The 60,913-nt window shown below is 41.9% G+C and overlaps 2 protein-coding genes across 4 annotated transcripts in view; both read left to right on the forward strand.

Moving 5' to 3' along the window:
* The window catches only part of LOC308269221 (liver carboxylesterase 1), a gene marked incomplete at both ends in the record, with an annotated part of 36,171 nt that extends 34,139 nt beyond the window's left edge, over positions 1 to 2,032 (forward strand). For both annotated transcript variants that reach the window (XM_080704475.1, XM_080704476.1), the window contains 2 exons: positions 1,522 to 1,594; positions 1,849 to 2,032. In XM_080704475.1, coding sequence (XP_080560601.1) covers positions 1,522 to 1,594; positions 1,849 to 2,032 — 257 coding nt within the window. The remainder of the gene's footprint in view (positions 1 to 1,521; positions 1,595 to 1,848) is intronic.
* Positions 2,033 to 13,520: 11,488 nt separating this feature from the next.
* Positions 13,521 to 57,458, forward strand: LOC308269222 (liver carboxylesterase 1-like; the record flags this gene model as incomplete). 2 transcript variants are annotated; one of them, XM_080704477.1, is made up of 14 exons in its annotated part: positions 13,521 to 13,572; positions 15,874 to 16,081; positions 24,957 to 25,101; positions 27,624 to 27,757; positions 30,084 to 30,237; positions 31,916 to 32,020; positions 32,829 to 32,933; positions 34,159 to 34,197; positions 42,250 to 42,390; positions 43,523 to 43,603; positions 43,859 to 44,006; positions 55,532 to 55,663; positions 56,948 to 57,020; positions 57,275 to 57,458. In XM_080704477.1, the coding sequence occupies 14 exons, from the start codon at positions 13,521 to 13,523 to the stop codon at positions 57,456 to 57,458; spliced, it is 1,701 nt and encodes a 566-aa protein (XP_080560603.1). The 2 variants fall into 2 exon arrangements, with proteins under 2 accessions (XP_080560603.1, XP_080560604.1); XM_080704478.1 differs by having other exon boundaries at positions 15,877 to 16,081.
* Positions 57,459 to 60,913: the final 3,455 nt, after the last annotated feature.

Here is a 60,913-nt window from a genome sequence, read left to right on the forward strand (position 1 = left end):
CCCAAATCCCACCCCATTCCCTCCCCGTCCCTCCCTCCCTTGCTTGGCTTAGTGATTGACTTCGATATGTTTAAGTACATTGTGAGTTTTAGAGATTTTCCTCTTCCCCCCTCATTTCTCCTCCTTTAGGTTGTCTTGTTTGCTCCTCTTTTCTCCCTAACTCTCACATATTAGGGAAAGCATCTGATTTCTTATTTTTTGTGCCTGACTAATCTCACTTAGCATAATGTCCTCCAGTTCCATCCATTTCCCTGAAAATGATGTAATTGAGTTTTTTTTGATGGCTGAGTAAAATTCCATTGTGTACATATCCCACAGTTTTGTAATCCATTCATCTGTTGATGGACATCTTGGCTGGTTCCATAGTTTGGCTATGGTGAATTGTGCAGCTATGAACATAGATAAACATGCATTAGTATATTTTTTATTTATTTGGAAACAGGGTCTATTAAGCCAGCAAGGCTGGCATGGAACCTGCGCGATCCTCCTGTCTCCGCCTCCCAAGCACAGTGATTACAAGAGTGCGCCACCATGCCCGGCCTAAGATAACAGGATTTAACTCAGGTGTGGTCGTGCACACTTGTAATTCCAGTATATGGCTGGCTATGAATAGAGGATTGCAGATTCAAGCCAGCCTTGGAACTTAATGAGCTCTCAGCAACTTAGTGAGAACTTATTTTAAAAAATATATATGACAGGGCTGAAATTCATGGGGCAGTCCCAAGTCTTTCTCCTGCTGTAACATACATGAAGGAGAATGTATGTTCTTGTACCCCTAGCCATAGTCACATTCAGAATTCTGATTGGTGGCATCAAAAGAAAATTGAGGGAAAACCTGCAGAGCTGTGTCCTGGGGCAAGAATGTCACTGCTTTATTTCCCACTCAGAAGAGCATATCAGAATTTGACCCAGGGTGAGGTTAGAACTGGTGCTAAACCTGTGTGATGTGCATCCATCTGTCTGTCTATCTAAACACCATATATTTTATCAACAAGATATTTAATAGGATATGTAAAGAAAACCTTGCACAAATTTCTTCAATAGTTGACTATCAGTATTTTCATATGAGCTGTGATCCAACTCATGGTTGTTCATGACACCTGTGCCTACAGGCATCTCCCAGGTGGGTGATTCTATAGGACTTTGACAGTTCTGATATTTCTTCTGACTCTCTTAAAAGCTAGATGTGGATAGGAGATTGAGAAAACACTTTACAGCTAGCAAAACTGTGAAGGAGAGTGTGGCATTAGGAGGACATTGAGTTTGCAAGGAGGGCGGGGGACATGTAGTAAAGACAGCCAGCCATATGAATGGACTGCAGGCATGTTGCTGGGCCTGGGTCAGCCACTCCCAAGCTGAGCATGCACACCAGGAAACAGGATCTTCTTACAAACCAGATGTGACCAGGAGGTATAGAGTAAGGGCTAAGATTGCATCTCTCCAAAGCTCACAGGCACTGCTGCTGCTGCTAGTTCTAAACCTCACTTGGAGTAACAGAGATTTTTTCTTTCTTCCCCACAGAGGGAGCCTCAGAAGAGGAGACCAACCTCAGCAAGATGGTGATGAGATTCTGGGCCAACTTTGCTCGAAATGGGTAAGAATTGTGGCACAGGGAAAACAGGGCTCTTGGCAGGGTGTGAGGGGCATACCTGTTGGAAATGATCAAAACCAAGACCCTGTATAAATAGTACTCTGACACTAAACCTATAGCCTGTCATGTGAGATGTAAAGACACACTTTCAAGAGGTCTATGTGCCTTTTGTATTGGAAAATCCAGGGGATTCCTGATAATGTCAGTGAAATGTGAGAATTTCAAGCATCTTTGGAAACTTTTATTTCTGTTTTCAGGAATCCCAATGGTCAGGGGCTACCCCATTGGCCACAGTATGACCAGAAGGAAGGCTACCTGCAGATTGGTGCCACCACCCAGGCAGCCCAGAAGCTGAAAGACAAGGAAGTGGCTTTCTGGACTGAGCTGAAGGCCAAGGAGGCAGCAGAGAAGCCTCCCCAGAGAGAGCACATTGAGCTGTGAATGGGAGGCTCAGCAGCCTCTGGAGAATGGAGCCACCAAGAGAGGTGCACTGTGTGCATCCTATTGTGGAGGCTAGAGAATGTGAGGTGGTGCGGGCAGAGGCCTGGGAGTGGGAATTGTGTACTTGAGGGATAAGTTTGGAAAGTAAATGTTCTTTTGGAGAAAAAAATCAGTGTCTTTGCCTTGACTGGAGATAAATTCAAATCTGAGAGTTGTAGAAAACGAAACCACGTTAGAATGATTCCTCTGCTTGCGGTGATTTGGTGAATTCTTAGCTGCTGAAAAGCTGTCTCATTAAGCTTGCCAAATCTTGAATCCTCAGCCACGTAAAACCTCCCATCCAGTGTCTTTTGCTTCTTGTGTAAGGCCTTGTAGAGGCTGAGTCCTGCCCTGCCCTGACCCCAAAGCCTTCTAGAATGCATTTAACATAACTTTCACATATCTTTGGTGGGGTTAGTAGAATCATCATTCTTGGCTTCAAAAGCAAACTTTGAGTAAAAATATACCTCCCATGTAAGGATGTAAAAGTAAAAACATACACCACACAGACACTCAAAGGAAATCTAGGTAGCTATATTATTATCACATGAATGAATATTAAGAGGGAAAAAATGAATATTATAGAATAACAAAGAGGTCAACGCACCAAGAAGACTAATAAGGGAACAACAGAGGTCCATCATGATGTATTAGTTTTGGTTCCCCCATGTTGAGCCTCTGAGGCAAGATTAGAGTGCTGTTGCTTTTTGAGAAGGTGATTTCAGAAAATAGTGAAAGAGGAGAGGAAAAGAGAGACCAGAAAGGGAGACTGAGGTCAGTCGCATTTGTGGACAAGCAAGTAGTATAAAAAATACCTGAGTTCCTTCAAAGTTTAGAAGGTTTATCTACCAATCCTTATGTTTCACTGTCTAAGGGATGCTTTATGGTCCTAGGAAGAGGACAGAGCACATGCAGAAAACTGAAAATTCCAGTAAGTTAAAGATGACAAAGTAACCATGGGTTCCTTAGAGTCGGTTTGGCAAATTCTATTCCAAGGGTCAACTCTGTCCAAGTATCTGTTTATAAATATGAGGTTTTGCTGAAGCCCAGCCATGCCCAGGTACTTATGTCTGTGTCACTATCTATGGCTACGTTAATGGCAGCATCAGTTTTGAGTATTTGCTGCAGAGACTGGGTGGCCTGCAAAACCTCTATTTACCAAATATGTGCCAATACCATGATCCATGGATGACCATGTGAGGAACAGCCTCACTGTTGACCTGAAGATGCTCAGGTTCTTTATATATGCACAAAGAAGCCACTGAAATTCTGGGCCTGTTTTCTACTCTAGTAAACCGTATTTTCACTCCTACATTCTCACTTTGCAGTCCCAGTAGAGACGGCCTGAGTGCCAGAAGTTTGTGCCCCTCAGGAGCACCAGTTATTACCATGAGGAATACAGCTATCCTGTCTGGAGCACAGCTACATGCCAAAATCTCTCTTAGATACTTTGACTCATTCATTTTTAGGCCTGGGTATAGCCCAGGGTGTTCTGAGTTTTGGAAGGTGCAGATGCAATCCAATTTCTGTCCAGTGATCTGACCATCAACAGGAAGGCATTCCCTGAAGATGAAGGACATGACTACAATGGTGCTGATCCTTGACAAAGCCAGTGCTTTGTCTCCTATCTAGAACACATGGTGCTGATCAAGATTGCCACTATATTTGCATTACCAAGTGACCTCAACTATCAGCAGTTCTTTTTCCACTCCAAGAGACTTACTTTCAGGTATACACTTGAAATATAGATGTGTTATTTCTGTCGACCAGATTTGTTAATATTTATGCTTTCTTATTTACTTTTAGTTTTACTATTATTTTAATTAAAATACATTAAGATGCCGGGCGTGGTGGCGCACACTTGTAATCCCCACGCTTGGGAGGCTGAAACAGGAGGATCGCACAGGTTCGAAGCCAGCCTCAGCTACTTAGTGAGGCTCTCAGCAACTTAGTGAGATCCTGTTTCCAAATAAAATATAAAAAAGGTCTGGGAGTATAGCCCAGAGATAGAAAGCCTCTGGGTTCCACCTCCAGTACCACCAAAAAAAAAATAATAAATAAAGAAAGAAAATACATTAAGACATTTTAAATTTAACCATGCTTAACCTTAACTTACTGCAATTCATACAGGCCTTTCACACTTAGAAGGAAATTTCATTGTGAATGAGGGTATGAGAGTAAAAAAACCAAATCCATTTTTATAAAAATTAGTAATAATTTAAAAAGGGGTATGCTGATATGGTGTTAACTCTAAATTAAAAAACACAGAGACTTGTAAGCAATGACATTTACTTGGGAATAATCAGGGAGCAGTTCAATGGAGAACCAGCCTGGCATGGAAAACACAGTGCATTCTATTGCTGATAAAAGAAAACATTAAAAACAAAACAAGCAAAGGAAACTGTCAAGAACCTCAATCAAGAGCCAACAGAATAGGAGAAGATTTTTGCCACCTACCCCTCCGATAGAGGACTAATATCTAGAATATACAGAGAACTCAAAAAACTCAACACTAAGAAAACAAAGCATCCAATAACAAAATGGGCAAGTGAACTTCACAAAATAAGAAATTCAAATAGCCAATAAATGCATGAAAAAATGCTCAACATCACTGGCAATCAGAGAGATGCAAATCAAAACTACCCTGAGATTTCATCTAACTCCAACTAGAATGGCAATCATTCAAAACACAAAGAACAACAAATGCTGGCGAGGATGTGGAGAAGTGGTAACTCTAAGACATTGTTGGTGGGACTGCAAATTAGTGCAACCACTTTGGAAAACAGTATGGAGAATCCTCAGAAAAATGGGAACAAATCTACCATTTGATCCAGCAATATCACTTCTGGGTATCTACCTAAAAGATAGGAAACCAAACTACCAAACTAATGCATGTGTATCTATGTTCATAGCAGCACAATTCACCATAGCCAAACTATGGAACCAGCCAAGATGTCCATCAACAGATGAATGGATTACAAAACTGTGGGATGTGTACAAAATGGAATTTTACTCAGCCATAAAAAAAACCCTCAATTACCTCATTTTCAGGGAAATTGATGGAACTTGAGGACATTATGCTAAGTGGGATTAGTCAGTCACAAAAAATAAGAAATCAGATGCCTTCCCTAATATGTGAGAGTTAGGGAGAATTGGGTCATAGGAGGAAGTCTAGATGAAAAAGCAAATCCTATGGAGGAGCAAACAAGGCAACCTAAAGGAGGAGAAAGGAGGGGGGAAGAGGAAAATTTCTAAAACACACAATGTACTTAAACATATATAAGTCAACCACTAAGCCAAGCAAGGGAAGGAGGGATGGGGAGGGAATGGGGTGGGAATTGGGTAGGGGTTAAATGAGTGATGTGTGCATGTCTGTACACACAAGTTTATTACCGCAATATGATGTATGAATATAATGCACCAATTAAAAAAAACAAGGAGGGTTACATAAATTCTTTTCCAACAATAGTCTTTGGCTGCAAGGATTAGGAGCAGAGATTTCCTGTGTCAGTGTCAAGGATGGCACACATCCAAGGCTGGTCAGACAGATGCCAACCTGGTGTCCTTTTTGCAGTGTTCTTTCCATACAATGTTGTGGTTCTGGAACAGTCTTTTGTGATAGTTCTTGTTATCAAGAATACATGTATGAGATGCACTCCTTCAAACCTTCTAGATTCTAGACTTATACTCTCCCAGCACTGAGTTCTCCACCAAGGTCTACACCTGATTAATCCCGTGATGAACAGATGAAGCTGAGTGAAGCCCAGTGGGACATGGGCTTGCTTTTGTTCAATGCCTTTCTAATAGGCACACTCAATGTATCTGTTGAGTAAATTAATAGATTGTGATGGTTTGAGGGATTAATTTGGAGCTCTCAAAGATACTTTCTTTCCCATGTTTTGCCCATATTCTTAGTGCTTCAGGCTTGTTCTTAGGACTTTACTCTCTAGATCAGATACTTCCATATGGGAAATCTTAAGGAGTCCCAAGGAAACAGAAGTAGCACCAGTCAACTGCCACTTAAAAACAAAGAGATGGATGTGTCCCCAGTAGCTAAATTGGCACAGGGATATTAGTCTTGTTAAGTGAACATGAGATCTGTAAGGCTTGGTGGATTTCAGCTCCACCCCTCATTTCTGCAGAATCATCAATAGCCAGTAATGAGCATCAGAGGCTGTAGCTAGGTGCAGCGAAATATAGGAGTGGCTGCCTTTGTTTGTACAATGTGATATTCCCAAGCAGGTAAGTGATAAAACAGTGAATCAGAAAAATAAATCAGTCCTATTCATGTTTTGCTAAGAACCCACTCTACAATTTTCACAGACAGAGGCAGTTCTATGTGCCAAGTTGCTAAAGGTAGCTGGCTAGAACAAAAGGCAGCATGGTTAACAGGTGTGTGTGTATGTGTTTCTGTGTTTCTGTGTGTGTGTGTGTGTGTGTGTGTGTGTTTGTGTGTGTGTGTTGTGTTGCTAAGTAATTTGGAAACAGCCTTATCATATTAGAATGACTATGCAGATGATCACATGTGGATAGAGATGATGATCTTTTATTAGGGCGTGCCCATTCACCAGTCTGTCATACAGGCTGGAATTAGTGGTAGGGGCATCACTTTTTTAATTGAGCAACTTTCGGCTTTTATTTCAGTCAAAATCTTTGGACTTGGGAAAAGGCCACGAACTTCTTAGAGACAACTGTGCTGTGTGGTGTTGTATGGCTGCTGGTTGCTCTGTCCTTCTTAGGTACATATTGGTCTAACCTGGGTGACCAGGTGACCTTTGATAAACAAAGCACATCTCTCTAGGTACCTCCCTCCTCCTTTTGTTCTTTTTAACACTTCATCCCTGCCCTCCTCCTCATGGGCTAATTATCTGACTATGCAACTGTGCATAAAGTGAAGGTATTTTGCCTTGTAACATGACTGGCAGGTGGGATGTGAGAAGTGGTTGCTAGCCACAGTGTGGTTTGGGATTGTGAAATTACTACATTTGCTGCCATGGCAACATATGACAGACCTGTTTTTTTCTAATGTGTTTTTCTTAGTTCTGGAGGCTGGAGTCCAAGATCAAGGTCTCACTCATCAGGGCAGGTTTGCACTGAGATTTTCTTGTTTGCCTTGCAGAAAGCTGTGCTCTTCTTACCTCTTCACATGGAGAGCTATCTGTGCACAGGTATCCCTGGTCCCCCTCTATATGTCCAAATGTCTTCTTAAGAGAAAGCCAAATATAGAGCTTTAAGGTGTTATCGTTAAATATAAAATATCCCCTAAAGAGCTCTTTTATTAATGTTTGAGCTGATATAATTGAATTATGGGGTTGTAATCCCAGAAGGAGATAAATCCATTGCAATGAATTTACCTAGGTAGTACTTGGTAGGCAGATAGAGTGTGGCTGGAGGAGGTAGAATCTGGAGGTATGACCATGGGTTATTTAAATGGGCCTTGGAGATTATATAAATGGTTCTTTCTCCCACTGCTCCCTCTTGCTTTTGGCCTCCATGATGTGAGCTCAGTCCATATTCTATCTCCTTCTCCACTGTCACCATGACCTGATATCTGTAGTCCCTGAACTGTAAGAAAATAAATATTCTTTCCTCTAAATTACATGGTCAATCTTATAGATTATGGATACAATAATGCTGATGAATACAAATAATGGTACTAAGGAAGTGGGCTTTCTGCTATATCTAAGTCTGACCATGTGGATTAGACTCACTAAGTGCTGAGTTTGTCCACAAAGCAAGCTCCTCATGTCTCAGCCTCCAGAATGCTGGGATTACAAGTGTGAGCCACCAAGCCGGGCTTGGGGTCTTGTTACTCAAAAACAAACAGCAACTCAAATATCCTTTTCAGTCAGATTTGGAAAAATGCATCTCTTTTTGTCTTTTTTGTACTGGAAATTGAAAAAAGGGACATTCTACCTCTGAGCTCACCCTCCAAGTTCTTTTGATTTTTCTCATCTTAAAATAGGATCTCATTAAGTGCTAAAGACTCTCTTCAAACCTGTGATCCTTTTGTCTCAGCCTCCCAAGTGCTGAAATTACAGGCATGTGCCACCATACTCAGCTGTATAATTTCTTTTCTAAAGGCCTCATTCTCAAATGCAGTCATCCTCTTCAGTCATTGAGTTAGAACCAAACATTTGAATATTAGGGGTCACCATCCAATCCCAACAGTGTATGTGGATCATGTGGTGAGGGGGTAAGAATCCTCTGACTTTCTTCAGGTTTCTCCAGAAAGTGAACTGATACAAGGATTCAAGTGCAAGTGGTTGACTTGGAGAGCATAACACAGAGGTGGGAGGAAGAATGTGAGGTAGAGAGGGAAAGGAGCTGGTAAAGGGCTTATTATGCAGTCAGTCAACACTGTGGATGCCTGGGGCTCAAGACTAAGAAAGTGATGGGAGAAGAATTGGTTTTTGAAAATTGGTCCAGTGGGTGTTTATACGGCATTTTCATTATCCATTCATCTGTGGACTATTGTGAATTGTGCTGCTTTAAACATTTTATTCAGTCATAAAGAAGCAAATAATGCCATTTGCAGGAAAATACATGAAACTAGAGAATATTATGCCAAGTCACATACTTTGTCTTATACTTTCTCTCATATATGGAAGCTAGAGAGAGAAAATAGAAGTCAGCTGGGCATAGTGGTGCACACTTGTAATCCCCGCACTTGGGAGGCTGAGACAGGAGGATCGCACAGGTTCGAAGCCAGCCTCAGCTACTTAGTGAGGCTCTCAGCAACTTAGTGAGACCCTGTTTCCAAATAAAATATAAAATAGGTCTGGGAGTATAGCCTGGAGGTAGAAGGTCCCTGGGTTCCACTCCCAGTACCACACACACACACAAAAAAAAAAGAAGTCAAAAGGGACTTTAGATAAATGAAGAAAGAGAAGAAAGACCAGTAGAAGAGTAGAAAAGAATTATAGGTGCAAGGTGAAGAGGAGAAAAAGGAGAACTGATGAAGAAAGTAGTTCTAATAATGATATATACATATGAAAGTATCCTACAAATTTTACTAAGATCTATGGGAGAGGGGATGGGGTGAAACCAGAGGGGAAAAAACAACAACAAATACATGTGCATATATATTTGTGACTATGACATTTAATGTACAAATGAAGCATTAATATAAGTTCTGAAGAGGGGAGGAAGGTGAGTTATTTACACACCATTTCCATTCTCTGTTATTATTTTTTAATAAGAATTCTACCACTTTGGAAATCTCAAGTTCTTCTTGACCTTAATAAGCACAAAACTTACTGTTTTAATATTTTCCCACAGTATCAATAAGTTGTCTTCATTCCTTGGTGTTTTTTTTTTTTATTCTTTTTCTCTTTCAATGGTATATTTTCTTTTCCTTTTTTTTTTTTGCAGTAATGGGTATGAAACCCAGGGGCATTCTACCTCTGAGCTACACCCCAGATCTATTTTTTATTCTTTATATTTTGAAACAGGGTCTCACTGAGCTGTGAAGGGCCTCACTAAGTAACTGAGGTTGAACGTGAATCTCGATCCTCTGGTCTCTGCCTCTAAATGCTGGATTACAAGCGTGGGCCACCACACTTGGCTTGCAATGATATATTTTCAAAGAGCCTGCCATTGAGTTCATTAGTTCTCTCTTTTGTCTGACCTATTTTGCTATTGATACTTCTGTAGCATGTTTAATTTAGCTGAATATCTTAGTTCAAAAACTTCTGGTTGAAGTTTTCATGGTTTCTTTCTCTTAGTTAAAGTTCTCTGTTACAATACTGAAATATGTCTGTTTTATATCAAGTTCATTGAGTTTTCTTAATAAGTTTTCTGAGAATTTTCCCATGTAATTACTGCCTATTCAATTTATGGCACCTTATCTAGGTGTGGTCATAATTTCTTGAAAGCTCTTAGTGCTTGTGAGCATGCAGCACCATTTGGGCTATAAAAGTTTGGGCATTTCTTCCAGTCTTCTTAAATTGACTTGTTTGTGCCTGGATGTAGGAGTCATGGGGCTTCGCCCAGCACTGAGTTTCACTGTGGCAGATGGAGCAGGGATTGGTTCTGGGTTTCTAGCCTGAGTTCTGGACTCGGGAAGAGATATAGTCCCCATGATCACACCTCACACCTCTAGTGTCCTATTTTCTCAAACCACACTCTAATTACTCCTCCCATAGTTACCATCCAGTATATCTACTGAAATAGTTATCCTTCTATGGATTTACCCACTGATGAGATTAAAACCCTGATTCAATTACTTCACCTCTGAACATTTTCACATTGCCAAAACATGAGCCATTTATAGGGACAGTCTATATTCAATGCATAATATACAGTGTGAATATTTATCAGACAGTACATGGTACTCTATTAATATGTAGAACTAGTATGTTTCTTGTATCAGTTAAAGTAAAATAAGATAATAGGACACGTTTCTTAAGCAGTCAATAAATTATATCCTTAAATGCCAGGATGTTAAAGTAGATTTCTTGGAAAGCATCGAAGAATGTGGAGAATATACATGATGCACCATTCAGCCAGGGTAGATCTTAGTCAACTTTGTGGGTATAAATGCCTGAAACCTGAGATTAAAGGTGTCCAGGTTTCATCTAAGAATGTTCTGCTATAATTGGACTGAGGATCACATCAAGTAAGTATTTTACTTACACTGCTGAGAAAATGTTGAACTAAGTGGAAAAACAACAGGAGAGACACCACATTCATTTATAAGCTAACACTAACTCCATAAAACATTTGATTACCAGTAGACAGGAAGGAGGGAAGAAGGCCTTATATCCAGAAATTGTGTTCCTCTTAGCAAGACACCTCCTATCAACATTAGCATATTCAAGGATTCTGGGACTTTGAGAAGTATATAAAGAAGTTATTGTTGTTTTATTTCCTAGTACTGTTAATAATGAATGATATTTTCTGTTTTCATTATGGAAGCAGAGGAGACTCCATTTTGCCTCCGGGACACAACCCCCTCCTATTTCAAGCAGCTAATCTAAAATTTAATCTTGCACCTCTAAGAACTAATTACAGCTGGAGAACCACTCCCCTGCCCTATGCTAACAGGTTATGTCCTACCTGAAATTCCTGTGTTGCTCTCCTCCACCCTCTGACCTTGGGTGGAGCCTAACCCAGCACCTGACCCCCTAGACACACTAACTTGCAAGTTTCCACTTCTGTAAAAGGGCTTGCTTATTTCTTATAGGTCCCCTACCCCAGGCAGTCGGGGCACCCCTCTGGTCTGATTTTAGACTGAGGGCTCCACCACTGGCCAGGTAATAAAGGCTTCAACCTTTCCCTTGGACTCTTGAGTCTCTCATTTCTGGATAACTCTACATATACCATCAGAACAACAATATGAAAATTAGCCTGCTGAGGCCAAGACATTTCCAGTTTATTTGAATGTGCTTTGATGCTTTTTCCTAAGGCCCTAAAGTAGCCCTTGCCCAATAACAGATGGGAATTGGTATATAAATAGCCCACCTCCCTCTCTCCTCTGCGGGAATAGCTCTGGTATCTCTATCCTTTTGGTCCTCAGTGGGAATGACCTCACTCATCCACTAGAAGCCTGCTACAGCATAGCTGTTTGGGCAGAACACCTTCCTTGTCTCTCCTCTCTTCTCAGGGTTTCCTGGGGCCACCCCACCCCACTAATTTGAATGACTATAATCAAATCCTAGTCTCAGATCTGCTCTTGGGAGGACAAACTGAGACATCATGGTGGGCACCCGTGACAATATTATAGATATGAACACATGGAGGATTCATATGTCTTCTGGGTGAGTGGACCCTTTGTCACTATGTAACATGCATCTTTTTCTATGTAATATTCATTCTTGTGATATTAATATGGCCACCAAATTTCCTTTTGAGTGTGTGGTCTCTCTGTTGGTTCTTCTTAGTTTAAACCTATTTATTTCCGTACATTAACAGTGTATTTTCACCCAAAGTTTGCTTTGGAAGTTGAGACTGATGATGTTATTGCCAATCCCCCAAATCAAAGAACAGTTTTAAGGATAAACCACATTAGTTTTTGATCTGTGAACTTTCTACTGTTCAGCAGAGGGCAGCACTATAACAGAGAAAACTTGCTTCTCCACACTGGAGGTTCCTGGGCAGGAGAGAGAAGGTAGAACTTGGATAGATAAAAGTATACCAAATAGCTATGTTAGAAACCAATACTATATATTGTTCCCCCTTTTTCTGTAACAGCTAGAATGGAGGATACGTATCATCTATGACCTGAAAACTATACCCACAGAACACAGGTTAGAGCCTGGACTTCTTTTTTTTTCCAGTTTTTTTTTTTTTCCTGCCAAAGGAAAGGCATTTGAGTAAACATTTGATGAACAGATAGATAAACAGAGACATGCATTAGGATGGTGGAGATGAAGTTAATTACTGAAAAATATTTGGTTCAAAAATTACTGCTCCTTGCCGGCCATGGTGGTGTATGCTTGTAATCTCAGCATTTTGTAGGTGGAGATAGGAGGATTGCCTTTCAGGAACAGCCTCAACTACTTAATGAGACTCTACAACTCAATGAGACCCTATTTCAAAATAAAGAATAAAAAATATGGATGGGATCTGGGCATGGTGGCACACCCTTGTAATCCAAGCATTTGGGAGGCTGAGACAGGACGATCACGGTTCACTAACAGCCTCAGCTACTTAGTGAGGCCCTCCACAACTTAGTGAGACCCTGTTTCAAATTAACAAGAATTAAAAAATAGGGCAGGGGGTGTTGCTCGGAGGTCAAATCCCCTGGTTTCCATCCCAAGACTTGAAAAAGAAAAATAGGACTGATGATACAGCTCAAGGTACAATGCCCCAGGATTCCATCCCAAGCACCCCAAAAAAGAAAAAAAAATACTGCTCCACAAAGTCATAGTTTCCCTGACCCAGAACCCTGGGCCACGACACAGAAATATTGCAAGAGTAATTTATGCAACTGAATGGTTTTAGGCAAATTTTATGAACACTTCTACCTTAAAATACTGGAACTCTAGAACATACTAGACCATGGAAGCTCAGTTGTCCTGATCTCCCTGCTGAGCACCTGGACCTGTGAGTTGCTTTAAAGTTTTTCAATTTGTTCTGAGGACCCCAGGATAAAAGTTCACCCCACTTTCAGGCCTCTGGCTGCTTTTGGAAAACCTGCCTTTGGAAAACTCACAGGGCACTGAGATGAGAGTGAAACAGGGGAAAAAGTCTAATATAAGAAGTTGTTGGACAAGCCTGTGGTCCTCTGTAATTTGAGAGTGGGTAGGGACTGTTCAGATAAAGCAGGGTAAAGTCTGGGGGGGCGTGGCTCAAGGTCCCAAGGGAGAGCTTTTCTTTCATTTTTGATTATGCAACTGGATTGAGGGGGAGAGAGTCAAGGTTGGCTTGGTGCTCCTGGCAGGGCCAGCACATTCCCTCTGAGCAGCTCAGGCACAGCACAGAATACAGCAGCTGCTTTTCCAGGATGTGGCTCTATGCTCTGGTCTTGGCCTCCCTTTCTGCTTACTCGGCTTGGGGTGAGTCCTCCTGTAACATAAAAATCAGGGAGCATATTGGAAATTCCTTAGAGTGGGCTAAGGTGGGCACCAAAACATAAATGGAAAAGGAGGGACAGGTCCGGTTCTGTAGCTGTGCTCTCTTGCTATTCTTGGACATAGACCTAGACTTGGAAATAGACTTGGAGTGGCCAAAACCCTCCAGCCTCTCCAGGGGAGAGAGTGAATGCCCTGAAACCACAGCTGTGCATATCAGCTATAAAAGAACAAGGAAATAACAATAACGTGTCTCAGACATGAGCAATGAAGAGATTTCAGTTTATTTTTTCTTGATTAATAATCCAAATCTGGCTGTGGAGGGTGGATTAACAGAGTATTAAAAGCATCAACTCAGGGAACAGGGTGCTAGTCTGAATCGCATCCAAACACATCTGAGCTAGGTGTCCTTGGGTGACTTACTTAACTGTGCTTCGGTTACCCCATTTCTAAAAAGGGGATAAAATAGGACCTACCACATCATGGATTAATTAAGATGAAATGGGTGGTTATTTTTAAGTATTGAAGATGGTGTCTGGTCTAGAGAAGTTACAGAGAAAGAATCAAATCTAATTTGAAATGAAGTCTATTGATGGAAATTTTGATATATGGTAAAATCAGAGCAGGAGCCCTTAGCCATTGGAAACAAACAAACAAACAACAACAACAACAAAACAGTTTTCTATTCACAGTCCTGGGGATGAGGGCACAGCATTGGGGTGAGATGAAACACATGGAACCCACCATGGTTGTACCAGTATGGCCTAGGAAGGTTTGAGAAAACTATGATTATTAATATATTCCAAAAATTGGGTGAGGGGCAAATCTGTGAAAGGACTAGTTTTCTGCCTAGAAGCAGGCAATTGTTCCCATGTAAATTAACCTAGCTAAAGGTAATTAGCAAGCCTATAGGAGAGGGGAACTAGGACTTCCTCATCTTCATTCTAAAGACAGGTTTACATAAAAATTGGATAAGCTAGCTAGGATAGTAGGAGGGGTTGACTTTCCTGAAAGGAGACACCTTGCCACACCTTGCTAGGGGAGGAACATTACAGGGAGTTTTACTATGTCAGAAATATGTAACCAAGATGGAGGTCATGGGTATAAAAAGTCAGGTCCACCCTGTATCTTTGGGTTGGGGCATTAATTTGACACCCCCCCATGCCATTCTGGCATGGGGCTTTAACTATCTTCTGTATTTCTATCTTTTTTATAAATTTCTTTAAATCTTCAGCAAGACTCCAGGTTAATATGTATTTATACTTAGCTCAGGACAAGAACCCATGTTTTTTATGTTTTTCTCTTTTGGGGTTTTTTTGTGTTTTGAGGGAAATTGCGTCCAGAACCCTAACAGGGTTCCTCAGGGACAGTTTGCCCAAAACCATATCATATCACACTGTAACAATGGTCAGTAATGAGGAAGAAGGAAATGGGATTGCTATAGGCAAGAGCTGCTTTGTATGTTATCAAGAAGAAAGAGTAGAGCCAAAAGAAGCTAGCAGAGGGTTTGCAGGTTAGATTATTTTACTGGACTTTGAGGCTACAGGAACTTTCTAGCTGTCTGGTTCCTGGTCTAGAAGCTTAGGGCAGGTGGATACTGGCCTAAGGTATGAGAAACAGATACAAGGAGTGGTTGGCTCTGGATGGGTTGGACCCTGGAGGACGCAGGATCAGCAAGGTTGACAGGCCAAAGCATCAGATACAGAAAATAACCTCTCTCTCTCTCTCTCTCTCTCTCTCTCTCTCTCTCTCTCTCTCTCTCTCTCTCTCTCTCTCTCTCCTCTCTCTTCCCCTCTCTCCCTCTCTCCTATCTCCTGCAGCACCTCCTTGATCTCTCTGGTCTCTCTCTCTCACAGGACATGTTTTTTTTTTTTCTTCCCAGCATGACTTAGGGATATCTGAAATTCCTTTTCCCTACAGGTCACCCCTCTTTAGATAAGGGAACACCTCTTTTTCATTCTCTCAACCAGCATGCAGCTCAGCACCAGGATCCTAATAGATCCTAATAGGATCATAATAGATACATGCTTCCAGAAACTTCTCAGAAGAAATAAAAATGTTCTGTTCTTTTTAGGCAGAAACTCTCATTTTTTTCTTTTACTTTTGACTGAATTAATTTATACCTCAAATCAAATATACTCCTTCAGTCAGCCTTCAGAGTTAGGAAGGTCGGTTTTATTTATCGTCATTATACATAAGAAGAAGTCTTAGAGACCTACTCAAGGTCACACGCCTAGAAAGCATCACCTTTCCCCTCTGATGTCCTCATTTTCTCTCCATGTCCAGCAGGACACCCATCCTCACCACCTGTGGTGGACACTGTGTATGGCAAAGTGCTGGGGAAGTTCGTCAGCTTAGCAGGATCTGCACAGCCTGTGGCCGTTTTCCTGGGCATCCCTTTTGCCAAGCCTCCTCTTGGATCCCTGAGATTCACTCCACCACAGCCTGCAGAGCCATGGAGCTACGTGAAGAATGCCACCTCCTACCCTCCTATGTAAGTCAGGGGTCTGGGAGTGGCCTCTGTCAGTGAGGAGGTTTGTTACAGGCAGATGCAAGAAGGAGTCAAGGCAATTCTCCAATTTACTCTAATTTGTTTTGGAAACTCAAGAATATCACAGAACTTTGAAGACATTCTGGAGCTGTCATAGATTTCTAGGGTCCCATATTGAACACAAATTTTTGAGTATCTATTCTGTGTCAGCCATGTTCTCAGTTCTTAGACTGCATTAATGAACAAAACAAAGATACCTCTCTTTATGAACTTATATTCCAGGAGGAAAGGAGAGATTAAAAATTATGCAAGGTAATAAATAAAATATTATGATATAATAGATTATGGTCAGTGTTTCAGCAAAAAAAAAAACCTCTGAGATAAGAGGTAGTGATCTTATCTCTTTTAACTTGAAGCTTTCTGTGGTTGAGAAGAGGGGTGGGTGAATGTATGTTTGGGTGAGTGGTGGGTTCATTGGAGGGTTGACTTGGCAAGTTCTCAACTCCCATTGGTGTCAAAATCACTAGTCGTGGACAGAGCAGGTATTGGTGTGCCCAGTTATACTGGAGAGCTGGCAAAAGCCTCAAATTTCCATTTCTTTTTCTTTTTTTTTTATTGGTGCAGTATATTCATACATCATATTGCGGTAATAAACTTGTGTGTACAGACATGCACACATCACTGATTTAACCCCTACCCAATTCCCACCCCATTCCCTCCCCTTCCCTCCTTCCCTTGCTTGGCTTAGTGGTTGACTTAGATATGTTTAAGTACATTGTGTGTTTTAGAAATTTTCCTCTTCCCCCCTCCTATCTCCTCCTTTAGGTTGCCTTGTTTGCTCCTCTATAGGATTTCCTTTTTCATCTAGACTTCTTCCTATGACCCATTTCTCCCTATCTCTCATGTATTAAGGAAAGCATCTGATTTCTTATTTTTTGTGACTGACTAATCTCACTTAGCATAATGTCCTCAATTTCCATCCATTTCCCTGAAAATGATGTAACTGAGGTTTTTTTAATGGCTGAGTAAAATTCCATTGTGTACATATCCCACAGTTTTGTAATCCACTCATCTGTTGATGGACATCTTGGCTGGTTCCATAGTTTGGCTATGGTGAATTGTGCAGCTATGAACATAGATACACATGCATTAGTTTGGAAGTTTGGTTTCCTGTCTTTTGGGTAGATACCCAGAAGTGGTATTGCTGGATCAAATGGTAAATTTGTTCCCATTCTTCTGAGGATTCTCCATACTGTTTTCCAAAGTGGTTGTACTAGTTTGCAATCCCACCAACAATGTCTTAGAGTTCCCACTTCTCCACATCCTTGCCAGCATTTGTTGTTCTTTGTGTTTTGAATGATTGCCATTCTTGTTGAAGTTAGGTGAAATCTCAGGGTAGTTTTGATTTGCATCTCTCTGGTTGCCAATGATGTTGTGCATTTTTTCATGCATTTATTGGCCATTTGAATTTCTTCTTTTGTGAAGTGTCTATTTAGTTCACTTGCCCATTTTGTTATTGGATGCTTTGTTTTCTTAGTGTTGAGTTTCTTGAGTTCTCTGTATATTGTAGATATTAGTCCTCTATCGGTGGTATAGGTGACAAAAATCTCCTATTCTGTTGGCTCTCAGTTGAGGTTCTTGACAGTTTTCTTTGCTGAACAGAAGCTCTTCAGTTTCATGTAATCCCACGTATTGATTCGCCTTTTAATTTGTTGTGCCTTTGGGGTCTTGTGGAGAAAGTGTTTATCTGTGCCTATGTGTTGCAGTGTTGGACCTATGCCCTCTTCAAGGAGCTGCAAGGTCTCTGGTTTGATTTCCAGGTCTTTGATTCATCTTGAATTGACTTTTGTACAGGGTGAGAAAGTGGGATTAATTTCCAATTTTATGCATATGGTTTACCAGGTTTGCCAACACCATTTGTTGAAGAAGTTATCTTTTCTCCAGTGTATGTTTTTGGCCCCTTTATCAAAAATCAATTGGCTGAAAGTGTGTGGACTTGTTTCTGGATCTTTTATTCTGCTCCATTGGTCTATGTATCTGTTTTTGTACCAGTACCATGCTGTTTTTATTACAATGGCTTTGTAGTATAGTTTAAAGACAGGTATTGTGATTCCTCCTGCATAGTTTTTGTTGCTGAGAACTACCTTGGCTATTCTGGGCTTTTTCTTATTCCAGATAAATTTAAGGACTGATTTTTCTATGTCTGTGAGGAAAGATCTTGGTAGTTTAATGGGCATTGCGTTAAATCTGTAGATCACTTTTGGAAGGATGGCCATTTTAATGATATTTATTTTGCCAATCCATGAACATGGAAGATTCTTCCATCTTCTAAGATCTTCTTCTATTTCTTTTTTCAGTGTTTTTTTTTAATTTTCTTTGTAGAAATCTTTTACCTCCTTGGTCAAGTTTATTCCTAAGTATTTTATTTTTTTGTGGGAGATCCTGAGTAGAAGTGTTTTCTGAATTTCTTTTCCAGTGGATTTATAGTTGGTGTACAGGAAACTTCTGATTTATAAGATTGATTTTGTATCCAGATACTTTGCTGAATTTGTTGATCAGTTCTATAAACCTTTTGGTTGTGTCTGTTGGGTTTTCTAAATATAATTTCATGTCATCTGCAAATAGTGAAAGTTTTAGTTCTTCTTTTCCTATTTGTATTCCTCTGATTTACTTTTCTTGCCTTATTGCTCTGGCTAGAGTCTCTAGTACTATATTGAAGAGAAGTGGTGATAATGGACATCCTTGTCTGGTTCCTATTTTTAGAGGAAATTCTTGAAGTTTTTCCCCATTTAATATGATGTTGGTGGTGGGCTTATTGTAGATTGCCTTCATAATGTTGAGATGTGTTCCTTCTATTTCAATTCTCTGCAGTGTTTTTATCATAAATGGATGTTGAATTTTATCCAATGATTTTTCAGCGTCTATTGAAATGATCGTGTGATTTTTGTCCTTGATTCTGTTTATATTGTGAATTACATGGATTGATTTTCATATGTTGAACCAGCCTTGCATCCCTGGGATGAACCCTACTTGGTCATGGTGTATGATTTTCTTGATGTGGTTTTGAATGCGTGTTGCTAGTGCTTTGTTTAATAGTTTTGCATCCAAGTTCATCAGAGATATAGGCCTGTAGCTTTCCTTCCTTGAACTGTCTTTATTCGGTTTGGGTATTAGAGTGATGTTGGCTTCATAGAATGTATTTGGAAGAGTCCCGGTCTTTTCTATTTCATGAAATAGTTTGAGGAGTATTGTTAGCTCTTCCATAAAGGTTTTATAGAATTCACTTGGGAAACCATCTGGTCCTGGGCTTTTCTTTGATGGTAAGCTCTTTATTGCTGTTTCAATCTCTTTGATTGTTATTGGTTGGTTTAAGTGTTCTATATCTTCATTTGTTTAATTTTTTATTTTTTTAATTGGTGCATTGTAATCATATATCACTTTGGAATACAAGACTTGAGAGGATATACAAGCACACATCATCCAATTAGTCCTCATACAGCCCCCAACCCATTCCCTCCCCCTCCCTCGATCCCATGCTTGTTTGGTGATTAACTTTGATACATTTATTTATGTACCTCCTGCGTTTTAAAGAGGCTCCATCCTCCCCTATTACATACCCTCTGATTGGTTATCTTAGTTGCTTCACTATAGGGCCCTTTCTATAGCTCGACCTCTTCTTGTTGCCCCTTTCCTCCTAGTTTTTGCTGATTAGGGGAAGCATCTGATTTTTATTTTCTGCGATATTTCTCTGTGCATGCTGCGTTGCAAGTACCGATCCAACTCTTGACGGCCCCAGTAGTGGCCTGGCTACCCGGTGGACTGATCCAGAACTCGCTGGCTCAAGCAGCAGCCTTGCCTCATGGGAGGCCCTGATTCTGGTCTCGCTGGCCCCGACAAGAGCCTAACCCCTCAGCTGGCTCCAATCCTGGTTTCAGAGGCCCCAGTAGTGGCCTTGCCTCATGGCAGGCTCCAATGCTGGCCATTGGCCCTGGCACTGGCCTAACCCCTCCGCAGGCTCTGATCCCGGCCTTGCTGGCCCCAGCACCGGCCTACCCCCTCGGCAGGCTCCAATCCCAGCCTCAGAGGCCCCAGGAGTGGCCTTGCCTCCTTTCAGGCTCCGATGCCGGCCGTTGGCCCCGGCATCGGCCTAACCCCTCGGCAGGCTTCGATCCCGGCCTCACTGGCCCCAGCACCAGCCTAACCCCTCGGCAAGCTCCGATCCCGGCCTCGGAGGTTCCAGCACCGGCCTTGCCTCATGGCAGGCTCCAATCCCAGCTTTGCTGTGTCCATCACCAGCCTCACCCCTCGACAGGCTCCAATCCGAGCACTGTCTTCTTCGCCCAACCAATTGTCCCATGTTCTTGAGGGTGCGTGGTGGAAGCATTCTGCCTCTGGGGTTATTATTTCAAAGGTTCCAGGTGTAATACATCAGATCTCTGCCTCCCCTGAGTACTGGCCACTGCCATTGCCACTGCCTCCACCATTTCAAATCTTTCCCAAGCTCTTTTTACACTCTGAATGCTGTCCAGTGTTCCTAAGCATGCATAACGGTAGCATTCGACATCTGGTGTAATTTCTCCAAAAAAAAAATAAATAACGTTGGTAGGATCTGATTTCTGCTTCTCCTGATTACAAGTCCCCACCGCCATCGCAGAGACTGCTTTCAACACTGCCTTTCTCCTTGGTCTCCCCTAAACTCTCTCCTTACAGGTGATGTCCAAGATTCTTAACAATATAGAGAAACAGCAGTCCTCCTTCACAGGGAATTTTTCCATAAGTTCCAGTGCATTTGGATAAGTTTTGTCTGCATCTCCAGTATCCTGGCATCTGCAACAGCCTTCTTAACCCCTCTCCAGTATTTTTCTTTTTTCTTTTTCTTTTCCTTTTTTTTTCTCAATAAGAGAAGACAGTATGTGTGGTTTGAGGAGGTAGTGGGGTCAGGCACTCAGTAGCACTGTGACCCGGCCCGGTTTCCCCATGGGTCCAGCATGTTCCGTACAACTCTGCGTGGGGCCCAGAGTCCCATGACCCGGGCCCCGGCTGGTGTACCCCACGCAACCCCCACCCAGGACCCAGGCCAGTTTTTCCAGGGGTCTGGTGTGCTACGCACAGTCTGGCCAGGGGCCCAGGTCCCACGACCTGAGCCCCGGCTGGTGTGCTCCACGCGACCCCTGTCTGGGACCCAGGGTCTTACTGGGCCTGGTTTCTCTAGCGTTCTATATCTTCTTAACTTAGGTTAGGAAGGTTGTATTTATCTAGGAAGTTGTCGATTTCCTCCAGATTTTCCATTTTGTTGGAGTATAGTTTTTCAAAGTAGTTTCTGATAATACTCTGGATTTCTACACTGTCAGTAGTAATTTCTCCTTTTTCATCCCTTATCTTCATAGTTTGGGTTGATTCTCTCTCTCTCTCTCTCTCTCTCTCTTTTCTTTTTTTAGTTAGGTTGGCTAGTGGTTTATCTATCGTGTTAATTTTTTCAAGAAACCAGCTTTTGGTTTTGTTGATTTTCTGTATTCTTTTTTTATTCTCTATTTTGTTAATTTCTGCTCTAATTGTAATAATTTACTGTCTTCTACTGGCTTTGGGGTTCAATTGTTCCTGCTTTTCAAGGGCTTTTAGGTGTGTTGTTAGGTTATTTATTTGAAGATTTTCTGTTTTTCTTATGTGAACACTCAGTGCCCTTTACCTTGATTTTGTTCCTATCTTTACTTGTAAGGTGTGTTTCTTGTAAGCAGCAGATCAATGGATTCTGGTTTTTAATCCATTTTGCCACTTTATGTCTTTTTATTAGGGAGTTGAGGCCATTTACATTCAGTGTGATTATAGAGAGATAATTTTTAATTCCTAATGTGTTAAGATTGTATTTCTGTTTGAGATACTGTTTATTCTTCTTTGCTTAGTTCTATGCTGGATGGGAAATCTTGTTTCTTTGGTTCTGGCATGTATTATCTATTTCTTCTTTGCAGTTAATCTCCTTGAGTATTTTCTCTAGCACTGGTTTTGAAGACATAAATTCAGTTTTTGTTTGTTATGGAAGCTTATTATTTCCCCATCTAATTTGAATGATAGTTTTGCTGGGTAGGAAATTTTGGCTGGAAGTTGTTTTCATTCAGAGTTTGAAATATGTTACTCCAAGCCCTTCTATCTTTCATAACTTGGTTTGGGAAGTCTGGAGTGATTCTAATAGGTTTGCCTCTGAATGTCACTTGGCCTTTTGTTTTTGTTGCCTTTAAGATTCTCTCCTTGGCTTCCACATTAGTCATTTTGACAATTATGTGGCATGGGGATCCTCTTCTCTGAACCTGTATAAAGGGAATTCTATAAGTTTCCTGGAACTGTGTATCGACCTCTTGCTTTATGTTTGGAAAATTTTCTGCTATCACTTCCTTGAAGAGATTATTGATCCCTTTGATTTCACCTTCTTTTCCCTCCTCTATTCCAATTATTCTTAGGTTAGCTGTCTTAAAATGGGCCTTTACTTCAATGATTGCAACCTTTATCTCATTTTGACTCTCTCTGAATTCTTTTAGAAAGTCCTCTATTATTTCTACAGTTATTTTCCTGATTTGATCTTCTAGATAATTCCGAATTTCTGTGTTATCAGGTTCTGATGTTGTGGGGTTGTGGGTATTCATTGCTCCATTGTTATTTGTCTTTCCCATGATTTTGGAAGTTTGTGCCTTTCTGGGTTCTTCCCTGGGTTACTACGACTTCACTTACAGTGCTCTAGATCTCAAGTCTGTGGTATCTCAGTCACCACTACTCCTTTACTGGGTTGTATTGCAAAGTCTCAGACCCAAGGAGTCAATCGAGGCTGTTTTAGACCATGGGGGTGCCAGGCTGGGCGTTCTCCCACAGGGAGCTGCAACTATGATGTGATATCTCTGCCACCGCCACCCCCCTACTGGGTTGGACTGCAAAAATCTCTGACCCAGGGAGACTATCTGTGCAAGTCCCTGGGAGTGCAGTACTGGGATTTCTCCTCAAGGGGCCACAATTTGACTTACGGTTGTTAAGTGTGCTGATGGAGCTGTAGTGGACTTGGTGAACTCACTGCTGCCTCCACTGGCAATATGGCACTACTGCCATGCCCTCGGCCGTGAGGCTGGCATGTTTCTTCTCTGGTTTTGAGCTCTGTTCTGAGTCCCTGAAGGGTGTGCTGAGCCCGGCCCCAGGGAGCTTTAGACGCTCCTTGTGCCGAAAAAACTGCTGAATTACACCCGGCTGTTCTGCAGCTGCTCACCTCAGCTTGCTGTCCACCCCTCCTCTCTGGAGCCTAGTGGCTTGTTGAGTGCGCTGGTCTGGAGCTGTCAGGTGAATTCGCCACTGCCGCCGGCAGTATGGCGCTGCTGCCGCGTCCTCGGCCGTGGGGCCAGCGTATCTCCTCTCTGGTTTTGAGCTCTGTTCTGAGTCCCCCTCCTTTCTGAAGCCTGGTGTTGTAAGGGAAGATGGTGCCTGCGTGGCTTCATGTCGCGGCTCCGGCCATGGCACTGCGGGCTGGTTTTTTTCTGGTGTCTGGTTGTTTTACAGAACTCTTTTTCTCTGTCCCTTGTATTTACAGTTTTTATGATGGTGTTTTCTGGCTATGAGAGGTGCTGATTTTGTGGTAATAGAGATCAACTGTTAGTGGGACTCGTAAGCACCGCTTTTCTCTGTCGCCATCTTCCTGGAAGTCCTCAAATTTCCATTTCACTTCACATCTACTCCAAGCATCTCAGACACATATATGAATGAGGTCTGGCAATTCAGACTTTATTTATATCTTCAGCAATGCACTTCTGAGAGTTTCCAGGATTCTATCTGGTTGTCTTCTTTTCTTTCTTTTCTTCAAATAATAATATATAACTTTTTTTGTGGTGGTACTGGGGTTCCTGGAAGCCCTTCTACCTCCAGGCTACACTCCCAAACTTATTTTATACATTTTATTTGGAAACAGGGTCTCATAAGCCAGTGTAGCTGGCTTCGAACCTGTGCGATCCTCCTGTCTCTGCCTACCAAGTGCGGGGATTACAAGTGTAAGCCACCACACACAGCAATATATAATATTTTTACTTCGTCATTGCAAGTCTAAAACATACATATCACAAAAAACTTGGAAAATAAATAAAAGCAAAGGTAAAAAATTAAATACTGTACAATTCCACTAGCCAAGGCAAACAGGCATCAGTATTTTATATCAGGATTCCAGTCTTTCATCTATTGCAAATTTTGTATATATTAGATCATATATACAAATAGAATAACTGTCTTGCTCATTAATTTGTAAATAATCAGCTTTATTCTATACACTTACATGTCCCTCCCCGAAAGTTTATGTCTGCATTAATGGGTATTTAAGTGTAATTAATTTACTCATTTCTTGCTTTGTGTAATTAAGTTGTTTTTATATTCTTGTCATTATAAATAGCATAATGATGAACATATAAACTATGACACATATTCATGGAATTTTAGGATAGCTTTCAGGCAGTGATAGTTCTGATTCTATAATGTATATTTTGTTAGATTTTCCTCCAGAAATATTGTTACAAATTTCATTGTAAATTATGTCTTGGAGACCTCTTTTTCAGGGCAGGCAACAGTGATTGGCTGGCATAGGATGAAGAGCGAGTCTTAGCATTCCATGGTTGAAAATCCCTAGAGATACCATTCCTCACATTTAGACAGGACAAATTGGGGCTGAGAGCAGGAAAGGAACACCACCTATGCTCATTCAGCACATTAGTGGCTGAGATAGGACTAGGACTATGTTTTGCTGAGACTGTCCACACTAGCACAAACCTTCTGCAGGAAAAAATGTTCAGCATTGAGATAATCTGGTTGAAGAAGTCTTTCATGGAATATTAAATTTCAGAAGCTCTTCTTTCTTTCCTCCCAGGTGTTCCCAAGATGCAGTGGGAGGGCAAGTCCTCTCAGAGCTCTTTACCAACAGAAAGGAAAACATTCCCCTCAAGTTTTCTGAAGACTGCCTTTACCTAAATATTTACACTCCTGCTGACTTGACCATGAGAAGCAGGCTGCCGGTAAGCATGGGAAACAGTGGTGAAGACTGTTGAGCTCTGGCACTGCATCAGGATCTTCTGGTGCAGATAGGAAGGGGATGGAGGTAGCTTGGACCAGGGATATGGTGGACTATGATGGCTCAGGAGCCCAGATGGCTATGAATTGGGAATGCACATCTTAATTTCCTTCAAGTATTCTCCCACTAACAGAAGGCACAAGAAAGAGGAAAGGCTGCCTCATCCATTCTCACTCATTTATTCTTCTAGCATGTGCTGAGTTCCCCCATGTACATATCTGAACTTGGGGTTATGGACAGGAGATGCATACTACCATCCCACACAGCTCCTGCCTTCTAAGACCTTGCCATCTGTCAGCACAGGTGCATTCTAGCTCCTTCAGCATATCATCAATAATCAGCCCTCTTCTCAATGTCCTCTCAAAATTAACTTGACTCAGTCCACCTCTTGAGAAAGAAAGGATTGGAAGTCTGGAGGCAATATGGATATGGATTCTAGAACTACATGGTCTAGGTTTAAATATTAGTCCTGCCTTTGTCTGGCTGAGAGACATGGGCAATGTATTAACTTCTTTCAGCTTCTGCTTCCTCAAATGGTAATAATGATATTGTGTGTATTCAATGATGACTCTCAAGTTTTATCTCATTCCTATGTGTGTACATAGAACAAGTGCTCATTTAACACTAGGTAGAGCTATGAAAGGATCTTCCTCTTGCTCTAACAGTTGACTTGCTGCTGTGGCTGTGGGCTGCAGGGATTATGCAGCTCAGCACATGAAGTCTAGGACAAATCTGTGTGGTTCAAATCCTGGTTCAAGCCCTTATTAGCTACAGGATTTGGGGGCATGTGAGCAACCCAGTTTTCCTGTCAAACTGGATGATATTACTATTTCTATGTTGATAGAATATTTTTGTGCTTATATTCTTGGTTCATATCTCACACCATTTGAACTTGTTTCTTATTAGCTAGCTACCTCCTTACATTATTTCACCCATTCTCATTTTCTTTCTACTATATGGTTCTTTAAATAAAAACATCATGAATTATGCATTATAATATCCTTTCTAATATTTAAGTCTTGTCACAGTCTCTAGCACATAGCGGACTCTCAGATAATGTTATTTGAATAAAGCTTCCTGAAGAAGTTAGATGTGGGGGTGGGCTTCAGAGATTGGATCCCATCTAGGTTTTGGAGAAAGTAGAAAGAGGCACGATAACAAAATGCATCCTTGGGGATCATGTGTGATTCCTGACATAATTATTTCTGCACTTGGAAGTTGTACTATTTACAGGCCAGTCAGTGAAAGAGGTTATGCATAGGTAGTGGGATTGGTTACCGAGAGACCGAAGAAGACACCTGGAGGTGGGGTAAGGGGTGATGAGACGTAATGTTTATGGAAAAGTGTTTAAGTAGAAGGCCCAATTGATATTGTCTAGACATACACTCCCCCAAAAAGTAAACAATTCAGCAGCAAAGGAATGGGCTGGTCACACATCCATTTCTTATTGTATCCATGGTGTTCACCAGAAAGTCGTACCTCAATCTCTCACAAACTTTGTCCAGTCGCGGTCAGTTGGATGGTTACTTCCACTCTCTACAGTGCTATGTTACCTACCAGGTACCACTGGGCGGGGAGTTTCATAGGTTAGGATACAGAAGCACTGATAATATCACTCTCTTAATTTTCATTGTTCAGTTGCATGACTAGCATCCCATGGAATTTTGTGTGTATCCAAGGAAGTAGCTTTCTACAGATAGCCTAACTTGCCCCAATATCCAGTAGTGTCCTTCAAGAAAAAGCCATTCCCCTCGAGATTCTATCTATCTAGGCATTCTGATTCAGACTCACTCTCATTGTTCTCTTGACTTGGGTAGGTTCTTAGGTTTAGAAGTGTTTTACTGTCCCTTTTTATTCCCCAGTAAGTAGTTCTCTGCAAGGAAGCTAAAGTGTAAGCACTGCCACATTATTGTGTCTAGCTGGTTGAATGTCTGCCTATGAAGTGTTTTGGGGGAGAACATGATATCCTTTTGCTTTGATATTCTCAAGACAACATTCTCAGGTGTGTGTGTGTGTGTGTGTGTGTGTGTGTGTGTGTGTGTGGTACTGGTGTTCGTGGAAACCCTGCTACCTCCAGGCTATACTCCCAGACCTATTTTATATTATTTTTAATGGAAACAGGGTCTCTTAAGCCAGTGAGGCTTACTTTGAACCTGTGTGATCCTCCTGTCTCCACCTCCCAAGTGCAGGGATTACAAGTGTGCACCACCATGCCTGGACTAACAGTCTCAGTTTTCAGACCCCATGGCACATGGGTTGAGGAGAAAGGCAGGCTACTCCAGTGGTCTAGGCTCAGCTGGGATAGGAGAGAAACTGCCTATTGACACTTTGATGGGCTCTGGTGGTCTTTGGCTGACGGACTTCTTGATTCACAACCAAGATGTAGAAAACCAAATCAGAGAAACTCAAGTCCTTCCCAAGTCTACTTTCCACAAACAGTATGGTCATGTAATTTTTTTTTTACAGGTGATGGTATGGATCCATGGAGGTGGTTTGATGGTAGGTGGGGCATCCACGTATGATGGGCTGGCCCTTGCTGCCCATGAAAACGTGGTGGTGGTGACCATTCAGTACCGCCTGGGCATCTGGGGATTCTTCAGGTAAAGTATCAGATTCTCCTATTTGCACATTAGCACTGATATCACTGTGTATTTTTGCTGGTGTAACCAACTTCCTGAGGTCATATAATTCTAAAGAGGAGAAAATTATTAATTCAATTCCAGATTGGATGTTTTCATCTGGTCAGCATCTGGTGAGGGCCACCCAGCTATATCACAACAGGCAGAGAGATGGGGAATCTGCAGTATATGGGAGAGATCACATCACAAAGTGAGACAGAAAGCCAAAAAGAGAATAGAGGATGCTGTCTTACTTCTTTTTATAGCAACTTGTTCTCTTCAGAACTAACCAGGATCCCATGGGCTCTCTACTAATCTCTTCTGAGTGCATTACTCCCATGCATTACTCCGAATGACTTAATCATGTCCCACTAGGCCTCACTTTGCATAAATCCTACCACCTTTTAATACTACCACATGAGGGACCAAGGCTCCAGTATATGGGTCCTTAGGGATAAACAACAGCTATAACTTAGCAACCACCCAAGAAAAATGCCAAGCCCAGCTTAGGCATGCTATTCCTCATCTCAGAGTTTCTTAAGGTACTTAAGAATGTATCTAGTTCCTTCATTATTGGACCTCACCTACCTCCCCCATTCACCAGTCATACTGTCAAATTGCTTGAGTGTTTGCACACTCTCTTCCCTCTGCCTGGAATGCCTCCTCTATATGTCAGTTCCTATTCATCCTGCAAGGCCAGGGCCTCATGTTACCGTTTCTAAAATATCATCCTGTTTTCACCTCTGCTGCTCCAATACACTGCTATGTTGCCAGTTAGCATGATCAAAGCAGCTAATGTTACACATCTCCTCCTGAGGAAGGAAAAAGCATATCATGTTCTAGATAAGGAGCTCAGTGAATGCTTGTGCAAGCTAGTTTTCAGCATGTTATGCCAACAAGCTGTTCTTGAAGAGACCACGAATGAGCTCCATCTGCATTTAGCATAGCCTATCCATTTGATCTCTCAGCAGCCACAGTCAGTCACCCAGTCTCCCTGAAATTTTTCCTTTCTCTAGCCCCCAGCCACCTTCCACCTCTCAATGGCTCCTTTTGAGCACCTTTGTTGGCCTTTTCTTCCACTAACCTGGATACTCTGGGAGTCTCTCTCAATCTCCCCTTTCTCTCTCTCTTTCCATCCCTCCCTCCCTCCTTCCCTTCCTCCCTCTCTTTCCTTCTAATTCCCTGAATGACCCCAGTGGCACTTACAGAGCTCTCCGTTCATAACTCCCTCCTCTCCTTTGAATCCCAGGTGTCCAACTTTTCCTGCCTGCTCCTGTCTACCCTGCTGTGTACAGGGCATCCCCCACTTCTCAGGGACAGACTGAGTTCCTAATATGCCTCCTGTTCTTGTCCTGGCCAAGGCTCTCCTGCTTTCCCATGAGGCTGCTGCACTGCTGCTGACAGCTCCATCCTTCTGACTGTTCAGGATGCTTGCCTGAGGGCAGCCTGGACTCGCCGTTTGTCCTCATACACACAGCAAGTGGGTCTACAAATCCTGTTGGCATTACTATTACAAAATGCTAAGACTGCAACTGCTTCTCATACACCCAGGCTTCCACTAATGTCACAGCTCCATGTCTCTGTCCTCTTTATTGTGATAATCACTTATTTATACACCTGAGACATTTATGTGATGGCTTTTCCTCACAGTAGAGAGAGTGATCATGTAATACATAGGTTGAGTCATGTCTTGCCACTGCAGAGGGCTCCTAGGTCATTTTCTTTTACAGTGATGAAAAAGTCCTTGCTAAGATCCACAGCATCCTCTCCAGCTGCCTCTTGCACCAGCTATATTCACTCTCTGTTCCCTTGATCCTGGGCCTTTGCACCTGCTGCTTCTCCTAACTGCATTCCCTTCTTTGGACATGTACAAGACCCTGTACTGATTTCCTACAGGTCTCTACAAAATGCCACTGCCTAAAAGAGTGTTCCCTGCTTATGATATCTGAAATATCACCCCACTATTCTACTCTGTTCTCATTTTTAACCATTTTTATAGTCATAGGGTTATCTCTGGCCTTTTGTGAGCTGAGTAAAGTCAGAGGTTTTGTCTCTTTTATTCCATATGTGCCCTGGCTCTTAGTACAGAGTTGGGTGTATACCAGAAGTTCAGTACTTTGCTGCTGGAAGAATGATGTAGAGCCCCACACAGAGCAGTGCTGTAGGAATGAGAGGTAGCTGGAGACCCCTGTGCAGAGACATGGAGCCCAGGCTTCTGTGGATGGCTCACCAAAAATACCTGTGCATCTGTGGCCTTAAGAACCCAGCAGTGACATCTCTGTCCCCACCCTATCATGTTCTCTTGCAGCACAGGGGATGAGCACAGCAGGGGAAACTGGGGTCACTTGGATCAGGTGGCTGCCCTTCACTGGGTACAAGACAACATCGCCAACTTTGGAGGGAATCCAGGCTCTGTGACCATCTTTGGAGAGTCAGCAGGAGGCCAAAGTGTTTCTGTTCTTGTAAGTATTCTTGACATCACACCCATGTTCAGCTTGATGTCATTTTTGATGGGGTCTCTTGGAGACCCTTCAGTTCATCCACCAGCACCTTAGCTTACAGGACCAGAATTTAGGGAGGACTCTTCTTAGAGAAGAGCATCAGGTGGTGGACAGCTGAGGCCCAAGCTCTCTTGGTCTCCAGAAATCTCGGGCTTTAGCTTAATGTCCTGGAGCCATAAGCATCTCCAGTGCAGCCTGTAGCAGTGACCTTCCTCCTCCTCTTCTCTATTGACCGAGTTCTTTTTCTCCTTCCTAAGCATTTTAACATTAGGATTCATCTCACTTATCTTTGGAAGTAGCAGTGGGTATCAATTACACTGAGGCAGAGGAAATAAGTTGGATAAACAGTTATTGTTGCCTGCAAGGGCAAACAAAGATTTCAAAACAAACAAAAAAGATTTATGGGTTGAGCAGATTGATAACCAGTAGAAAGCACAGTTTCCTCAGAGATTTTATGATGGTTTCTTCATGACTAGGTGGACAACAGTTTCTGGGATTGAGGGTGATGTGGACTGGGGCAGTTGGCTAACAGGAAGCAAGGATGGAAAATGATGGGGGGAGGATGAGCAAGGGACATGGATCACAGCCAGCCTAGAAAAATGAGATGTCTTGCTGCTGTGGAGAATGGGACTGAGGGGACTCTGAGGGCAGATATAGAAGGTTTGGGGAGGCAAAGAAAACTTCAAGCTATCTCAGAGTTGAGCAGAGGGTTGGATGATGACTGTATTTTTCAAATGTATACTGATGTTATAGTTGAGTACTCAGAGAAAGATATATATATATATATATATATATATATATATATATATATATATATATGCTTAAAAATAAACCAAGGAAAAATACAAAAATGTCCAAAAAGGAAAATAGGTGACAATGACTTGTTGAATGAATTTCTTTATTTTCCCAATATTTTTTCTATTTGTCTATTCATCCATTCAATTGCTCTCAACCTCTATCTCTATCTTTCTGTATCTATCATCTATCAATCAATACTCTCACTTTCTATCATCTATCTTGGTTGATTTTTATTATTTACCAAAACAAATATTAAAAGTCTTATATAACATGATAGTATAACATAAATATTTCCCTTAATATGAAAAGTTCTTATATAATATTAGCTTTCATAATTGTATATTATTCTATTGTAATAATAAAAATTTATGCAGTTATCAAATTTCATAATTTTAGAAACTACCCTGAGTTGTATTCAGTTTTTGGTATTAAGAACACTATGTGCATTCTTGGACAATTTATGGGCCTCTGTGATCATTGTTTTTAGGATAAATTCTGAGTAATAGAAATTGTGAAACAGGATTTGTGGCTAGGAAAGCCCATCTGTCTTGCAGCAGTTGTGATGGTCATGGTGAGCTTGTGCCATGCACTGTCTGTTCTGTCCCCAGCTCTCTGCTCTGGTTTCATCCCACTGAGGCTGAGAATCTCTTGGGAAATCTTGGCTCCAGGGGGATCCTAGGAAGGAGAATAGGACAGATGGGAAGCCATCATGTCCCTGAGGTGCCAGAATCCTCAGAGGAGAGGGCATCACAGAAGAGCAAGTTGAGGGAGCCTGAAAGAACGCGTGAGTGCTAACCCCTCCCTGTGAGCTTGAACTTTCCTCATCTCCACTCCTTGGCAGGTGTTATCTCCCCTGGCCAAGAACCTCTTCCACAAAGCCATTTCTGAGAGTGGTGTCATCCTTAGTGCTTCCCTATTTATTAAGGATGCCAAGTCCCTGGCTAAGGTAGGTCTCACGATGTACAGATTCTGTATATGTTCCTCTGCTCTCTCATAATCCTTCGTTGTTGTTGATGTTGTTGTTGTTGTTGTTGTTGTTGTTGTTGTTGTTATTGTTGTTATTTTCTGTAGTGAGATTCAGCAGATATGCACAAAGGAGCACTGAGGTGAGAATGGGTGAACTGGGCTCTACTATTAAAGATCATCTTTAAACAACACTCCACATTTTCTGAAGTGTTTTCCTGGAAATTGTCTTATCTAGGGCTCCTGCAATTCTGCACAAGTTCAATGTGGGAAAAATAGTGCGCAGCTTACCACTTCACACACATTAATTCCTCTTATTAGAGTAGTACAGTCATTACCATTATTCACGAATGGAAAAACCAAGGCACAAAGAGATGCAGTACTTTATCCATGGCCAAACAGCTAATAAGGAAAGAATATAGATTTGAAACCAGACACTGCAATTCTGGATTTCAACTTCTTGCCTGCCAATTCTAATGGCAGTTTAAAACCTCTCAAGGCATTAAACTGAGAGAATATTGTGCCAAATGTGTTTATTAATTTATTTTTTGTTGTTGTGATGAACATTGTGCCCATTTTAATAGTAATAAGCAAGAGAAATGCAGATACTCTGTACTGGCTCATGTCACACCTCCAGTCAATAATAGAGGCAACACTGCAAGAACTAAAACCCACACCTGATGATCTAGAGTATTTTCAGCCATATCCTGCTGCCTTCCCATGATGGCTGTGGTAAAGTAAGCCTCTGTCCACACTGATGGAGGGAAGAGACATTTCTGTGCTCTCTGTAGAAAGTTGCTGTTACTGCTGGATGTAAAACCACCACTTCGGCAGTCATGGTTCACTGCCTGCGCCAGAAGACAGAGGACGAGCTCTTGGAGACCACCCTGAAAATGGTAGGTACCTCTATTCTGATGGCCTCAGGATTCATTGGCTCAGCTGTCCTCTCACTCAGGAAGAACTTTCTTGAGTTTCTCAACTCTCAGCAGCATATTCAGACTCCTAGTCCAAATTAGAAATTCAATTTTTTAAATTTTATCTTGTGAAATATCTAAAAGATTAAAAAAAATCAAAAATAACAAAATTAAATTGCATAATAATCCCCAACCAATCACTAGTGGTAAAACTGGTTAAATATAGGTAAAATTGCATTTGCTACAGTGTTGAGGAACACAAGCATACAGGTTGACTGTGTATTTGTAGGTAATGTAATCACTATAATGTTGAGGAACACAAAGCAAAGAAAGCCCTGAGCTGGAATGGGTTTCAGTGAGCTTGTGTGAGTCAGGGTTTTATAATGAACATTAGAAAAGTCACTTCAAGGTGCCTGAATGAAATAGTAACATGCATTGTACAGAATCTTCAGATTAGTAGAAAGGTCAAGAACGGATGGGTTGGGCATGGCTAGGTCAATGTGCCCTAAAGATGTCATTGAGAACCTACCTATCTTTGTCCCTCAGCTTTCCATTCTGCTTAGTTGGCTTCCCTATGAAATAGAACCAACCCCTGGGAAGGTTAAAGTCAACAGCCCTCTAGACTTATATTCCATTCACTTATTTAATGGCTACCTCAAAAGTTGCAGCAATAATTTTGGTGTAAACTTTTGAGCTGCCATGGCTTGTATCCATTCTTGCACTGACCTCTCTTTTCAGCTATATGGAGCACTATGGTCACATTTAGATACCTGACCTATGAGGTGGGTGTGGGGAAGAGGGGAATGGGCAGGGTCCATGTCCTCTGCAGATCCATCCCACATCCTGCTCCATCTCTGCCAATGCTGTCACCATATTTATAATTTCCTCATGGGGTGTTTCAGTTATAATTCACAGGAGCAGAGAAAGAATCAAGCAGAGGGCAGGAACAAATGGCAGTCATCCTCCCCAGAGCTCCAGCCACCATGACTCTGGTTCCCATATCTGCCCTGCCCTTTCTGGGACCTTCCTCTCTTTGATCCTACAGCTACACCTGTGCACATGCCTAGTTCATTCCCTGCAATATTCTATTGAGCTGAGGCCAGCTGGGAGAGCTCCAAGGGAAAAACCGATACCATTGAAGCACATAAGAAAGCACTGGTTTCATCCAAGCCAACTCTCACCACATACTCTGCTTTTGTCTTCACAGAATTTTAATACTCTCAATTTACTTGGAGACCCCAGAGAGGTAAGGACTTTAAGCTTCAATGTACTATGAATGAAAAAATTTTCCATTGTGGAAACACATTCACTTCTTTTGTGTATATTTTTGAGACCAAGAAAGAGCGGTAACTTGCCAGGGAAATGGCACAACCATAAGGACCAGAGATAAGACGGCAACCCACTCTCCTGACTTCCAGTGCAGTGCTCCTATTCAGTGACTCTGGGTCCCTGGATATAGAAAACTCTTTTTCATTTACATTTCCTTTGGGATGATACTTCTCTAGAATACCCTTGGAAGGCAGGGAAAAAGCCCCAACTAATTGGCTCAGGAGTCTGCATTGCTGCTGTGTTCATATCTATACAGGGAGAAAATCTAGGATCTAAGTCCTTGAGGACACCGCCTTCCTCAGCCCTAAGGCATCTTCAACAGTGTCCTCCCATCTCTTCTTTCCTCCATTCCCACCTGCCAACAGTTTCCAGGGTCTAAGAACATTAACTGTGCAGTGCCTTATAATCCTTACCTCTCTCCTCCTTCTCTGGGATCTTAGATCATCCCTAAAGCTCTTCTTAAAATAAAATGGGATCTGTTCAGACATTCAGCCAAGTATTAAGATGCACTTACCATGGGGAAAGATCTGATTTAGCAGCTGGGAAATAGCAATGACACAGGCAAGGGTCCCTGCCTTCCAGGAGCCTTCCATTCCAATTATAAAATTGAAAAATAAAAAAAATCAAATATGTATTGTGTTTGATATTGGTCAGAGTTAAGAATAAAAGAAATTATTAAATGATCACATAATTGGCCAGTGGTTTGGCTGTGAATTATGGGGTCCAGGGATGATTACAGGAGCAGCTAACCTTTGAGTCAAACTTTAGAAGCAAGGGAGGGAAGAAAACCAGCTGTTAGGCAAGGGTACAGGGTGTTTCTGGCAGAGAGCATAGTACATGAAAAGACCCTGACACAGGAGGCCCTGAGTGTGGAGTGGAGGCAGAGAGGGAGAAGCAGGCTGGAAACTGAGGAGATTATAGAAGAGTGGGATTCCCAGTGGATGTACTTTGATTGTGATTAGTTTGGAGAATGAGATGTCAGAGGGCTCTGAGCTGAGCACTGCTGTGATTTCAGGTTGCGCAAGGGTCCATCTCACTGCAATGTGTGATCACTCAGTAGGTAAAAGGCAGGGCAGGAGCAGAGAGAGCAGCTGGGAGGCCAGAGCCCCAGAGACACAGGGACACAGGTGAGGGGTGCTGGTATCCTAGACCATGGCCATAGCAATAGGGTAACAGGAAGTGATGGAGTCTGGATATTATTGAAGCAATTGTTCACAGGACTTGCAGATGGACAAGGTATGAGGTATGAAAAGAGAAGAAAATGATGCTCTGAGTTCTCATACCCAAGCCAGGCAATGCCCGGGGCTTCACTGTCTATCTTTAGGACTTTATTTATTTATTTATTTATTTATTTATTTATTTTTGGTGGTACTGGGGTTCCTGGAAGCTCTTCTACCTCCGTGCTACACTCCCAGACCTATTTTTACATTTTTATTTGGAAACAGGGTCTCCTAAGCCAGCGTGCACGGCTGGCTTCGAACCTGCGTGATCCTCCTGTCTCTGCCTCCCAAGCGCGGGGATTACAAGCGTGCGCCACCACGCCCGGCTTAGGACTTTAATTTATTGTCTCTTTTCTTCCTCTCTCTACTCTCATGCCCCATAATGTCATCAGAACTATCTTTCCAAACACAAGTTAGAGGATGTCATCTCCTTCACAGAAGCCTGTCCTTGCTTACAGGACAAACCCCTTTCCTCCACTGATCTTGTCTTCAAAACATACTTCAGTGCAAGAGATTCACCAGATGTTATTCAGAAAGCAAGCACCATCACCTGATCATATCTCTTGTGTTTTCCAAGAGGCATTTCTCCAGCCCAAGAATTTTTGGGGATCCTAGAATTAGACCTGCACAGTGATACCTGTGATCCTTTACTGATGACCTTCCCACTTCTTGGAAATTCCCAGCCTTTACTTTATTGGTCAATAGTGTTAGTACCTAAGGCCCTCTGGTGATGGCAAACGCACCTGTTCCACATGGCCTGTGAGGATTTTTCTTTAGATGAGCTGCTGCTCTTGCTGGGCATTCCTCTCTGAATTGCATAGCCTATCTAAGGAAGAACTAGTTGCATCCAGATTCTTCTATATATTGATAGCCTATAGGAGTTGGATTTGTCCCTTGTCAATCATTTATTCATCTCAAATATGAATTAAGTCTCAGTTTAGGCACCTTGAATGGTGCATTCAATATTTCCACAAAGCTAACCATTTATGTAAAAGAGTTTTAGTTTAAATATAGATAGACATAGTCAACTGTTATTAATCATCGATTCTATATTTGTGGCTTTATTTTCATGTTGTGTCATGATTAGAGACATTTGCAATATATATGCAGAGATGAGAGCCTGAGTTGAATGAAGCCACATAACCTTTGAGTTTCACCAAGGAAATATCTGAGTATTTTGCCTCATCTCTCATAGTAACAAGTGTCCTTTTGGTTTATTTAATGCCACATTTTTTGCAATTTTGCAATTATTTTTCTTTTCTGAGTGATATATCTGTTAAAAATGGCTGTCAAGCATAATGATGAATTTAGTTTTCCTAAAAACAGAAGGCTTAATATACTCATAAAGAAAATAAAATTGTTAGCTAAGCTTCATTCATTCTTGGTTTGTGGGGCTGTGGCTAAAAGTTCCCCATTAATGAAGTTACAATAGTATACATGCAAAAGGGAAAGAAGAGATTTGCCTATCTGCAGATGAGGCCATTCTTGAAAGTCCTAATATAACATTGATAGTGTGTGATACAGCTGTGGAAGAGGTGAAAGCAGCTACACTTTTGGATTCATAAGGTGATGAATTTTTTATTTTTTAACATATTTTTATCAGTGCATTTTAGTCAAACATCTCAACGGAATACAAAATTTGTAAGGTTATACAAGCACACATCGCCCAATTAGACCTTCATCCAATCCCCATCCTATTTCCTCCCCCTCCCTCGATCCCATGCATGATTTAGTGATTGACTTTGATATATCTGTTTAAGTACATCATGTGCTTTAAAGAGATTCTATCTTCCCCCCTCCCATCCCTTCTGATAGGTCACCTTAATTGTTCCTCCATAGGGCCATTTCTTCAACTAGATTTTCTATTACCCATTTTTTCTACTTTTTGCATATTGGGGAAAGCATCTGATTTTTTTATTTTTGTGATATTTCCCTGTGGATGCTGCATTGCAGGCTCCGATTCCATTCTCGAAGGCCCCAGCATTGGCCTCGCCTCATGGCAGGCTCCGATTCCAGCCTTTCTGGCCCCAGCCCCAGCCTTGCCACCTGGCATGCTCCGATCCCCACCTCAGAGGCCCCAGCACTAACCTTGCCTTATGGCAGTCTTCTATCCCAGCCTCGCAGGCCCCTGTACTGACCTTGCCACATGGCAGGCTCCAACACTGGCCTTGCCTCACAGTAGGCTCCAATTCCAGCCTTGTTGGCCCCAGCACCGGCCTCACCGCACGGCAGCTCCAGTCCTGGCCTCGGAGGCTCCAGCACTGGCCTTGCCTTATGGCAGGCTCCTATCCCAGCATTACTGGCCCTAGCTCCTGCCTCACCGCTCAGGCAGGCTTCGATCCTGGCCTTGCTGGCTCCAGCACCAGCCTATCTGCATGGCAGGCTTCAATTCTGCCTCACTGGCCCTGGCACCAGCCTTGCCACATGGCAGGCTCTGATCCCGGCCTTGCTAGCCCTGGCACCTGTCTCACCACGTTGCAGGATCCGATCCTGGCCTCGGAGGCCACTGAACTGGCCTTGCCTTATGGCTCGCTCCTATCCTGGCCTCGATGGCACCAGCACTGGCCTCACCACATGACAGCTTTGGCAACCCACGCACCATCCATGCTTTATGGCAGGCTCCAATCCGGGCCTCACTGGCCCCGGCACCAGCCTCACTGCATGACAGTCTCCTATCCCAGCCTCGGAGGCCTCAGCACTGACCTTGCCATAAGGCTGGCTCCTATCCTAGCCTTGCTGGCCCTAGCACCGGCCTCAACCCACGGCAGGCTCTCATCCTGGCTTCGGAAGCCCCAGCACCGGCCTTGCCTCATGGCAGGCTCTGATCTCAGTCTCACTTGCTCCAGCACTGGGCTTGCCACATGGCAGGCTCTGATCCCAGCCTCAGAGGCCACAGCACTGGCCCTGTTGCATGGCAGGCTTCAATCCCAGCCTCGCTGGCCCCAGCACCAGCCTTGTCCCATGGCAAGCTTTGATCCTGGCCTCGCTGGCCCTGGCACTGGCCTCACCACATGGCAGTCTCCTATATCAGCTTCAGAGGCCCCAGCACTGGCCTTGCCTTACAGCAGGCTCCTATCCTGACTTTGCTGGCCCTAGCACTGGCCTCTCCGCACAGCAGACTCCAATCCCGGCCTCAGAGGCCACAGCACCATCCTTGCCTTATGGCAGGCTCCAATCTTGGTCCCGGAGGCCCCAACACTGGCCTCATCGCACAACAGGCTCAGATCCCAGCCTCGGAGGCCCCAACACTGGCCTCGCTGCATGGCAGGCTCTGATCCTGGCCTCACTGGCCCCAGTATCAGCCTCGCTGCAAAGCAGGCTTCAATCCTGGCCTTGGAAGTTCCAGAACCAACCTTGCCTCATGGGAGGCTTCAATCCCAGCCTTGGAGGCCTCAGCACTGGCCTTGCCTTATGGCAGGCTCCAATCCCAGCCTGGAAGGCCCAGCACTGGCCGCGCCATAAGGTAGGCTCCAATCCTGGCCTCCTTGGCCCCAGCACCAGCCTTGCCTCCCAGTAGGCTCCTATCCTGGCCTCAGAGGTCCCGGCACCTGCCTCACTGTGCTGCAGGCTCTGGTCTCTGTCACTGTGAGCAGGTCATCTACAGATGTTCCTTTTTTTCTTCCAGTTTTTTTTTTTTTTTTTAATATGAGAAAGCAGTACATGTCTTTTGCAAAAGCTGGGAGCCAGAATAACTGGTGGCAATGAATTTTGTCTCCTCTCTCAAGGCAGAGAGGGGAGTCCACAGCTTGACTACAGAGAACAGGCTCTGCTGTTCCTCATGTACCCTGGCCTCTGGCACTGCACAGAGGAGCATGGTGGCCATGAAGGCTGATGTCTCCCAGAACACACAGCATGGCAGCCCAACACAGCCATGCAGGGCTCCCTCTGATATGCCCCAAACACTTACTACTTAGTTCAAGGTGGATTGGATCAGCCACCGCTGCCGTCTTGGTTCTCTCCCAAACAACTTTCCCACACAGCATATTGTCCAGAATTCCCAAGGATGCGCAGTGGTAGCAGTCTCCCTTTGGGGAGATTTCTTCAAAAGATCAGGGTATATTGGATTAGATCTCTGCCTCTCTTAATTACCGGCTGCCACCACCACCACCTCTGCCGTAGCCACAGCTGCCGCTGCCATCCCCACCACCTCTGCTGCTATCCCCATCTCAGTTCTCTCCCACACACTTTTCTCACACAGCATGTTGTCCAGAATTTCTGAGCATGCATGGTAGTAGCAGCCTTCCTTTGTGGAGATTTCTTCCAAAGTTCATCATGTATTGGATCAGATCTCTGCCTCCCAATTACTGGCAGCCCCCGAAGCCAGTATCATCATCTCAGTTCTCTCCAAAACACTTTTCCCACACAGCATGTTGTATGGAATTCCTGAGCATGCACAGTGGTAGCAGCCTAACATTGGGTAGATTTCTTCCAAAGTTCAAGGTGGATTGAATCAGATCTCTGCCTCTGCAGCCACTGCCACCATCTCGGTTCTCTCTCAAGCAACTTTCCCTCACAGCATATTGTCCAGAATTTCCAAGGATGTGAAGCGGTAGCAGTCTACCTTTGGGGAGATTTCTTCAAAAGATCAGGGTGGATTGGATAAGATCTCTGCTTCTCCTAATTACTGGCCACCACCACCACCACCTCCGGTCCCACCGCCACCACTGCCACCGCTGCCGCTGCTACCCCTATCTCAGTTCTCTCCCACACATTTTTCTCACAAAGCATGTTGTCCAGAATTTCTGAGCATGCACAGTGGTAGCAGACTTCCTTTGTGGAGATTTCTACCAAAGTTCAAGGTGGATTGGATCAGATCTCTGCCTCTCCCAATTACTGGTCACCTCCACTGTCTTGGTTCTTCTCTCAAACAACTTTCCCACACAGCATATTGTCCAGAATTCCCAAACATATGCAGTGGTAGCAGTCTACCTTTGGGGCGATTTCTTCAAAAGTTCAAGGTGGATTGGATTGGATCTCTGCCTCTCCTAAATACTGGCTGCAGCTGCTGCCCCTGTCACCATCGCCATCCTCCTGGGGTTCTTCCCTAAGCACCTTCCTTACAGGGTATGATGTCCAGAATTCCTAAGCATGTGCGGCAGGAGCAGTCCCCCTTCATGGAGATTTTTTTCCAAAAGTTCAAGGTGGATTGGATAGGATTTGTCTGCATTTCCTGAGTACTGGCTGCCACCGTTGCCATCTTGATTCCTCCCTAATATTTTTAATAAGAGAAGACAGTATGTGTATTTTGAAGAGGTTGTGAGACTGAGCACTCAGCAGCAATGAATTTTATCTCCCCTCCAAGGGCAAAGGCCACAGACTCATCACATAGAGCAGGATCTGCTATTCCAAGCGCACCATGGCCCCCAGCTCTGCATAGAGAAGCTCGGCGGCCAGGCACGCTGAGTTCCACAGGATGAGGCTGGGCTTCCTGCCCAGCACTTCTGGGCTCCCTCCAACATGCCCGGATCATTTTCCTTACAAGGTATGTTGTTAAGAATTCCCCAGCATACTCAGCTAAAGCAGTGTTATCTCTAATCTCTTCTGAGATGTTCTTCCAAAAATTACTTTTCTTGTGTGGCCGGCACCTCATTGTCATCTTGCTTCTAATTCCACCATTATCCACTCTCTCTCCTGTATTCTAGATAGGAAGTCATGGCTGGAAATGCCTGCTTAAATTGTCCCAATCAGATATTAAACCAAAACCTGGTGTGCAGGGCTTCTCCAAGGAATGCATGTCATATTCAGAGGCCATGGTCGCCACTGTGACCGCGGCCGCCGCTGTGTTGCCAGGAGGTGATGAATTTTTTTAAATGCACAGTGGACAGCATGGTTCTCAAGCAAAAGCCAAAGAAAATTACAAATACAATACACAGATTCTGGAAAATTTCATGCTGTCTTCAGCCTGTGTTTTATACTGAATAAATAGTACATGTAGCTAGTTCTTTGTAAGGATTCTATATTGTGTAAAACAAGGGTGATGAGAATTTAGCATCTCTAAGCTCACAGAGCACGATCTCTAGAATTTCCTTTGGAATAATGGTTAGTATTTGCTAATTCATTATTCATTTACAGACATGACTATCATGAATATATACATATATGTAATATAAGTGCATATGTATATCAAATCTACTACTATTCTATATAAACTATCATATTTAGTATGTTACAGATTATGATATTCTGTATAGAACTATATTATGCTATATTATATATTATACTGTACTATATACAATATCATTAAAACCTCTTATCGCCGGACATGGTGGAGCAAGCTTGTAATCCCCGCACTTGGGAGGCGAAGACAGGAGGATCACGCAGGTTCGAAGCCAGTCACGCTGGCTTAGGAGACCCTGTTTCAAAAAAAAAAAAAAAAATATATATATATATATATATATATATATATATATATATATATAGTAGGTCTGAGAGTATATCCTGGAGGTAGAAAGGTTTCCAGGAACCCCAGTACCACCAAAAAACCCCTTTTATCATGTATATATGTATGAATCTACTACTTAAATATATATTTTTATAGCCATCTTCTTCTCACCACCAGCTTCTCAGTCAAAGTCCTAGTCCCCATATCTCACAAACTTAGTCCCCTTGATAAGCACTGAGATTCTATGGCCACTGCTCACAACCACAGGGGCCTATCTGCTGGCTAAGCTGTCACACAGGCAGAGGAGGAAACATGGGTGGTACATGGCATGGGGTAATTATAAACACTATACTTCTCTCTTCCCTAGAGCTATCCTTACCTTGCCACCGTAATTGATGGAGTAGTGCTGCTGAAGACACCTGAAGAGATTCTAGCTGAGAAGAATTTCAACACTGTGCCCTATATTGTGGGAATCAATAAGCAAGAGTTTGGCTGGATCATTCCAATGGTGAGAATGTAAGGGTTCCTTAGACAGATGTACCACATACAATCAACAATCTTCCCTCCATCATCTGGCCAATGAGTTCTTTCACATCTGTTCTGAGTCCAGGGAAGACATCTCCATTGGCATCAGTTGACATTTTCTTGAAAAATTTCTTCAGGATAGCACAACTATCAGCTGGGTGGTACAATCCAGGGAATCCATCTTCTTAAATAATTTTTTGACTGGCTTCACATTAAAACTCCTGAAATCCCCAGGATGAAAGGGCCTGTGCAAGTGGAAAGCTGTTCAAAAAGTACTATAATCCCAGTACTTGGGAGGCTGAGACAGGAGGATCACAGATTCAGAGAAGCCTCCGTAAATTAGCTAGGCCCTCAGCAACTTAGCCTGACTCTCAGCAATCTAGTGAGATCCTGTTTCATAATAAAATATAAAATAGGGCTGAGGGTTATCTCAGTAGTAGAATGTCCCTGTGTTCCAGCACCAGTTCCACACAAAAAATAAATTAATTGCTCTAAGATTCAGTCCAATGGCCTTTCTACTCATCATTACATTTTGATTGGAGAAGAGGCAGTTTCATCTGAAATTACTGAGCTTTCTCAGGCAGGCATTTTAGAAAGTATTGGCTCATCCAGGGACATGTCTTTAAGCGAATAAAGCCAGGCTAGAGTCAGGTCAAGTCTCTGTGTACAGAAGTTATACAAGTTTATTATATGCAGAGAGTTTGGCAGTTCTCACTTAAGAAGAATTTCAGATATTCTGTAAAAGGACTAAAGCCATGATAGTGGAATTTGGCTTCCTCAGTCATCTGAGTCTGTGATGTCTGGTCTGTGCCCTATGTCCTGAGCCTCAACATCAATGCTACCTGGGCCTATATGGCCTACATGATCTCTCACTACCTGGAAAATATAATTTTTCCTACTATAATAAAGACATATGCTTAAGCAGTTCACCTTACACCCTTTTAGTTTCTGTATTTTAGTCCATTTGTTTTGTTGATGTCTTTCAAACTTCTAAAGACCATGTACATTGAGGCCCAAAGAGGTGCCTTCATTCTGTAATAGATTGCTTTGTTTGCCTGTTTAGTTCCTCCTGTTACTTCCTGATGACTCACAAATGCTCAACAAATTTTTAACAGCTAATGGGCTACCCACTCTCCGAAGGCAAACTGGATCAGAAGACGGCCACCTCACTCCTGTGGAAATCCTATCCAACTGCGGTAAGAGTTGAAGGAATCATGGGAATTGGCTAAGAATCAAAGAGGGCTGAGGCTTGCCTTAAATCACAGACTAATTCAAGGGCAGGAAAGAAACAAAATGGATCTGGATTTCTGTACCCATTTCTTCTGCTTGTCTCACTTCACCACAGCAGGAGGGAAATGCATAGGGCTCAAGAGGGTCACAACCCATGAAACCTGCTTAACAGGCTGGAGCTGCTCTCTAAACTGGGTGGTCACTCCCTTACTACATTTCAGAACATCTCTGAGGAGCTGACTCCAGTGATCACTGAGAAGTATTTAGGAGGGACAGATGATCCCGCCAGAAAGAAAGATCGGTTCCTGGACTTGATGGCAGATTTAACATTTGGTATCCCATCTGTGATTATGGCCCGTGGACACAGAGGTGAGTCCTAGAGGTTGGATGGGCGAGAGACTGTGATCCACCAGCTCCAGTGTCACACCAAACATCTCCCAGCATTGACAAATGTCGAAACCAATGCAGGTCAGCATAAGGCCTGGAGGGGTGCAGTGTCCTATTGTCCATATGACCTGGGGAGGGACGCTGTACTATTTTGGCATCTACTAGCAGCAGACTCTGAGGAAAGGACCCAAAAGCGACTTGTTATTCTGGAAGTTTATATCTGTCAGCATTTTTGTAGCCATAATCTAAAGATCAGACCACATAACTTAGAAGATTTATTTTCTTACAGTTTGGGCTCAGTCCATGTGAAGCTAGACATGAGGCATGGCAGAGGGAGAACATATGGGCTGTGTTCACATCATGGAAGCCTGAAGCAAGAGAGAGCAATCAGGAGGAGGAGGAACCATATATATATAAACCCCAAGGTCACACTCCTAGGGGTCACCTTGTCTAACCACATCCTACAGACTACCCGGTACTACCCAGGTAAATCCAGTACAATGGATTTATCCACTTCTGGGATTACAACCTTCATGACTTAATCATATCACCTGCAAACATGAATAAATTAGCTCTTTAGTGACATTTGTAGGTAACAATGGTGATCCCACAATTCACCATTATAGATATATGGAAATGTCAAGGAAAAGAAATAGCAGCTAATCAATGAGGCACTACCATGTACATGACCCTGGTGGACATGAGATATGAGGTAGCCCCTAGCAGAGGGCTCCTTCCCTAACATTATGGTGGTATGTGAGACTAGAGGTGAGGATTAAAAGATGGGTCTTGGAAGGTTTTCAAGGTCAGAGTTAGTTCTAAAGTAGTTTGTTAACTAGTTATGCTAAGGAAAGAGTAGGATTCAGGGATAGGATTATGAGGGTTATCTAGGACCAAGAAGGAAAAAGAAGGGCACTAGGAGGTGCAGGTTTGGAGATGTGGTGATTCTCAATATCTCTTCTTGTTTTTGTCTATTTTGGTGTGCCCTGAGGTCTGGCTTTCTTTGTGGCAAGCTGAGGACCAAGTCTGGTTCTATCAAATGTCATTCCAACATTTACCCAAGGCTGTATGTGTGGTGTGAGGCTAGGGATGCATGAGCTCTCCTTAGGGGAAGTCTCTTAAGTTTCTTTTCATTTACTCCTTTTATTTATTTATTTACTTATTTACTTATTATTATTATTATTATTATTATTATTATTATTATTATTATTTGGAGTACTGGGGATTGAACCAAGGGAGCATTCTACCTCTGAGCTATACCCAGACGTTTTTTTTTTTAATCTTTATTTTGAAACACAGTCTCACTGAATTACAAAGGGACTTACTAAGTAGCTGAGGCTGTCCTCAAACAATGATCTGCCTGTCTCAGCCTCGCAAATGCACCGCCATGCCTGCCTTGCACTTTTTTTCTTTTTTTGGTGGCCCTGGGGTTCCTGGAAACCCTTCTACCTCCAGGCTACACTCCCAGACCTATTTTATATTTTTTATTTCGAAACAGGGTCTCTTAAGCCAGAAAGGCTGGCTTTAAACCAGCGCAATCCTCCTTTCTCTGCCTCCCAAGCATGGGGATTACAAGCATGTGCCACCACCCCCAGCCACTTTTTATTCTTTTCTTTCTGCAGTTACACTTAGATTTGAACAGCTGCAGATAAAAAATTAGATTGGTGAGTAGAGTGCAATGGAATATTATGAGAGTAAGAGAGTGACAGAGAGAAACACAGCAAGCATTTATATAACATTTTAAATTGTAAATAAATAAAATATGTATTTTTAAAAATTTTGATTGGTCCATTGTATTAATACATCATAATGGCTTAAATAACTTGTATACACATACATGCACACATCACCCAGTTAGCCCCTAACCAATAAAATATATTTGAATAAATTCATTTGGTATATAATGTTTATGAATAATTGTTTTAGGTTAATCACTTCAAGCTGATTAATATACCAAAACCTCAGATAACTTCTATTTTTATTCTGAGATTTAAAATATTCTTTCTTAGAAAATTTTAATATGCAATACTCTATTATTAACTACTTTTACACAATGTATAGTAGAACTAAAAAAGAAAAAAGAAAAAGACTTTTCCTGACATTTTAAGCTTTTACCATTTTTCTCTTTCTTTCACTTATATAACTACCACATTTTACTCTTCTTTATTTTTTTTATTGGTGCATTATATTCATACAACTTATTGGGGTAAAAAACTTGTGTGTACAAACATGTACTCATCGCTGATTTAACCCCTACCCAAATCCCACCCCATTCCCTCCCCGTCCCTCCCTCCCTTGCTTGGCTTAGTGATTGACTTCGATATGTTTAAGTACATTGTGAGCTTTAGAGATTTTCCTCTTCCCCCCTCATTTCTCCTCCTTTAGGTTGACTTGTTTGCTCCTCTTTTCTCCCTAATTCTCACATATTAGGGAAAGCATCTGATTTCTTATTTTTTGTGCCTGACTAATCTCACTTAGCATAATGTCCTCCAGTTCCATCCATTTCCCTGAAAATGATGTAATTGAGTTTTTTTTGATGGCTGAGTAAAATTCCATTGTGTACATATCCCACAGTTTTGTAATCCATTCATCTGTTGATGGACATCTTGGCTGGTTCCATAGTTTGGCTATGGTGAATTGTGCAGCTGTGAACATAGATACACATGCATTAGTTTGGTAGTTTGGTTTCTTTTCTTTTGGGTAGATACCCAACAGTGGTGTTGCTGGATCAAATGGTAGATTTGTTCCCATTCTTCTGAGGATTCTCCATACTGTTTTCCAAAGTGGTTGCACTAATTTGCAATCCCACCAACAATGTCTTAGAGTTCCCACTTCTCCACATCCTCGCCAGCATCTGTTGTTTGTGTTTTGAATGATGGCCATTCTAGTTGGAGTTAGGTGAAATCTCAGGGTAGTTTTGATTTGCATCTCTCTGATTGCCAGTGATGTTGAGCATTTTTTCATGCATTTATTGGCCATTTGAATTTCTTCTTTTGTGAAGTGTCTATTTAGTTCATTTGCCCATTTTGTTATTGGATGCTTTGTTTTCTTAGTGTTGATTTTCTTGAGTTCTCTGTATATTCTAGATATTAGTCCTGTATCAGTGGTGTAGGTGGCAAAAGTCTTCTCCCTTTCTGTTGGCTCTCGATTGAGATTCTTGATAGTTTCCTTTGCTGAACAGAAGTTCTTCAGTTTCATGCAATCCCATGTATTGATTCTCCTTTTAATTTGTTGTGCCTTTGGGTCTTGTTGAGGAAATTTTTGTCTGTGCCTATGTGTTGTAGTGTTGGACCTATGCCCTCTTCAAGGAGCTTCAAAGTCTCTGGTTTAATTTCCAAGTCTTTGATCCATCGTGAGTTGACTTTTGTACAGGGTGAAAAAGTGGGATTAACATCCAATTTTCTGCATATGGTTAACCAGTTTTGCCAACACCATTTGTTGAACAGGCAATCTTTTTTCCATTGTATGTTTTTGGCCTCTTTGTCAAAAATCAATTGGTTGAAAGTGTGTGGACTTGTTCTGGGTCTTCTATTCTGCTCCATTGGTCTATATATCTGATCTTTTGCCAGTACCATGCTGTTTTTATTACAATGGCTTTGTAGTATAGTTTAAAGTCAGGTATTGTGATTCCTCCTGCGTGGTTTTTGTTGCTGAGAACTACCTTGGCTATTCTGGGCTTTTTGTTATTCCAGATAAATTTAAGGACTGATTTTTCTATGTCTGTGAAGAATGATCTTGGTAGTTTAATGGGCATTGCATTAAATCTGTATATCACTTTTGGGAGGATGGCCATTTTAATGATATTTATTCTGCCAATCCATGAACATGGAAGGTTATTCCATCTTCTAATATATTCTTCGATTTATTTTTTCAGTGTTTTATAATTTTCTTTGTAGAGATCTTTTACCTCCTTGGTCAAGTTTATTCCTAAGTATTTTATTTTTTTGTGGGAGATCCTGAGTGGAAGTGTTTTCTGAATTTCTTTTTCAGTGGATTTATGGTTGTTGTACAGGAAAGCTTCTGATTTTTTAAGATTGATTTTGTATCCAGATACCTTGCTGAATTTGTTGATCAGTTCTATAAGCCTTTTGGTTGAGTTTGTTGGGTTTTCTAAATATAGTATCATGTCATCTGCAAATAGTGAAAGCTTAAGTTCTTCTTTTCCTATTTGTACTCCTTTGATTTCCTTTTCTTGCCTTATTGCTCTGGCTAGAGTCTCTAGTACTACATTGAAGAGAAGTGGTGATAGTGGACATCCTTGTCTCGTTCCAGTTTTTAGGGGAAATTCTTGAAGTTTTTCCCCATTTAATATGATGTTGGCAGTGGGCTTATTGTAGATTGCCTTAATAATGTTGAGATGTGTTCCTTCTATTTCAATTCTCTGCAGTGTTTTTATCATAAATGGATGTTGAATTTTATCAAATGCTTTTTCAGCATCTATTGAGATGATCATGTGGTTTTTGTCTTTGATTCTGTTTATATGATGAATTACATGGATTGATTTTCGTATATTGAACCAGCCTTGCATCCCTGGGATGAACCCTACCTGGTCATGGTGAATGATTTTCTTGATGTGGTTTTGAATGCGTGTTGCTAGTATTTTGTTTAATAGTTTTGCATGCAAGCTCATCAGAGATATAGGCCTGTAGTTTTCCTTCCTTGAACTGTCTTTATTCGGTTTGGATATTAGTGTGATGTTGGCTTCATAGAATGCATTTGGGAGAGTTCCGGTTTTTTCTATTTCCCGAAATAGTTTGAGTAGTATTGGGATTAGTTCTCCTATAAAGGTTTTATAGAATTCACTTGGGAAACCATCTGGTCCTGGGCTTTTCTTTGATGGTAAGCTCTTTATTGCTATTTCAATCTCTTTGATTGTTATTGGTTGGTTTAAGTGTTCTATATCTTCTTGACTCAGTTTAGGAAGGTTGTATTTATCTAGGAAGTTGTCAATTTCCTCCAGATTTTCCATTTTGTTGGAGTATAGTTTTTCAAAGTAGTTTCTGATAATCCTCTGGATTTCTATGCTGTCAGTAGTAATGTCTCCTTTTTCATCCCTTATCTTCATAATTTGGGTTGATTCTCTCTTTTTTTTAGTTAGGTTGGCTAGTGGTTTATCAATCTCGTTAATTTTTTCAAGAAACCAGCTTTTGGTTTTGTTGATTTTCTGTATTGTTTTTTTATTCTCTATTTCATTAATTTCTGCTCTAATATTAATAATTTCCCGTCTTCTGCTGGCTTTGGGGTTCAATTGTTCCTGCTTTTCAAGGGCTTTGAGTTGTGTCATAAGGCTATTTATTTGAAGATTTTCTGTTTTTCTTATGTGAACACTCAGTGCTATAAATTTTCCTCTTAATACTGCCTTCAAAGTGTCCCAGAGGTTTTGATATGCTGTTTCTTTATTTTCATTTGTTTCTAGAAATTTCTTGATTTCACCTCTTACATCTTCTATGACCCATTCTTCATTCAAAAGTGTGGTGTTCAGTCTCCACATGTTTATGTTGTTTCTCTGGGTCTTCTTATAGTTGATTTCTAGTTTCATTCCATTATGGTCTGAAATGACACAGGGAAGTATGTAACATTTTTTAAATTTGCTAGTGCTCATTTTGTGTCCCAGGATGTGATCTATTTTGGAGAAGGTTCCATGAGCAGCTGAGAAAAATGTAAACTCTGCTGTAGTTGGGTGAAATATTCTATATGTGTCCAACAGGTCCATTTGGTTAATGGTGTTCTTTAAGTTCTGAGGCATCTTTACTGACCCTTTTTCTGGAAGATCGGTCTAGTATTGTGAGAGGTGTGTTGAAGTCTCCCAGTATTATTGTGTTGGGATTTATGTGTGACTTCATATCACAAAGAGTTTGATTTATGAAAGTAGCTGCCCCTATGTTTGGGGCATAGATGTTGATTATTGTTATTTCCTCTTGCTGGACTATTCCTTTTACCAGTAAAATGTGACCTTCTTTGTCTCTTCTAATAAGTTTGGGTTTGAAGTCTAACTTGTCTGATATCCTAGTTGCTACTCCTGCTTGTCTTCGAGTACCATTAGCATGGATTACCTTGCTCCAGCCCTTTACCTTGAGTTTGTTCCTATCTTTACTTGTAAGGTGTGTTTCTTGTAAGCAGCAGATGGATGGATTCTGGCTTTTAATCCATTTTGCCACTTTATGTCTTTTTATTGGGGAGTTGAGGCCGTTTACATTCAGTGTGATTATAGAGAGATAATTTTTAATTCCCAACATGTTAAGATCTTATTTTCTGTTTGAGATACTGTTTATTCTTCTTTGCTTAGTTGTCTTCTGGATGAGAATTCTTGTTTCTTTGGTTCTGGCGTGTATTACCCATTTCCTCTTTGCAGTTAATCTCCTTGAGTATTTTCTCTAGCGCTGGTTTTGAAGACATAAATTCCTTCAGTTACTGTTTGTCATGGAAGCTTCTTATTTCCCCATCTAATTTGATGGATAGTTTTGCTGGGTAGGAAATTTTTGGCTGGAAGTTGTTTTCTTTCAAAGTTTGGAATATGTTACTCCAAGCCCTTCTGGCTTTCATAACTTGGTTTGGGAAGTCTGGAGTGATTCTAATTGGTTTGCCTCTGTATGTCACATGGCCTTTTGTTTTTGTTGCCTTTAAGATTCTCTCCTTGGCTTCCACATTAGTCATTTTGACAATTATGTGGCGTGGGGATCCTCTTCTCTGATCCTGTCTAAAGGGAGTTCTATAAGTTTCCTGGACCTGTGTATCGACCTCTTGCTCTATGTTTGGAAAATTTTCTGCTATTACTTCCTTGAAGAGATTGTTGATCCCTTTGGTTTCACCTTCTTTTCCCTCCTCTATTCCAATTATTCTTAGGTTAGCTCTCTTGAAATGGGCCCATATTTCTTCAATATCAGATTCCTGCTGTTGGATATTTTTTCCTAGATTAGAAACTATGCGTTCATTTTTGGAATGATCATCTTCTAAGAGCGAGATTCTATTCTCCATGTGGTCTAATCTGTTGTTTATACTTTGAATTGAAGCCTTTACTTCATTAATTGCATCCTTTATCTCTCTTTGGCTCTCTCTGAATTCTTTTCGAAGCACCTCTATTCTTTCTAAAGTTATTTTCCTAATTTGATCTTCTAGAGATCTTTGGGTTTCTGTGTTATCAGATTCTGATGTTGTGGGGTTGTTGGCATTCACTGCTCCATTGTTATTTCTCTTTCCCATGATTTTGGAAGTTTGTGCCTTCTCTGGGTTCTTCCCTGAGTCACTACGAGTTCACTTAAGATGCTCTGGATCTCGTGTCTGTGGTATCTCCATCACCACTACTCCTTTACTGGGTTGTATCACAAAGTCTCAGACCCAGGGAGTCAATCAAGCCTGTTTAGACTGTGGGGGGTGCCAAGTTGGGCGTTCTCCAGTGGGGAGTTGTGACTATGGTATGATATCTCTGCCACTGCCACTCCCCCACTGGGCTGCACTGCTAAAATCTCCGACCCAGGGAGACTATCTGCGCAAGTCCCTGGGAGTGCAGTACTGGGATTTCTCCCCTAGAGGCCGCAATTTGACTCACGGTTGTTGAGTGCACTGATGGAGCTGTAGTGAACTCGGTGGATTCGCTGCTGCCGCCACTGGCAATATGGCACCACTGCCACGCCCTCGGCCGTGATGCGGCATATTTCTTCTCTGGTTTTGAACTCCGCTCTGAGTCCTTGCCAGTTGTGCTGTGCCCGGCCCTTGGGAGCTTTAGATGTTCCCTGCACCAAAAAAACTGCTGACTGCCGCCCGGCTGTTCAGCACCTGCTCACCTCGGCTCACTGTCCACCCCTCCTCTCAGGCGCCTGGTGGCTGGTTGAGTGGGTTGGTCTAGGGCCGTCCGGTGAACTCACCGCTGCCGCCAGCAGTAAGACGCTGCTTCTGCATCCTAGGCCGCGAGGCCAGAGTACCTCCTCTCTGGATTTGATCTCTGTTTTGAGTCTCCCTCCTCTCTGGAGCCTGGTGCTGCTAGGGGAGATGTAGGCCGCGCCACTCCGGCCGCTCTGCACCGCGGCTCTGGCTGCTCCGCACCACAGCTCTGGCCACTCCGGCTGCTCTGGCCGCTCTGCACCGCGGGTCTGGCCACTCCGGCTGTTCTGTGACGTGGCTCTGGCTGCTCCGGCTGCTCTGGCTGCTCTGCTCGGCTGCTCTGGCTGCTCCGCTCGGCTGTTCTGGCCGCTCTGCTCGGCTGCTCCAGCTGCTCCACTCCGCGGCTCTGGCCACTCCGCACCGCCGCTCCAGCCAATCTGCGCTGCGGCTGTGGCTGCTCCGACTCTTCTGGCCGCTCTGCTCGGCTGCTCTGAACCGCGGCTTCGGCTGCTCTGCACCGCGGGTCTGGCCACTCCGGCCGCTCAGGCGGTTCCGAGACGCGGCTCTGGCTGCTCCGGCTGCTCAGGCCACTCTGCTCCGCGGCTCCCCCCAATCCGCGCTGCAGCTCTGGCCGCTCCGGCTGCTCTGGCCGCTCCGCTCCGCGGCACTTCAGGCTGGTTTTTTTTCCGGTGTCTTGATTTTCCAGCCCTTTTTCTCTGTCCCTTGTATTTACCATTTTTATTTCTTTGCTGGTGGTGTTTTCTGGCTCTGAAAGGCGCTGGTTTTGTGGTAGTAGAGTTGGATTGCTAGCGGGACTTGTAAGTGCCGCTTTCCTCCGTCGCCATCTTCCCGGAAGTCTACTCTTCTTTATTATTCAGTTGTTTTTGATTCCCCACATAAGTGAGAAAATGTAATATTTGTTTTTCTGTGCCTGACTTTTTTTTTGTGTGTGTGGTACTAAGGGTGGAACCCAGGGGCTTTCTACCTCCGGGATATAGTCCCAGGCCTATTTTATATTTTATTTGGAAACAGGGTCTCACTAAGTTGCTGAGAGCCTCACTAAGTAGCTGAGGCCGGCTTCAAACCTGCGCGATCCTCCTATCTCAGCCTCCCAAGCACTGGGATTACAAGTGTGCGGCACCATGCCTGGTTATTTTCTCTTTTTATTTTGTGCTTCTACTCAAAAATTTTCTTTGTGGCCATTCTAAGGCTTATACAGAACATCTTACATCTATAATTAGTCTATTCTAAACTGATAACAGCTTTACTTTGCATATAAAACCTTACTTTTACTCTCAGGCATACTCTCTTTTATACTTTTAATGTCAAAATTTACATCACTGTGACAGAACAATTTATTTTAACTGTGGTTGACCATTTGTTTTAGCTACAGTTAGTATTTTAACCTTCGTCCTGGGTACAAAATTGCTTTGTAAAATATCATTACAGTCTTAGAGTATTCAGAATATGGCTATTTTATTGATATCAGTAGTTTTGTGCTTTCTTGTGCTTAGTGTTATTCATTAAAATTTTTGTTTAAATTAAAGTTCTTTATAACAATTCCTATAAGGCCTTTGTAGAGGCAATGATAGCCATTAGCTTCTGTTTTTCTGGGGAAATTATTTCTCCTTATTTTTGAAACATAGCTTCTCTAGATAAACTATTCTATGTTGATAAATTTATTGTCTGCAATGTGCTGTTGTTGTTTTTGCACACCTATGTATATGATATGTTTCTGACATTTTGATGCTCCTGGAATATTTGTTGTTTTGGTAGTTTGGTTGGTTGGTTGGTTTTTTGGTGGTACTGGGGTTCCTGGAAGCCCTTGTATCTCCAGCCTACATTCCCAGAACTATTTTATACTTTTATTTGGAAACAGGGTCTTTTAAGCCAGAGCAACTGCAGCTAGCTTTGAACCTGTGAGATCCTCCTGTCTCCGCCTCCCAAGCGCGGGGATTACAAGCGTGGGCCACCACACCCGGGAGTTTGGTTATTTTAATATTGGTTAATATTAAGTGAAGATTTCAATATTTGTTGTACCTAGTTTTAGCACTAATCCTAAGTTAGAAAAGTTTTCAGGATTAATTTTTTGAAATATACTTTTGGCTCTTTACCTCTTTCTTCTCCCTTGGAAGCTACTATTAGACAAGTACTTGATCTTTTGATGGTGTCCCATTGTCTCTGCTTTTTGTTGTTGTTGTTGTTGCTCAAGATTTTAAACATATTCTCTATTTTCTCTTGAAATTTTTTGTTGTGATTATAGAAATTTTCTAAATCTCTATGCTTTTGGGCAAAAAGTTTTCTGTAAGTTTCCAGGGGCACCGTGCTACCTAAAATAAGTTTTCTCATTAATAAAAGTTAATTCTTCTCTTTTTTAATTTCTTTCTAAAATGTTTGAGTTGAAGAGGCAAGGTTAGACCTTCCCTTCAGCAAGTTCTGTTTACTTTGAAGAAGATATTTAATAAGTGGATTTGCTTATTAAATGGATTTGTTTATTAAAAGAAGAGTGATTGCTTCTTCCAAGTGGAACCTCTAGATGACTCAAGGGTGTAATGATACAGACTGAAGAGACAATTAAGTACACGACTCTTTATCTTCATGTAGGGATGACATATATTGTAAAATACTTTATTGAATTAAGATTTAATGAAGGGTAGTAATTATAGTATATTACAAATAACATATCACAAGTAGGCCTGTATGAAAATCTTGAAAAATTTTCTCTGCGTGGTGGTATCTCATTTTTCTTCATTTTTCAATTTTACTATATCCATATTAGGGGAAAAACTGGAAAATTTCTCCACCAGCCTGATTTCTCTCCTAAAGTGACTCATTAATAGACCATTAATGGGCATTATGACCAGTGCAAACTGCTGAGGTCCCTGAAGGAGTCTCTTAAGTTCTTCCTTACAGAACAGTGATTGTCAGGTGTAATGAGCCACTATGCTGGAAAAGTGGCATCTCCTTAGGGAATAGAGAGGAAGGCTTTGGTTATGAGATAACATGGAAGAGAAGAGAATAGGAAGATAAGAGAGGTCAGGAATAGAAAATGACCACCCCCCCATTGCCGTCCCTCAGCTTTCAGAACACCTTACTACCTTGTAACACTTCCCTGGCCAAGCAGGAAGCAGGATATGTGAGGAGGATGAAATATAAAACATTGATTTGGGGGGTATTCTGAAACATAAGAATAATATATTATATATATATATATATATATATATATATATATATATATATATGTGTGTGTGTGTGTGTGTGTGTGTGTGTGTGTGTGTGTTGTATTTGAGTATCCTCATGTTTAGACAAGCAGCTTGTATTTGCTTAACTCTTAATACGTGAGAACAATCAGTACTGGAAATGCTCAAAACTGAGCTGAATAGAAGACACCTATTATTACATTGGAGACATTCTTGAAATGAATGAGCGTGAGTGTGTGTTTCAACAAAACACATCTAGTGCATTTCTTTAGTGCATTTTATTCATTCTCTGTCCTTCAGTTAACATCAGGCTGAAATCCCAACACCACCTCAACCAGCTATGCATCCTTAACCAAGTCACTGGACTTCCCTGAAATTGTGCTTCTATCTGTTATCATAATAATTAATATCCCATACAGTTGGAGATCTGGATATCACCAAGGTATGTGTCTGGTAACGTCAACTGTGCATAAATTCATGTCTTCTCAGATGCTGGAGCTCCTACATACATGTATGAATATCAGTATCGCCCAAGCTTCTCATCAGACATGAAACCCAAGACAGTAATAGCAGATCATGGAGATGAGCTCTTCTCAGTATTTGGTGCTCCATTTTTAAAAGGTAATAACTCTTGCTGGCTATGAGCTTGGGGATAGCAATTCTAGCTTCCAGTGCTAGTTTGGTGGCCTTGAACAAGTTTCTCCTTCTATCTTGATCTTTACTTCCTGAATAAGATAACAGGATTTAACTAAGGTGTGGTGGTGCACACTTGTAATTCCAGTATATGGCTGGCTATGAATAGAGGATTGCAGATTCAAGCCAGCCTTGGAACTTAATGAGCTCTCAGCAACTTAGTGAGAACTTATTTTAAAAAATATATATGACAGGCCGGGCGTGGTGGCGCACGCTTGTAATCCCCGCGCTTGGGAGGCAGAGACAGTAGGATCGCGCAGGTTCGAAGCCATCCGCGCGCGCTGGCTTATGAGACCCTGTTTCCAAATAAAAAAGTATAAAAAATAGGTCTGGGAGTGTAGCCCGGAGGTAGAAGGGCTTCCAGGAACCCCAGTACCACCAAAAAAAAAAAAACAAACAAACAAAAATATATATGACAGGGCTGAAATTCATGGGGCAGTCCCAAGTCTTTCTCCTGCTGTAACATACATGAAGGAGAATGTATGTTCTTGTACCCCTAGCCATAGTCACATTCAGAATTCTGATTGGTGGCATCAAAAGAAAATTGAGGGAAAACCTGCAGAGCTGTGTCCTGGGGCAAGAATGTCACTGCTTTATTTCCCACTCAGAAGAGCATATCAGAATTTGACCCAGGGTGAGGTTAGAACTGGTGCTAAACCTGTGTGATGTGCATCCATCTGTCTGTCTATCTAAACACCATATATTTTATCAACAAGATATTTAATAGGATATGTAAAAAAAAGCCTTGCACAAATTTCTTTAATAATTATAAGTGCTTTCATATGAGCTGTGATTCAACGCAAGGTTATTCATAACACCTGCGCCTACAGGAATCTCCAAGGTGGGTGATTCTATAGGACCTTGGCAGTTCTGATATTTCTTCTGACTCTCTTATAAGTTGGTATGTATAGGAGATTGAGAAAACACTCATCATCTAGCAATCCTGTGAAGAAGAATGTGGTATTATGACCCTGAGTTTGCAAAGAGGGCAGGTGAGCCTGGGAGTAAAATTAGCCAGTCACATGCAGGCCCTGGGTCAGCCACTCCCAAGCTGAGCACACACACCAGGTAAGAGGATCTTCTTACAAAGCAGATGTGACCAGGAGGTGTAGAGTAAGGGTCAAGATTGCATCTTTCCAAAGCTCACAGGCTGCTGCTGCTGGTTCTAAACTTCACTTGGAGTAACAGAGGTTTTTTCTTTCTTCCCCACAGAGGGAGCCTCAGAAGAGGAGACCAACCTCAGCAAGATGGTGATGAGATTCTGGGCCAACTTTGCTCGAAATGGGTAAGAATTGTGGCACAGGGATGACAGGGCTCTTGGCAGGGTGTGGGGGGCATACCTGTTGGAAATGATCAAAACCAAGACCCTGTAAAAATCCTACTCTGACACTGAACCTACAGCCTGTCATGTAAGATGTAAAGACACCTTTTCAAGAGGTGTATGTGCATTTGGGATTGGAAAATCCAGGGGATTCCTGATGATGTCAGTGAAATGTGAGAAATTCAAGCATCTTTGGAAACTTTCTATTCTGTTTTTAGGAATCCCAATGGTCAAGGGCTACCCCATTGGCCACAGTATGACCAGAAAGAAGGCTACCTGCAGATCGGTACCACCACCCAGGCATCCCAGAAGCTGAAAGACAAGGAAGTGGCTTTCTGGACTGAGCTGAAGGCCAAGGAGGCAGCAGAGAAGCCTCCCCAGAGAGAGCACATTGAGCTGTGAATGGGAGGCTCAGCAGCCTCCGGAGAATGGAGTCACCAAGAGAGGTGCACTGTGTGCATCCTATTGTGGAGGCTAGAGAATGTGAGGTGGTGCGGGCAGAGGCCTGGGAGTGGGAATTGTGTACTTGAGGGATAAGTTTGGAAAGTAAATGTTCTTTTGGAGAAAAAAATCAGTGTCTTTGCCTTGACTAGAGATAAATTCAAATCTGAGAGTTGTAGAAAACAAAACCACATTAGAATGATTCCTCTGCTTGCAGTGACTTGGTGAATTCTTAGCTGTTGAAAAGCTAAGTCTCATAAAGCTTACCACATCTTAAATCCACAGCCATGTAAAACCTCTCACCCAGTGTCTTTTGCTTCTTACATAAGGCCTTGTAGAGCCTGAGTCAAGGCCTGCCCTGCCCTGACCCCAAAGACTTCTAGAATGCATTTAATATAACTTTCACATATCTTTGGTGGGGTTAGTAGAATCATCATTCTTGGCTTCAAAAGCAAACTTTGAGTAAAAATATACCTCCCATGTAAGGATGTAAAAGTAAAAACATACACTATGCAGACACTCAAAGGAAATCTAGGTAGCTATATCATTATCACATGAATGAATATTAAGAGGGAAAAAATGAAGATTATAGAATAACAAAGAGGTCAACGCACCAAGAAGACATCACAGTCTTCAGTGTGTACACTACTAATAAGAGAACAACAGAGGTCCATCATGATGTCTTGGGTTTGGTTCCCCAAAGTTGAGCCTCTGAGGCAAGATTAGAGTGTTGTTCCTTTTTGAGAAGGTGATTTCAGGAAATAGTGAAAATGGAGAGGAGAAGAGAGACCAGGAAGGGAGTCAGTCTTTGCTACAGAAAGACTGAGGTCAGTACCATTTGTGGACAAGCAAATAGTATAAAAAATACCTGAGTTTCTTCAGAGAATAGAAGGTGTATCTACCAATTCTTGTGTTTCACTAAGGGATGCTTAAAGTCCTAGGAAGAGAAACAGAACACATGCAGAAAACTGGGAATTCCATATCACCTCAGATGCACAAGGCTAATTTCTTCTCTGATATTAGGAAAAATTAACAACTAGAAAATGTCATTTAACTTACTTATACAAATACATTGCATGTGTCATTTATACACTGCTTATAGTCCCAGCATCCTTAGATAAGGTACTGATATTGGCAGGCTTCTTGCTATGTGGAACACATTTCCAAGGCTTTCAGATAAAGTCCTCTCTTCCCTACTCCTTTCTGTTCACATGAAATCAATTGTTTTATGGAGCTAGAGCTGATAAATAAATCACACTTGCCATCTTTTTGTCTTATTAATATAACTGAAACTTTTTTTTATCTGGGCATGTATACAAGAATCATTCACATGAATGTTTCAAAATTTCAGGGGCCAACTTCCCAGTACAATTGAAGTTCAATCTTCCTGGGTGGGACTTGGACATTTATTTTCTATTTGTAGGCATTAGGATGTGTACCAGTTTCATTGAGAACTGACACATCTGGGCCTTGTGGTGTGTGTATTGTCCAGATGCTATAGTCTCTTATAAAAACCATTTACAACATCCTAGACATTTACAGACCTAATTTGATGAGCAACTTTGGGAATGACTTCTTTCAATTTTTTATATTATTCATGTCATCTGGCTTTGCAGAAGACGGAGAGGGGGTAAAAACCAGACCCTTTAAAATTACTCCCCTTATATTCCACAAATTTACTTTTCTACACAGCTACATCATTTCATACTCATCAAAAATCTGAGTACATATCATATCTCATGGTCACATCAACTAGTAATTTTAGTATTAAATAAAGAATTTACTTATATACTTATTTTACTGTTTATTTTCTATTTTCATGCTTTTATTGGTGCATTATAATCTTACCTCATAATGTAGTTCAGAGTGATAGTGGCATGCATGCACGTGGTGGGCATTCCCAGCCTCCCTCCCCTCTCCTGCCCCCTTCCCCATACAGGATTCTGAGAATGGTAATGGTATTCTCACATATGTATAAGAATTCATAGATATGAGTCCTTCATTTTCTTTCAAACAATCATGAGAATTGTCAACACTATACATATCTGTGTTGTTGTATGTAGCTAAAGTTTGTTCATTATCAGTGCTGTAAAGTCATTCATTGTGTGAATATGCCCTGATTCATTCATTTTACTGTTGTTGGATATTCAGACATTAGTAAATCAAAACAAAATAAACTTCCAAGCAAACAAACAACACTTTAGGAACACTTAAGTTATATGACTTTCCATGCCCAATGCAGGCCAGCACTATATCTGGAAACTCTGCTTCTCTCCACTGGAGACTTCTGGGCTACTGGTGTTGAGATAGTGTAGACCTTGGACAGATAGAACCTATACTAAATTGTAAGTCAGATATCAGACTCAGGGGGAGATATAGTCCCCATGATCACACCTCTAGTGTCTTACTTTTTCAAATCACACTCTAATTACTCCTCCTATAGTTACCATCCAGTAAATCTACTGAAATAGTTATCCTTCAATGGATTTACCCACTGATGAGATTAAAACCCTGATTCAATTACTTCACCTCTGAACATTTTCACATTACCAATATATGAGCCATTTGTAGGGACAGTCTATATTCAACACATAATATACAGTGTGTATATTTATCAGACAGTACATGGTACTCTATTAATATGTAGAACTAGGCTGGGCATGGTGGTGCACACTTATAATCCCTGCGCTTGGGAGGTGGAGACAGGAGGATTGTGCAGGTTCGAAGCCAGCTGCGCTGGCTTAAGAGACCCTATTTCCAAATAAAATAGGTCTGGGAGTGTAACCCAGAGGTTGAAGGGTTTCCAGAAACCCCAGTACCACCAAAAAAAAAAAAGTAGAACTAGTATGTTTCTTGTATCAGTTAAAATAAAATAATAGGACATGTTTCTTAAGCAGTCAATAAATTATGTCCTTAAATTCCAGGATGTTAAAGCAGATTTCTTGAAAAGCATCTAACAATGTGGAGAATATACATGATGCACCATTCAGCCAGGGTAGATCTTAGTCAACATTGTGGGTATGAATGCCTGAAACCTGCGATTATAGGTGTCCAGGTTTCATCTAAGAATGGTCTGCTTTAGTTGGACTGAGGATCACATCAAGTAAGTATTTTACTTACACTGCTGAGAAAATGTTGAACTAAGTGGAAAAAAACAGAAGAGACACCACATTCATTTATATGCTAACACTAACTCCATAAAACATTTGATTACCAGTGGACAGGAAGAAGGAAGGAAGAAGGCCCTATATCCGGAAATTGTGTTCCTCCTAGCAAGACACCTATTAACCTTAGCATATTAAAGGATCATGGGACTTTGAGACATATATAAAGAAAGTATGTAATGTTGTTTTATTTGCTAGTACTGTTAATGAACTGAGTGATATTTGCTGTTTTCAGGACAACAATGTGAAAAT

The sequence above is a fragment of the Muscardinus avellanarius genome, assembly GCF_963383645.1.
Source record: "Muscardinus avellanarius genome assembly, chromosome: 10".
Taxonomy (NCBI): domain Eukaryota; kingdom Metazoa; phylum Chordata; class Mammalia; order Rodentia; family Gliridae; genus Muscardinus; species Muscardinus avellanarius.